The sequence below is a fragment of the Neomonachus schauinslandi genome, chromosome 1 (genome assembly GCF_002201575.2).
Source record: "Neomonachus schauinslandi chromosome 1, ASM220157v2, whole genome shotgun sequence".
NCBI lineage: Eukaryota > Metazoa > Chordata > Mammalia > Carnivora > Phocidae > Neomonachus > Neomonachus schauinslandi.
In genome coordinates this window covers 8633302-8705390 of record NC_058403.1, presented here as the reverse complement: position 1 = coordinate 8705390, position 72089 = coordinate 8633302, and the positions used below count along the sequence as shown (strand labels likewise).

Sequence of the window (72089 nt, the reverse complement as noted above, 5' to 3'; positions counted from 1 at the left end):
ATTAGACTAGATGGACATAACAGATACATACAGAACATTCCATCCAAAAACCAAAGGACTACACATTCTTTTCACGTGCATATGGAACATTCTCCAGACTAGATTGTATATTAGGACATAAAACAAGCCTCAATAAATTTAAGAAGATTGAAATCAGGGGCACCACAAAATCAGTTGGTTAAGCGTCTGCTTTCAGCTCAGGTCATAATCCCAGGGTCTTGGGATTGAGCCCCACATTAGGCTCTCTGCTCAGTGGGGAGCCTGCTTCTCCCTCTCCCTCTGCCTGCCACTCTGCCTACTTGTGCTCTGTGTCCAATAAATAAAATCTTAAAACAAAAGAAGACTGAAATCATACCATGCATCTTTTCTGATCACAACAGTATGAAACTACAAATAAGTCACAGGAAAGAAACTGGAGAAAACACAAACCCACAGAGACTAAATAATATGATACTCAACAACCAAAGGGTGAATGAAGCAATCAAAGAAGAAAGGAAAAAATTCATGGAGAAAATTGAAAATGAAAACACAACAGTCCATAATCTTTGGGATACAGTAAAGGCAGTTCAAAGAGGGAAGTATAAAGCAATACAGTCCTACCTCAAGGAACAAGAAAAAGCTCAAATAAACAATCTAACTTTACACCTAAAGGAACTAGAAAAAGAAGAACAAAGCCAAGGTTCGTAGAAGAAAGGAAACAATAAAGATCAGAGCAGAAATAAATTACAGAGACTAAAAAAACAATAGAGAAAATCAATGAAACCAAGAGCTGGTTCTTTGAAAAGATAAACAAAATTGACAAACCTGTAGCCATAGTCATTAAAAGAGAGAGAGAGAAGCCAAATAAAGAAAATCAGAAATGAGTGAACTGACACAACAGAAATACAAAGGATTAGAAGAAAATACCAGGACAAATTATATGCCAACAAACTGGACAACCTAGAAGAAATGGATAAATTCCTAGAAACATACAATCTTCCAAAACTGAACCAGGAAAGAATAGAAAATCTGAACAGACTGATTACAAGTAACAAAATTCAATCAGCAATCAAAAAACTGCCAAAAAAAAAAAAAAAGTCCAGGACCACATGGATTCACAGGGGCAGTCTACCAGGTGCTTAAAGAAGAGTTAATATCTATTCTTAAATCATTCCAAAATATGGAAGAGGAAGGAAAGCTTCCAAATACATTCTATGAGGCCAGCATTACCCTGATACCAAAACCAGACAAAGACACCAAAGAAAAAGAGAACTACAGACCAATATCCCTGATGAATATAGAGGCAAAAATCCTCAATAAAATATTAGCAAACTTCATACAATACATTAAAAAGATCATTCATCACAATCAAGTGGGATTTATTCCCAGCATGGAAGGATGGTTCAATATTCACCAATCAATGTCATATACCACATCAACAAAACGAAGAATAAAAATCTCATGGCCATCTCAATAAATGCAGAAAAAGCATTTGACAAGATTCAATATCTATTCATGATAAAAACTCTCAATGAAGTGGGTTTAGAGTGAACATACCTCAACATAATGAAGGCCATATATGAAAAGTCCACAGGTAACATTATACTCAATGGTGAAAAACTGAGGACTTTCCATCTAAGGTCAGGAACAAGACAAGGAAGTCCACAGTTACCACTTTTATTCAACATAGCACTGGAGTTCCTAACCACAGCAATCAGACAAGAAAAAGAAATAAGACATATCCATATTGGTAAAGAAATTAAACTGTCACTATTTGCAGATGACATGAAACTATTCATAGACAATCCAAAGAACTGCACCAAAAATAATTTAATTGGGCAATTCAGTGGCATTAATTAGATTTGTTGTATTGTACAATCATCACCACCATCCATTTCCAGACTTTTAACACCCCAGACAGAAACTCCGTACCCATTAAGCATTAAGTTCGTATTTCCCCTCCCTTTGTTCCTGGTGGCTTCTGTTCTCTGTTGCTCTGAATTTGTCTATCCCAGATATTTCATATAACTGGAATCATACAATATCTGCCCTTTTGTGGCTGGCTTATTTCACTGAGCATAATGGTTTTGAAGTTCTTCCACATCACAGTGTGTATTAGCGCTCCATTCCAATAATAGCCCATGTTTGGACACACCACATTTTGTTTATCCATTCATTTATTGATAACATTTGGGTTGTTTCCATTTTTTGCACATTGTGACTAATGCTACTATGAACCTTGGTGTACAGCATGTGTTTGAGTCCTTGTTTTCAATTCTTTAAGGGTATATCCCTGGAAGTGCAACTGCTGGGTCTTATGATAGAATGGGTTGAATTGTATCCCCTGGAAAAGATAATGTTCAAATCTTAACCCCCAGTATCTCAAAATGGAATTTTACTTGGAAATAAGGTTTTTTTCACAGATATAGTGAAAATGAGGTCATTAGGATGGGTCATAATCTAACATGACTATGTCCTTATTAAAAAACAAGGGGGGTGGTAATTTGGTCATGGTGACATACATTCACAGAAGGAAGACTATGTGAGGACACAGGGACAATGCCATCCATAAGCCAAGGAATGTCCGAGGTCTCCAGAAGTCGGGAGAAGGCATGGAACGGATTCTTCCTCACAGCTCTCAGGAGGGACCAACCCTGCCAATACATTGATCTTGGACTTTTGGCTTCCAGAACCATGAGACAATAAGTGTCTATTGTCTAAGCCCTCCAGTCTGTGGTACTGTTATGGCAGCCCTAAGATATGAATACATATAGTGATTCTGTGTTTAACTCTTGAGAAACTACCAAGCTGTTTTTCCTCAGAGCCTGTACAATCTTATATTCTCACCAGCAACATATGAGGGTTCTAATTTCTCCATATTTTCACCAACACGTTTTCCTTTTTAAAAAAATGTGAGTCGGGCGCCTGGGTGGCTCAGTTGGTTAAGCGACTGCCTTCGGCTCAGGTCATGATCCTGGAGTCCCTGGATCGAGTCCCGCATCGGGCTCCCTGCTCGGCAGGGAGTCTGCTTCTCCCTCTGACCCTCCTCCCTCTCATGCTCTCTGTATCTCATTCTCTCTGTCTCAAATAAATAAATAAAATCTTTAAAAAAATAAAAAAATAAAAAAAAATAAAAAAATGTTAGTCATACCTAGTAGGTATGAAGTGGTATAGCACTGTGGTCTTGATTTTCATTTCCCTAATGACTAATGGTGGCATCTTTTCACGTGCTTATTTGCCATCTGTATTTTTCATTTTTAAATCCCCTGACTGGCTCTTTGCTGGCCTTCAGGTTGTAGCTTCAATCTCTACTCCTCAGGTGGTCTCTGCAGACCTCTCTTGCTAGCAGGGACCTTCCTGTCCTTCTCCCTCACTACTCCATGCTCATTTTCTTCATAGCATTGGTCAGTTTATGATTATAAATTCATTTGCTTGTATGCTTTTGTCTGCTTTCCCTAGCCTGTAAGCATTTCCCTTTTATTTAGGAAAAAAAACCAGAACTGACATGTTGCATGGTGCGTGACAAAAGCTGGCTACCAAACATCGCTGTTGAATGAGTGAATTATCCATTAAAGTAGGACAGGCGCCATTGTGTGACTGTACAAATGGCAGCTGGGAAAGGGTGAAACTTGGCTGAAGACCCACATTCTGTGAAGAGTGAGCTCCACAAGCTGGAAAACATCAAACCCGCGAGGAACATGCCTCTCACACTGCTCTAGAGCCAGAGAGTTCATTGGAGTCATTGCAAATCATTGTTAAGCATTAGTCATTTCTCTCTAAAAGCAATTATAAAAATGGCTTCTTTATAGTAGCCTCTCACTCACCACCAACCACCCTTCACCCACCATGCACCCCTCCATCCTACTTATGCATCCATCCCTGCTGCTTGGGCACGGTCTTACAGCCCCTATTACCCTGTCCAGTTTGCCCAGCACAGTTTGCAGGAGAAGCCAAATAAAGAAAATCAGAAATGAGTGATTCCCACTATCACCTGTCCAGTTTGCCCAGCACAGTTCCCATTTGAGGCATCCTAAGGGAAGGTTACATGCATCCCAAACAGTGAGGTTTCTGAGGCTTCCTTCTAGACCTCACTGATTTGGGGATGCAGGAAGACCTAGGCCCAGCTGAAGGTTTGGTTTTTCCAAAGATCAGCCTGTGGATCGGGCTGGACCCAGTGATTCTGTGCTTGCGAATCTTTCACCCATGGAGAGAGATGTAGGGTGTCTTAAAGGGCCCCTGGGGTTCCTTGTACTGCATCCTCTTCTGTTTTTTTCTCCTTGCCCCCCAGGGATGGAATGTGGACTTCAGAGCTGCTGTTGGAACCTCATGTACAGAGGAAACTGAAGCCCTAGCATCTTAATGTTCATCTGAGCCAGGGGCTACTGTTCCCAGCATCCAGCCCGAGACTCGGAACGCTGCCAAGCAGACAGGACATAACTCTGCTGCCTGTGGGCTTTCTGCTGTCCTTCCACCACACTCAAACTAGAGGAGTACCATGCATACATGCCCTGCGGTTGGGAGCAAACAGGGCTATTGTCTTTGTGTCTTCAACACAAGGATGGCAACATCTGTTGAACAAATCACATTGATGCCATCTGTGGTTTCAACTTGTGCTGGCTTATGGTGTCCCTGGGTAGCCCCTTTTGGAAGTGTCCACATCAAATGGGAGCCAAAGCCCTTGTTCAGGAGAGAGCGATTTCCAAGAATTAGCCAGGTGGTTTAAGGGCCTGACAAGTCCCAGTAATAGAGAGTGAAATATAACCGTGGGCTCTCCCCATCTATAGCTCTCAGCGTATCACTAACACCTTCTAGGCTGTCCTGCTGAGACCGTGTCTGCATCAAAGCATGCTGCAAAAGGTTATTCCTCTTGCCAGACAAACTTGAGCTGTTTCCCAAACTCAAAATCACACCTCAGAAGAGATTGCTTTATCAATTCCCTGGCAAGTACATTTCCCACTCTGCTGCCAACATGTCCCCTATATTATGCTATGGATTTGGCCTTTTGCAGATTTATTTCATCCATTTAGGAAAAAAAAATGCACCTTGGAGATAATAAGTAGGTTAAAGAGAGGAAATGACCGTGGAAATGCAAAAAACCAAAAGGCAGCGATCGGCATGTTAAAAGTCAATAAAATGCCATTTGAAAGGTTCTTTCTCATAGTCCCTTGTAACAAGTCCAAGGGATTAACAGAGACCCCCCATCTCCCCCCGGCAATGCTAATGCTCAGTGGAAAGAGTGTTTTTGCAAGTGGGCTCCATTTGCAATGACATTCTGAAACATGAAACATTGCAGCTGATTTCACCGGTCACCTGGACGTGCATATTTATGAGCTTCAGAACCAGGTTTCTCCTGCATATGTCTGTTATTGGCTCCCCATCTTTCAGCCTGAGGATCAGAGGTGGTGTCAACTGTTGGACAGTTGGGACAGCTCTTAGATTTATGAATTTTCTTTTTTCCTTTTAAAAATCACTCTGCAGCAGACCAGCATTCAGGAAGATGAAGGAAACAGGAGAGGATCCCATGGTTTGCTGAGCTTTGGGGACATCTATAAGTCTGTTTGCAGCTAATTTACAATTTAGGAGGAGCCAGAAGCCAGACCTGGAATGCAATAATACGATGACAGCTAATATTGGTCTTCTGGACAAATGACAACTGATCAAGTGAACTTTTCAAAATGTGGGTTTAAAAAGGCACCTCACTATATATATCAAAGTGAATAGCAGATAGTTGGAAGGAAGATTTAAACATAAAAATCAGCCACTTTATGTATGCTGTCTCATGGTGACAAGGTGGCTGCACACCTTCAGCAACACATCTGTGTTTGAGGCATTGATAAAAGGCTGCTAAAATGACTTCCGGGAAGCCTTAGAAACTTCAACATATATTTAAAGATTTTATTTATTTATTTGACAGAGAGACACACAGCAAGAGAGGGAACACAAGCAGGGGGAGAGGGAGAAGCAGGCTTCCCACGGAGCAGGGAGCCTGATGTGGGGCTCGATCCCAGGACCCTGGGATCATGACCTGAGCTGAAGGCAGAAGCTTAACAACTGAGCCACCCAGGAGCCCCTCCACTTATATTTGATTGGTCCAAATCTAGATGTGAGGGATGCTAGGAAATAGAAATATCTTTATCTGGGTACATTGCTACTCCCAAACAAAACTGGAGTTCTCTATTAGAAAGAACAAATAGAAAGGATAACAGGTCCACAACTAGTAACACCTTCCCAGGGTCTTACTAATTGTTTAAGAAGATGGAAACAAGAATGACACTTAGGTTCTAGGACTGTGGGACTGAGAGGCTGAGGACATGATTTATGGGGAAGAGGGAAACATGGGGTTGGGAGAAATCAACACTTTTCTTTTCACCATGTTGTTTGAGACACATAGGAGACTTCTGAGTAGAGAAATTGAGGAGGCAGTCGAATGTCATACCTGGAGCTCCATGGAGTTACAGATTTAAGAGAGAGCAGCATATGAATGAAATTTTCAAATCATGGATGAAATCACATGGCAAGGAAGAGAAGAAAGTCAAGGAAAGATCTGGGTCTGGGAGGGAAGAAGAGCAGAGAGACTCCACTAGAGCAAGCAGTGAGTGGGAGGGGACAAGGTGACCTAGTGTCTGCAGGCCCAAGAAAAAGGGCTCTGGGAGGAGTGATCCAGCATGGGACACAGCTGCTGAGACAGTAAGAGGAAGATAGAAAACTGACCAACGGTTTTGGCAAAGTAGAAGCCACGTGGGACCCTAAGGAAAAAAAATTTTTTTTTTAAGATTTTATTTATTTGACAGAGAGAGAGACAGCGAGAGAGGGAACACAAGCAGGAGGAGTGAGAGAGGGAGAAGCAGGCTTCCCACTGAGCAGGGAGCCCGATGTGGCGCTCAATCCCAGGACCCTGGGATCATGACCTGATCCGAAGGCAGATGCCCAACGACTGAGCCACCCAGGCGCGCCAAGAAAAACTTTTAATAGCTGCCTGGTAGATTTCGCATGCTTTACTCAACCATTCCACTAAACATGCACACTTGAGTCATTCTTTTTTTCCTTTTCTGTTTTGCTAATGAAAACAATGCTACAGTGAATATCTTATGCTATGTTCTTACTCACATGTGACAGTATTTCTTTTGGATAAGGCCTAGAAACTATCGAGCCAAAAGGCATGCATATGTTAAATCAGTCCATATTGTCTAATGTCTGCTAAATGGTCATACCGAGTTAAACTCCCACCAATCGTGTATGTGCCAGTTTAACACAAAGTTAAATCTTTGGTAAGCTGGTAGTTGAAAAATACCTTGTTTTCATTTGAATTTCGTTAATTTCTTTTTTATTAGTCATTTGTATTCATATCTTTCCCACTTTTCACTTCTTTCTTGTTGATTTATCAGAGCTCCTTTACATATGTAATTTTTTTCTAGTTTGTGGTTTTCCTGGATTTTTTAAGTGTTTTTTTTCTTAACTATATAATAAATGTAGAATTCAAAGTTGGCTAAGTTTTTTTCCCCCTTTCTGCTTAGAAAGGCCTTTGTCACCCCAAGATTATAAAAAGATTCACTCCTTTCCCTCTAGGTTTTATCGTTTTTTTTTTTTAAGAGTGCAACTTTGATCTATGAGATTTATTTTGGTATCAGAAGTGAGGGTGAAAGCCCTGCTTTATTTTCCAAATGGTTGCCCAGCTGCTTCAGTATCATTGCTTAAGTAATTTGTCTTTCCGCAATTAATGTGAAATCACTTTTATTACTTAATACATTTCCATATATTGATCGGTTTTCTCTTGCCTCATGAACCCATCTGTGAATCTGTCTACTGCTGGGCTAGTACCATACTGTTTTAATTGCTGGAGCATTATATATTAGGATGTGTTTCTGTTGCCAGTGATGGATTTTCCATCTTAAACTGGTTTACATGACAGAGAAATATGTTGATTCAAGTAACTGAAAAAGACAAGGAAGTGTTAAAGTTTCCAAGATGCTTTCTTTTTCCATCACTGGACTTTGTTCTCAGTCTGGCCAGTGACGCCAGGCTCATGACTTCTCAGGTTCAAGTCCACCATGCTCCTCTCTGGCTGCAGGGTATGCCATGTTGCCCCCTGTTGGCATTGCGGGGTCATGTTCCTATCCCTGGGAAGGTAGGAGTCCATGCAGGCATGGAATCAATTTCACTCAAAGGACTAAGGGGGAACGTGGTTGCATAAAGGTAAAGTGGGCAGTGTTAACAGAAGAGAAGGATAAAAGTGAGTGGATGTTGGGTGGCAAGAGGTGTCTCCTGTATGTTAAGATACTTCTAATACCTTGTATGCCATGAACCCCCTTGTTTCTCTTTAGAAATTCCCTGACTATTCTCACATGTTAATTCTTACAGGTGAATTAAAAAACACGTTTTTTTCAAATTCAAAAAAAATATAGACCTTTTATTAGATTGAATTTATAGATGATCTCAGGAAAAAGGACATCCTTGTCATATTGAGTCATCCCACCCCCCAAAATATGAGGTAATTCTGTTTACTCAATTTTTCATTAATTTCTCTCAGGAGAGCTAAAAAATTTTCATATGGGTCCTGTATATTTCTCAAGTTTACTCCTTGAGATTTTAATAGTCTATTTTTCCCAGAAATTTTAGGTTAACAGAAAAATTGTGCAGAAAATAGAGTTCTGGTATACCCCCCCTCAGCCCTTCCCCTCTGCCCAGTGCCTAGATCTCCCTATCATCAACATCTTGCATTAGTGAGGTACATTTGTTACAACTGATGAACAATATTGATACATTATTATTAACTAAAGTCTATAGTTTACATTAGGTTTCACTCTCTGTGGTACATTCTTTGTATCATACACAGTGGTTTCACTTCCCTAAAAGTCCCCTGTACTCCATCAATTCATCCCTCCTCCCCTCGGCACTAGCCCCTGGCAACCACTGATGGTTTTCCTGTTTCTTTGGTTTTGCCTTTTCCAGAATGTCATATACTTGTAATTATATAGTATATAGAGTTTGCAGACTGGCTTCTTTGACTTAGCAATATGCATTTAAGATTTCTCCATGTCTTTTTGTGGATTGATAGCTCATTTCTTTTTATCATTGATAATAGTCCATTGTATGCTCATATGACAGTTTATCCATTCCTTGGGATTTTTAAATATTTTGATGATGGTATTAGAAATGAAAATTTTCAATAATGACTTCTAAGTTTTTGTGCCAGTTATTTACAATTGTCTCTTAACTCCAGAGCTTTGTGGTGATGGGGCTGGGACTCCGGAAACTCTTTTTTGGATATATTTATATATTATTATAGGATTGCCATTGTAGTGATAATTAGCACCTCTGTCACATTACATAAATATTCTTTCTTTTTAGTAAGTAGAATAATTAAGTTCTAGTCCCTTAGCAACTTAGATGCTTATACAATATTGTTGTCTACATTTACCATGCTGTGCATTATATCTCTAAGGCTTATTTACTTCTTGTAACTTTGTATTTTTTTAAAAAAAATTTTATTTATTTTTGTGAGGGACAGAGAGAGAGAGAGAACACTTGAGCAGAGGGGAGGGGCAGAGTGAGAAGCAGACTCCCCACTGAGCAGGGAGCCCGATGTGGGACTTGATCCCAAGACTCTGCGATCATGATCTGAGCTGAAGGCAGACGCTTAACCAACTGAGCCACCCAGGTGCCCTGTAACTTTGTACCTTTAAACAATATCTGTCCTGTCCCCTCCCTACTCCCACCCTGGTAACCACCATTTTATTGTGTTTTTATAAGTGTGGTTTTTAGAAATTCCACATATAAGTGATACCACACAGTACTTATCTTTTTTCTGTCTGGCTTAGCTCACTTAGCATAATGTGTTCAAGATCCATCCATATTGCTGCAAATGGTAGGATGTCCTTTCTCATGGCTGAATAATATTCCATTGTATATATGTACCACATTTTAAAAATCCATTCATCCATTGATAAACACTTAGAATGTTTCTGTATCTTAGCTATTGTAAATAATGCTACAATGAACATGCTGGTGCATAGGTCTTTGAGTTAGTGTTTTCATTTTCTTTGAATACCCAGAAGTAGAACTGCTAGATCATATGATAGTTCTATTTTTAATTTTTTGAGGAATTTCCATACTGTTTTCCACAGTGGTTGCACCAATTTACATTTCTACCAACAGAGCACAAGTGTTCTCTTTTCTGCACATCCTTACCTGCACTTGTTATTTCTTGTCTTTTTGATGGGAGGTAATATCTCACTGTGGTTTTGATTTGCATTTCCTTGATTAATGATGCAGAGCATCTTTCCATGTACCTTTTGGCCATTTGGGTGTCTTTTTGGAAAAAATGTCTATTTCGTTCTTTTGCCCATTTTTAAAGTGAATTGTTATTGAGTTGTAGGAGTTCTTCATAGATTTTGGATATCAATCCCTTATTTAATATATGGTTTGTAAAAATTCTCCCATTCTGTAGGTTGTCTTTTCATTTTGTTTTTTTTGCTGTGCAGAAGTTTTTAAGTTTGATGTATGCCATTTGTTGATTTTTATTTGTTTGTTCAGTTCCAAAAAAATCATTGCCAAGACCAATGCCAAGGAACTCCTTCCCTTCATTTTCATTTAGGAGTTTTATAATATCAGATCCTATGTTTCAGTCTTTGATCCCTTTCAATTTAATTGTTGTGAGTGGTGTAAGATATGGGTTCAATTTTATTGCTCTGCATGTGTTCATCCAGTTTTCCCAACACCATTTGTTGAAGAGACTATCCTCTCCCTATTGGGTGCTCTTGGCTCCTTTGTCAAATATTAATGGACTAGGTAAGTAGGGGTTTAATGGGCTCTCTGGGCTCCATTCTGTTCTATTGGTCTATGTGTCTGTTTTTTTGCCAGTACCACACTTTCTTCACTGTAGCTTTGTAGTATAGTTTGAAATCAGGAAGTGTGAAACCTCTGGCCTTGTTCTTTCTCCTGAAGATGGATTTGGCCATTCGGGGTGTTTTGTGGTTCCATACAAATTTAGGATTGTTTTTCCTATTTGTGAAGATTGCCATTGGTATTTTGATGGGGATTGCATTGACAGGGCTTTGGGTAATATGGACATTTTAACAATATTAACTCTTCTGATCCATGATGAGAGGTCCTTCCATTTGTTTGTGTTTATTTTGGCAAAGTCTTGTAGTTTTTGTAATATAGATTTTTCACTTCCTTGTTTAAATTTATTATTTTGGGGGCACCTGGGTGGCTCAGTCGTTAAGCGTCTGCCTTCGGCTCAGGTCATGATCCCAGGATCCTGGGATCGAGCCCCGCATTGGGCTCCCTGCTCAGCGGGAAGCCTGCTTCTCTCTCTCCCACTTCCCCTGCTTGTGTTCCCTCTCTCGCTGTGTCTCTCTCTGTCAAATAAATAAAATCTTTTGAAAAATTTATTATTTTGTTTCTGATGCTATTGTGATTTGGATAGTTTCTATTTCTTTTTCAGATTATTCACCCTAAGTGTATAGAAATGTTACTGATTTCTGTATGTTGATTTTGTATCCTGCAACTTTACTGAAATCATAGATCAGTTCCAACATTTTTTTTGTTGAGTCTTTGAGATTTTATATATACAGAACCATATAACCTGCAAATATAGTGAGTTTTACTTCTTCCTTCTTGATTTGGATGCCTTTAATTTCTTTGCCTTGCCAAATCATTCTAGCTAGGACTTCTAGTGCTATATTGAATAGCAGTGGTAAGAGACCCATAGTGAGCAAAGAGATTGATTCAGTAATCAAAACCCTCGCAACACAGAAAACCCCAGGAACCCCAGGACTAGATGGCTTCACTAGCTAATTCTACTAAACATCCAAAGAAGAATTAGTGTCAATCCTTCTCAAACTCTTCCAAAAAATTAAAGAGGAAATACTTCCAAACTCGTTCTATGAGGCCAGAATTATCAAAGCCAGATAAGGACACCACAAGAAAACTCTAGACCAATATTCCTGATGAATATAGGTGTAAAAATGCTCAACAAAACATTAGCAAACTGAATTCAAGAACACATAAAAGGATTATACACCATTGGCCAATAGGCCATAAGGATGTTTCAACAGATACAAATCAATAAATGTAATACATCACATTAATAAAATGCAAGATAAAAATCACATGGTCATCTGAATAGATTCAGGAAAAGTGTTTGACAAAATACAACATCTTTTCATTATAAAAACCCTCAGCAGATTGGATAAAGAAAGAGCATAACTTAACATAATATAGACCATATATGACAAAACGACAACTAATATACCCAATGGAGAAAGATGGAAAGCTTTTCCTCAAGATCAGGAACAAGACAAGGATGCTCACTCTTACATCTCTGCTTTGAAAGCTGTGTATTAGTTTCTGCTAGCAGTGGCACAGAGGGAGACTGAGCCTGGAGGAGGGCAGACTTGTACCTTCCTTGGCTTGCTCTCCTGGTGGCTTGCCTTGCAGGGCCCTCACGCTTGCAGAGTGCTTGGTGCCAGGCTGCACTGCCTGAACCAGCCTCCACAGGCCCCTTGGAGGGGCTAGAATACTGGCTCCAGCCCCAGGGGTCTGAGCCCAGCTCTGCAGACCTGTCCTCTGAGCTTCCAGACCTACAGGGGACAGTAGCTTCCTGCAATTACTTTCTCTGTGTTAACCCAGTGTCCCCCTATTGATTTCCTGCAGCTGCTGTAACAAATCAGCACAAACATAATGGCTTAAAAAACACAAAGACATTATCTTACAGTTCTGGAGGTTAGAAGTTCAGTACTGGTCTCCCTGGGCTAAAATCAAGGTGTTGGTAGAGTGGGTTCCTTCTGGAGACTCTGGGGAGAATCCATCTCCTTGCCTTTTCCAGCTTCAAGGGCCACCGGCGTTCTTGAGCTCATAGTCCCTTGTTCCTCTTCAAAGCAGCAGTAACACTGGACCAAGTCCTTCTCATGCTGCTGTCTGGCTGGTTCTCCCCTCCTGGCCCCCTCCCCCACTTATAAAGACGCTTGTGATTACATTGGGCCCACCTGGGTACTCCAAGCTACTCTCCCTAACTTACCCCATTCCCCCTTGCCAGGGAACCCGACATGTGTACAAGTTCTGGGGAACAGGGGGTGGACATCGTGGGGGATTTCCTTTTCCTACCACAGTTTCCTGTTGTCCAATGCCCGTTTAGCCAATTCCTTATATTAACTACTCTCTCCTATAATAATGGTGCAGTTTCTGTGTTCCTAACTGGATCCTGCCTGATCTTTTTTTTTTTAAGTTTTTATTTATTTGACAGAGAGAGACACAGCGACAGAGGGAACACAAGCAGGGGGAGCGGGAGAGGGAGAAGCAGGCTTCCCGCCAAGCAGGGAGCCCGATGCGAGGCTCGATCCCAGGACCCTGGGATCATGACCTGAGCCAAAAGCAGACGCTTAATGACTGAGCCACCCAGGTGCCCTGGATCCTGCCTGATCTTAATACTTAATGGTTATTGCTTGTTACATAAAAGCTTTTTATCTATCTATCCATCTGTTTATCATCTACCTATCCTCTCTCTACCTACATAGCTATCATCTATCTATTCTTTAAACAGCCGTCTTTTAAAAAAAAGATTTTATTTATTTATTTGAGAGAGGCAGAGAGAATGAGAAAGCACTAGCCAGGGGAGGGGCAAGGGGGAGAGGGAGAAGCAGACTTCCCTTGAGCAGAGAGCCTGATGCAGGGTTCGATCCCAGGACCCTGGGATTATGACCTGAGCTGAAGGCAGACTCTTAACGACTGAGCCACCCAGGTATCCCAGCCATTTTTTTTTAATTGAAGTAGAGTTGACACCCAATATTACATTAGTTTCAGGTGTATACCATGGTGATTCAACACTACTTCGCTGTGCTCACCACAAGTGTAACACACATTATTACAACACCATTGGCCATATTCCCTATGCTGTGCCTTTTATCTCCATGACGAATTCATTCCACAACTGGAAGCCTGTATCTCCTGCCCCCCTTCACCCATTTTGCCCATCCCCCACACCGCTTGCCTCTGGCAACCCCCAGTTTATTTCTGTATTTGTGGGTCTTTTTCTGCTTTTTTTCTAACAAGCCATCTTATTGAACTATATTTTCCAGGCATTCAACCATATTATTAGAAATAAATGTAACTTTCTCTCCATTTTTTCTTATGGATTATCTTGCTCAATAATGTTCAATAACAGAGGTGGGTGCCCTTGTTTTATATCTAAAATGTGTGTACCTGCTCACACATGTACATAAATTATCATTTTAAAGAAATATTGCCTTTTCCAGCTTCACGGGGTCACCTGCATTCTTCAGCTCATGGCTCCTTGTTGCTCTTCAAAGCAGCAGCAATAAAAAAAAGTGTTTTATTTTTTTAATACTTTCAAGTTGTTTTTTTTTTTAAGATTTTATTTATTTATTTGACAGAGAGAGCACAAGCAGGGTGAGTGGCAGGCAGAGGCAGAAGCAGGCTCCCCGCAGAGCAGGGGGAGCCCGATGCGGGACTCGATCCCAGGATCCTGGGATCATGACCTGAGCTGAAGGCAGTCGCTTAACCAACTGAGCCACCCAGGCACCCAATACTTCCAAGTTTTTAAAACATCTTACAAACACTTAAAACATTTAAAAATACATTAAAATACTATTTTTCAGATTTTTAGAACTTTTAAAAAATATTATTTTTCGAATTTTAAAAACATTTTTATTTTTTAACCTTAAATTTATTAGGTTTTGACTAATCCATTCCCACTGCTCAAAATTCAAAGGACACAAAAGCTATAGTAAGAAGGTATAACAAACCATCTTCCCACCCTTGTCTCTTTCCACAGAAGCAACTGAAGTTATCAATTTCTTGTGTGTCTTTCCAAAGATATTTCATGTAAATATAAACAAAGGAACTTTTTTCTGACTCTGTTTCCTTCCGCTTCCAATTGGAAAAGGCAGTGGAAGCTTATCAAATGTTAAGGGCTCTTTTTGTGATGGTCATATTTTTTTCCTTCCTTGACCTACTGAGACCTCTGAGATCTATTCTGAATGAACTCAATGTATTTTTTTCATTTTTGATCTATTTTGAATGAACTGATCTAATTCATGGTGTATATTTATGTGATCGGTTTGCTAGTATTTTTTTAAATTTTGTTTTTTAAGATTTTATGTATTTGACAGAGACAGCACGAGCAGGTGGAGTGGCAAGCAGAGGGAGAGGGAGAGGAAGATGCAGGCGTCCCGCTGAGCAGGGAGCCCGATGCGGGGCTCGATCCCAAGACCCTGGAATCATGACCTGAGCCGAAGGCAGACGCTTAACGACTGAGCCACCCAGGCGTCCCATGTTTGCTAGTATTTTATTATGCATTTATATCAATATTTATAACTGAGATATTGAGATAGATCTACTGTTTGGTGTGTGTATGTGATATTTTTAACTGGCTTTGTTATCAGTGTTTCTGTTAGTTAGGGTCCAGCCAGCAAAACAGAAGCCACGCTAGGTTGTCAGAGGGATTCAGTGCAGGGCACGACTTGGTTGCCCCTGGCCCCACTGAAGAGGTGCAGTGAGCTTACGACAGGTGTGCCAAGAGAACCCGGATGTCAGAACCAGCTGCGCCTACTGAGGCTCGTCTGCCCCAGGACCTCCGGTGGGAATCTGAATGGCCAAGGGGTCCTAGTCCTCGTATCCGGAGGATCACGGAGGGTAGTTTAGACCAGAGACTATGTAGGTAATAACGAGCACCTGAAAGAATCAGGAGGCTTTCCTTGTTTCTTGAATAGTTTCAATAGCCTTGAAAGCATGTATTCTTTCAAAGTTTGAAAAAAATTGCCATCCTTTCTGAGTATGAGCCTTTTGTGGGGGGATGCTTTTGTGACAGCTTTTTACAATTTTTACCCAAATTACTGAGGTAGCTTTTCCATCTTTTCCTCAGTCCAGTATTATTGAGATATATCTCCCCGGAAGATAATTAACTGGCATAGAGTTACCTAAAATATTGTTTCCAATTACTTCCCTACTTAATCTTGATTTTATGTATTTGTGCTCTCCCATTCCTGCCTTTTTTAAAAAAAGTAATCAAGTTACTTTGTGGTCTTTCTACTTTGTTTTTCAAAAAAAGCCCCTAAATCTTGAATTTATGATCAGTTCTTTTGGCTTTTTTCCACTTACGTTTTCTTTTTGTATTAATTTTTCTAGTTTTTTTTCTCCCAGAATGCTTGATTAATTTGTGTGTGACGTGTTTAAGGATATGATTATTAGTTTGCCTTCAGTTTTGACCTTTTCCTATGGGGTTTGATATATAATATCCTCATTATTGTAATTTCCTAGATATGCTGCAGTTCTAGTTTGATTTCCTCTTTAAAACAAGGAAAAACAGACTTAAAAAAACATTTCTGATAGCCTGGGTATTAATATTTTTTATTCAACTTTATTATTTTTGGTTTTATTGGCTTGAGAATGGGGTTTCTGTTTCACTTCTTGGAATTTGTTGAGGTTTCTTTGTAATCTAATATATTGTAAAATTGTGTAAGTCTTCTGTTGTTTTTTTTAAAGGTTTTATTTATTTATTTGAGAGAGAGACTCTGCACTGAGTGTGGAGCCGGACACAGGGCTTGACTCACGACCCTGAGATCATGACCTGAGCAGAAATCAAGAGTTAGACACTCAACCAGCTGAGCCACCCAGGAGCCCCTGTCTTCTGTTTTTTTTTTTTTTTTTTTTTTTTGAAAAGACAGTATACTGTATTTTCTCTTTCTTTTCAGGACACAGAGTAGATATGTATGTACAAGATCAACCTGGTTCATCTTATTACCAGGGCCATCTGTAGCTGTTTGTTTGTTTTACTTGATAGGGACTGAAGGAAGTGAATTAAAATATCTTAATATTTATGTGTTTCTGCCATTTTTTGCCAGTTCATGAGAGATATCTTTTCATTGTGGATTATAAAATCCATCATGATGAAGTGACCTCTATGGGTCACTTAATGAGTTTTCCTTGAATTCAAATTTCTCTGATATTAATATTATACACCTTCCCCTGCTTCTTTTTAATTTTAATTTTTAAAAGATTTTATTTTTATTTATTTGACAGAGAGAAAGAGCGAGAGCAGGAACACAAGCAGGGGGAGTGGGAGAGGGAGAAGCAGGCTTCCTGCAGAGCAAGGAGCCCGATGCGGGGCTCGATCCCAGGACCCCGGGATCATGACCTGAGCCGAAGGCAGACGCTTAACGACTGAGCCACCCAGGCGCTCCCCCCACTCCCCGCTTCCTTTTATTTGCCATCATTTTACCCATTATTTATTCATCAGTTTCCCTATCCTTTTTCTTGTAATTTACTTGCAGCTTTTCTGAGTCACTTTGTTTTACTATATTAGCATATAGTTAGATTTTATTTTTTTAATCCAGTATGAGATTTTTTACCCTTTATTAAGTCCACCTGATTATATTATAATTGATTACATTTATCTGAAAGCATTTTTTTTTTTTGAGAGAGAGAGAGAGAGAGATTGTGTGGGTGGAGAAGGGTGCACATGGGTGGGGATGGGGCAGAGGGAGAGGGAGAGAAAGAATCTTAAGCAGGCTCCCCGCCCAGTGTGGAACCCAGTGTGGGGCTCGATAACATTATTGAAAGATAAGATTGAAAGGAATATGGCAAAAATAAAGTTGTCTGCTAAAGAAAGATTAGTCTAACTTCAGAGTTCTCTTTATAAATGAAAGGATAAAATGGAACAATGTCCATTGAAGGTTTGTTTGAAGGACTGTTTGACCCAATTTTCCATACCCAGCCAAGTTATCATTCATCTGACAAAGCAACAGAAAAATGTTATCAAATGTTCACGAATTCATGAACTATATCGTTCACATAGACTTCTCTGAAATATACTTGGCTAAAGCTAACAACAGACCAAATGGTGAAAGACTGAGTTGTTTTCCCCAAGATAGGGAATAAGGCAAGGATATGCATTTTGAACACTTCTATTCAATATTGTTTTGAAGTTTACAGACATTGCGATAAGGCAAGATAAAGAAATAAAAGGCATGAAGATAAGAAGTGACACAGTATAATTATCCCTGTTTGAATTTTCTAGAGTTTTATATAAATGGAACCACACAGTAGTTACCTGGATATGGGGATGCAGATGGGGATGCTAAGGGGCATGGCTAAACTTTTGGAGATGATGGAAATGTTTGTTGTCTTGACTGCTCAAAAATAATGGGGGTGGGATTTTCCTTTCCTGTGTTTCTGAGCACTATTTCAATCCTCTTAGCATTTATTCTGAAAGGTGGGAGGTTAATAATTTATGTTCTCTGTTTAGATCTTCATTTGCTTGAGAGTTTAGAAGGAGGACTAAGGTTGTGAGCAGATGCCTTCTGGAAGCTCTTACCCTGAATTTGTTGAATCCATGGGAAACTGGGTTGATGTCTTATCTTGTTCTGTGCATGTGGGGTTACCCTTAGATTTCGGTATGTTCCTCTGCACTGGTGTGAGAAGTTGAGTAGGAGGGATGCCTGGCAGCCTGGCTTGTAAGAATTTTGTTCTGTGTACTGTAGTAGCACTTATTTTTAATCTAACAGTGCAGCTTGTCTGCAGCTTCCAGATCTTCCCATTAGGAAAGGAAGACCTTCCTGAGGAGTTGACATTTGAACAGAAGCACAAATGAAGGGAAGGAATAAGCCATTTGAAGATTTCAGAGGAGAGCATTCTAGGTTAAAGGAATAGCACATAAAGCTCAGAGCTGGGATAAAACGTGATGCTCCCTAGTTGAGAGACATTTCTTTAAGTCTTATGTGCCTGCTGATCTGCAGTGGGAGCTGTTCTAAGTAAGGGCTTTTCTGTCCTTCCCCAGCCCACACATGCTTTCAGCTCTTTCATGCCGGGGGATGTTTTGGGGAGGGGGAGATTCTTTCAGAATTGCCTTCTTTTCCTCTGAAAGCACTCATTGTGCTTACAAGCTGGGTGTTCCTGTGTATGCTCTTGGGATGTTGTGTCTCATGCACATCTGGCCAATGGTCTTTGAAGTTGAGAAGTGTTTGGGGCCCTTCGTAATTTCAGCCTTAATAGAGTTTTCTTTCTCATGGACCCCAGATATCAATTGTCCTGTGTCCTTTTGCTCCTGAATCCACATGTACCATGTGTGTTCCCTGCTGTGCCAGCCCAGGCAAGGAACTTCTTCAGTTTCCCTCCAAACATTCCCAGTTGCCCCAAAGCATTCCTGATTTTGCAGATTTTACTGAAGGTTTACTAGGGGAGACAGAGGAGGGAGTTATATCTTGTATTTCATTGCAAACACTGAGAAATCATTGCTAGATGTTTTGTTCTTTAGGTCTCTCTTGAGTGAGTGCCAGCACGTGGAGGTCTCTGTCTGTGGGTGGTCAGAGCAGAGTAGCAGGGCTGCTGCTATCCCTTCCACCTTGCTGGGCTGCAGCCTCAGCCTGTGAGCTCCCCCTTTCCTTCCTGGTAACAGCCATGGAGAGCCATCTACTATAACATTTCTTTTAAAACTGAGGTGAAATTTACATAACATGAAGTTAGCCATTTAAAAATCACAGTAAAATAAAATTAACCATTTAAAAATGTACAATTCAGTGTCATTTAATACATTTACAGTGTTTTGCAACTACTGCCTCTATGTCGTCCCCAAACATTTTAATCACCCCCACAGAAAACCTCATGCTCATTTAGCAATCACTGCCTGTTATCCCTCACACTAATCCCTGGGAACCAGCAGTCTGACTGGGCTGGTCCAGCAGGGAACACACAGCACTTGTAGTCTATCCATATGAGGGAATATTGTTCAGCCATAAAGGGGAATGAACTTCTGATACATGCCACAACATGGATAGATCCTGAAGATCTTATATAATTTCATATAAATGCAGTCCTACAATATAACCTTTTGTGTCTGTTTTCTTCACTTAACATGCTTTCTTTGATGTTCATCCACCTTAAAGCATGTATTCAGTACCTTATTCCTCTTTATGGCTGAGTAATAGTCCATTGTATGGATAGACCACATTTTGCTTATCCATTCATCCGTTGATGGACATTTGGATTGTTTTCACCTTTTGTCTATTGTGAATATGCTGCTATAAACATTCAGGTACAAGCATTTGTTTGAATATCTGTTTTCAATCATTCTGGGTATATACTTAGAAGTGGAGTTTCTGGGCCACCATTACATTTTAATTAGGATCCTCTACGCTTCTACAATGAATCATGGAGCACTACATCAAAAACTAATGATATGTAATGATATGTAATGTATGGTGGTTAACATAACAATAAAAAATTAAAAAAAAAAAAGGATTCTCTACGCTTCAAGATGTGCTGGTGAAGTCATTTCCTGGGACTTTCTCTAGGACCCCCATCCATCCTTCCACACTCTCTCAATTCTTCAGTCTCACCTACTGGAAATGCTCCCACATCTGGACTCCGAGCTGCATGTTGTTAGAGTTTCTTAATCCTGTAAGACCTGGGGCCTTACACACTGCTCTGGATTTGCAGTTTGGTATTTCAGGAGTGGAAAAAGGAGGTGCCAAGTGGAATAAGTGCATAATCAAGGAGGGTTGCTCTGCCAGTGTGGCCTGGCCAACGTGGAAGGACAAGAACAACCGAAGGAAGCTGTATTCTCTGGCTCCCACTGGAGCCTCAGCTGCCACAGAGTGTGAGTTACTTCTGGGAGACCAGTGACCAAGAACAGCACCACAAGGAAGGGAGGATCAGTGGTAACACCTATGGTTCTGGGGCTTGAGCAGAGGGGTCTACCAGAGTGTCCACTCCTCACAGTGCATCACCCTGCCTGAGCAGCAGGATGGAGTCTAGATGCACGGGACAGGCTGAGGACCCAACTGCTGCTCCCGGGGCTCCCAGATTTTCCTCCCCATGCTGCTGCCCTCACCCCTGTGCTCCAACCTCCCCTACTCCAGACTTTATGCTCCAGTAAACCAGGCTAACTTTGGAGTGAATTTAACCCAAACTCCAAAGACACCTTCTGGGCTGAGGCCACTGCAAAGAATGTTCTTTAGTTGTGTAGGCTGCCAGGTGGTGCAGGACCCAAGTCAATCTTGGTCTTCCAGTTTTCCCTTTTTGTGCCCTTTGCCCTCCATCATCAGGCTCTTGGACTTGCTGAGATAGCAGTCACACTGTTGTGAGAATCAAAGCTGCTTCGCTAGCATTCCAAGGAGGAACTCATGCTTCTTGACTTCTCTGCTTCAAAGAGAACTCCAATTAAATCACAGACCTATTTTTAACCCAGGGCTATGCCAAGTTTTTCACATACAACAGTTATTGACATGGACAAAATCTCTTCCCCTCTCTGGAAGTTTTTTAAACATCTTTTTTTTTTTTTTGATCTGAAATTTCATGAGGCTTTATCTTATTTGTTTGTGTAAATCTCTATTCATTCTACTTAATACTTGTTAAGCCCCTTCAATTTGGAAATTCATGTCTTCCTTCAGTTCTGGGAAATTTTTCTTTTTCAGTTTTTAAGATAATTTCTACTCGTCCATCTCTTTTATATTTTTTAGGAACTCCTATTTGGCAGTGTTTGACCTCCTACAGGGATGCTCTATGTCTTTCATCTTCTGGTCTGTGGTTCCCTATTATTTGTATTTTGTTTTTAAAGTAATCTCTATACCCAACGTGGGGCTCTGTACCTCAACCCCGAGATCAAGAGTCACACGCTCCACCAAGTGAGCCAGGCAGGCACCCTTATTTTTTGTATTTTAATTTTTGTTATGCTCTGGAATATTTTCTCTATGTTTCAATTCATCTATTTAATTTTTTTAATGTGCTTATTTTATATAAAACTTTTAAATATTCTATTAAAAATTTCAACTTAAGAGCCTTTTCCATTTTCTGATTTTTTTTCATAGTATTCTCTTCTTATGGATGAAATAAGACCTTGAATTTCTGTAAGAGTACAGAATAGAGATTTTATTTACTTATTTTTAATTTAATTTTATTATGTTATGTTAATCACCACACAATACATCATTAGTTTTTGATGTAGTGATCCACGATTCATTGTTTTCGTATAACACCCAGTGGTCCATGCAGTACATGCTCTCCTTAATACCCATCACCGGGCTAACCCATCCCCGCACCCCCCTCCCCTCTAAAACCTTCAGTTTGTTTCTCAGAGTCCATAGTCTCTCACGGTTCATCTCTCCCTCTGATTTCCCTTCCTTCATTTTTCCCTTCCTTCTCCTAATGTCCTCCATGCTATGCTACTCCTTATGTTCCACAAATAAGTGAAACCATATGATAATTGACTTTCTCTGCTTGACTTATTTCACTTAGCATAATCTCCTCCAGTCCCATCCTTGTTGATGCAAAAGTTGGATATTCATCCTTTCTGATGGCTGAGTAATATTCCATTGTATATATGGACCACATCTTCTTTATCCATTCATCTGTTGAAGGGCATCTCAGCTCTTTCCACAGTTTGGCTATTTCGGACACTGCTGCTATGAACATTGGGGTGCATATGGCCCTTCTTTTCACTACATCTGTGTCTTTGGGGCAAATACTCAGGAGTGCAATTGCTGGGTCACAGGGTAGCTCTATTTTTAATTTTTTGAGGCACCTCCACACTGTTTCCCAAAGTGGCTGTACCAACTTGTATTCCCACCAACAGTGTAAGAGGGTTCCCCTTTTTCCACAACCTCTCCAACATTTGTTGTTTCTTGCCCTGTCAATTTTTGCCATTCTAACCAGTGTAAGGTGGTATCTCAATGTGGTTTTAATTTGAATTGTTGAAAAAGAAAAACAAAGCTGGGGCATCACGTTGCCCGATTTCAAGCTATATTACAAAGCAGTGATCACCAACACAGCACAGTACTGTCATAAAAACAGACATATAGACCAATGGAACAGAATAGAGAGCCCAGATATGGACCCTCAACTCTATGGTCAAATAATCTTTGACAAAGCATGAAAAAATATGCAATGGAAAAAAGACAGTCCCTTCAATAAATGGTGCTGGGAAAATTGGACAGCCACATGCAGAAGAATGAAACTCGACCATTCTCTAACACCCACACAAAGATAAACTCAAAATGGATGAGAGACCTCAATGTGAGACAGGAATCCATCAAAATCCTAGAGGAGAACATAGGCAGTAACCTCTTTGACATCGGCCACATTAACTTCTTTCAAGATACATCTTCAAAAGCTAGTGAAACAAAAGCAAAAAGAACTTTTGGGACTTCATCAAGATAAAAAGCTTCTGCACAGCAAAGGAAACAGTTAACAAAACAAAGAGGCAACCCACAGATTGGGAGAAGATATTTGCAAATGACACTACAGATAAAGGGCTGGTATCCACGATCTATAAAGAATTTCTCAAACTCAACACCCAAAAACCAAATAATCAAGTAAAAAAATGGGCAAAAGACATGAACAGACACTTCTCTGAAGAAGACATACAAATGGCTAACAGACACATGAAAAAAATGTTCATCATCATTAGCCATCAGGGAAATTCAAATTAAAACGAGAATAGAGATTTTAAAATATTCTCTTCTCTTCCCTGAACTACGGGTTTCCTCTGGTGTCAGTCTTTCTCTTTCATGCCGCAGGCTTTCCTCAAATGTTTGATGCTTCTTGGAAGCGTGAGGCAAAGCAGAAGCGGCAGGGAGCATGGTTTATGCAAGCAGGACTTGTCAAAATGATGGCTTCCCTTGCGCCAGAGGGAGCAGGAAGCTGGACTGCTGGAGGACTTCCAAAATGCTGGAAGTAGGGGGCTTCATGGTGACATGCAGACCCCTGCGCCACTTGCCCCATGACTCTGTCCCCAGAACATTTGTTCCATTGCGTTAGCACGTTAGCCAGATCCTCTGTGTGTGTGGTGGGAGTGGTGAGAAGCAGCAAATGGAGTAACCTCTTGGCATTTGCATTTTCAATCTTCTCCCACTCAGCTCCGTGTCAGCTTTCTTGTTGGATTCCCCCAGGGGCTCCCCTAGCTCAGCTCTGTTGCCCCAGTTGCAGACCCTCCACATGCCCTCCTTGTTGTGCCTCCCACCACTCTGGTTTGAAAATTATATTTTCACATCAGCTTTTTGTTTTCAAGAGTTAAAAAACAAAAACAAAAACCCAACCCTAATGGTCCTTCTTCCATTCTCTTTGTTGTACATTCATTCTTTTATTATTTACTATTACTTTAATGGGATCCAAGGACGGATAGGCATTTTTTTTTCAAGATTTTCTTTTTTTATTTGAGAGAGAAAGAATGAGACAGAGAGCATGAGAGGGGGGACGGTCAGAGGGAGAAGCAGACTCCCCGCCGAGCGGGGAGTCCAATGAGGGACTCGATCCCAGGACTCCAGGATCATGACCTGAGCTGAAGGCAGTTGCTTAACCAACTGAGCCACCCAGGCACCTGGGATAGGCATTTAAACCCATAAATTTAGTCAGCTGTCTTGAATTGGAAGTGTCCAATTTAAAAGGATGACTGACTATGCTGTGAGAAAGAAGCATAAGAATGAATAGGATTCCAGAATCGTCCAGAATTGTTATGACCCCTTCATCATTACAAAATGAACTTCTATGTCCCTCTTAATATTCTTTGCTCTGGAATCTACTTTGTCTGTTAATAGTATACCCACTCCATCTTTTTTCTTTAAATTAGCATTAAACATTGTAAATTTTTCCATCCTTTTACTTTTAGCTTATTTTGTCCTTATTTTTTTTAAGGTTTTTTTTTGTTTTGTTTTAATTTGTGAGAGTGTGGGAGAGAGGCAGACAGAGGGAGAAGCAGGTGAGCAAGGAGACCGACATGGGACTCGATCCCAGGACCTCGGGGTCATGACCTGGGCTGAAGGCAGACGCTTAACCAACCGAGCCACCCAGGCATCCCTTTTTTTTTTTTTTAAGATTTATTATTATTATTATTTATTTGTGTGTGTGAGAGAGAACACAATCAGGGAGAATGGCAGGCAGAGGGAGAAGCAGCTTCCCTGCTGTATTTTGTCCTTATTTTTATTAAATAAATAAATAAATAAATATTTATTTTGATGTAGTGTTCCATGATTCATTGTTTGCGTATAACACCCAGTGCTCCATTCAGTACGTGCCCTCTTTAATACCCATCCAGGCTAACCCGTACCCCCATGCCCCCTCTGTTCTAGAACCCTCAGTTTGTTTCTCAGAGTCCATAGTCTCTCATGGTCCGTCTCCCCCTCCGATTTCCCCCCCTTCATTTTTCCCTTCCTACTATCTTCTTCTTTTTTTTTTTTAAACATATAATGTATTATTTGTTTCAGAGGTACAGGTCTGTGATTCATCAGTCTTACACAATTCCTTATTTTTAAAGTGGATTTCTATGCAGGCATCATAGAGTTGGGTCTTGCTTTTTTACCCAGTTTGACAGTCTCTGTTTTTGAAATTGAGGCAGTTAGTCCATGTACATTTAATGTGATTACTGATATGCTTAGGTTTATATCAAAAGGACATAATTCTAATTTATGTACCCGATAACAGAGCTTCAAAGTACATGAAGTAAAAACAAATAGAACTGCAAGGAGAAATGGGCAGACCTCAATTTATAATCAGAGATTGCAACACTCCTCTCTCAATAATTGGTAGACCAAACAGAAAAATCAGGGAAGATACCAAAGAATTGAACAACAACAGGACAGAGAGATATAGTCAAGGAGGGAGTCTTTCAAAGTCTGAAGGGGGTGGGACCCCAATTTGTGTGAAGAAGGCTCTTGAGAGGGAGAGGGGCAGAGAGGAAGCAGAACAGGGGAATAGACAAGTAAGTTGGAGGATTTGGATATAAGATGGGGGAAGCTTAAAGCTTTATCTTTAACTATGAATGGAAAGACTTTGCTTTTGTTAAAAGAATTCCATGCACCGAAGACAAGATGTTTTAGAACACCAGACTGGCACTTCTGAGCTGCTCCCCAAAGTCCCTGATTTAACCATGACTCTGACCACATTTGGGCCCAGTAGGGGATAGCCTCTCTCTGCTGTGTATTATTGATTCTCTTGGTAAAACGGGGTTCAACCTCCACTTGGAAAAAGGGCTGGGCTCTGGGGCACTGTACAAAATACATCCCTACCTTTTCTCCTCCTTTTCAGCTTTGGGCAAGTGGAGTTTCCAACAACAGAGTGGCCCATGATGCTAGGAGGCCGTTTTCCACACAATGTGGTCCTGGGAAGTTCTGTGCGAAGAGATTTTTTTTTTTTTTTAAGATTTTATTTATTTATTTGACAGGGAGAGAGACAGCTAGAGAGGGAACACAAGCAGGGGGAGCGGGAGAGGGAGAAGCAGGCTCCCGGCTGAGCAGGGAGCCAGATGCAGAACTGGATCCCAGGACCCTGGGATCACGACCCGAGCGGAAGGCAGACGCTTAACGACTGAGCCACCCAGGTGCCCCTGTGCGAAGAGGTTTTTAAAATAAACTAAGTCACATGTAAAATATGTAAGAAGAGCGGCATATCTAAAGGGATTCAGTAGCTTTTTGGGAAGCACAAAGCCATGCATTCAACTGCAGGTCACTTGTTGAAGAGCTACCACGCAGACCATGGGAATAAAACTCCCTAGATCGGGGAGGCTCACAGTCTCATGGGAGAAGGAGGCAAACACAGGGTGAGTTGTAAAGAAAACAAAACAAAATAAACGTATCCCAGTTATGAGTGTCCACCTAGATAAATGATCACAGAGTGAATATAACTGTATAACTACCACCCAGATCTAGAGAGGGAACATTACCAGCACCCAGAAGCCCCCAAGTACCCTATGCCCATGACCAAAGTAATGGTACTGATTTGCCCGCTCCCTCCTGGAAACAGAAGTTACCATTGCCTCTCCTCCTTGTCCACACTTGATATGGTCAATCTTTGACATTTTAGCCATTCTAGTGTGCGTGTAGTGGTATCTCATTGTGGTTTTAATCAGAACCAGATTTGATTTCAGAGAATCAAAGTCATGTGATATTCTGATGTCTGGGCATCACCAACCAACTCATAGTCATTATAAAGGGGGGTGGTCAGTTTCATAACAGAAGTATCCATGGAGCTGTGAATGGAAACACAGGCTGCCTCTCCGGCCGAGAGCGTTGTCTGGGCAGAGGCTGGGGATCGGGTTTGGTCTAGGCTCAAGGACTCCTGAGTGTAGCACTGGGAGCACTCCTTATTCACACCAGCTCTTCACTGTCCTGGACCCCCATTGCCTCCAGCTAGTGTTGAGCAAGGTCATGGTGAGCTGCTACCCAAGGCAGGCACCAGCTTCCCCAGACACCTGTTGAAGCCACTAGACCAAAACTCCTGTGTTTTCCTGGCTGTTAAATCCTGCCTTCTTGCTATTTATTACGCTGGATGGGAGATCTATGCAAATGCTTTATTTTGGAAAAATGCCTGGGATGACTGAAAAAAAACTCCAGACCTCCCCAGAGCTGGAGGTGGCTGATGCTCCCGGCAGGAGCTGGGAGGTTGCCCTGGTGGGATGGAAAGCTTGGGCCAGTCAATCATTTACCCAGCAGGGATGGCAGGGTGGCGAGCTTTTACACAGAGAGCCCCTCAGGAGAAAGGAATTGAGCACTGCGCTGAGCTTTTCTGAGGTGAAGCTCTCAGAGCAGGAGGTGTGAGGAGGATGCATGTGAATCCCCCCCCAGGGGCTGGGCCCTCCCAGATTTATGGAGTGACCTCCGCTGGCCTTTCCCAGGCAGGAAATGGGCTGTTGGCTGATGCCTTTCCCCTGCCACACACACCTGCAAAAGCCAGTTGGTAGTATTTTAAAATAATTTACCAGAATGAAATTTCTGTGTTTTCATTTGGATAGTTGCCCAGTAATTGGCTTTGTGCTTTTTGATTCAAGAAATGGCTTCAAATATCCAGGACCTCAGATTTCAATCTCTCCTCCTCTCTCTGTCTCTGTCTCTGTCTCATACACACACACCCGTGGCTCGTCCTGGGTGAGAAAGGTGTGAGGATTCTACAGGAGATGAGAGAAGGCTTTACTCCTCCAAGACTTAGTTACACTTGGTTTACTCACCTGTCATTCCCCTGCGTCTTCTGCTTCCTCCTCCCTCTCTGGTGCTCGGTGACTGTTAAGCAACTGAGCATCCTTAATTCTAATTTCATTTGTCTACAACTGACATTTCTGGCAGAAGAAATGGGCGCTGGGTTTGCCTTTGCTCTTGGCCTGACTTGGTTTAGCAAGGCCGTTCCTGGGGACTCGTCTCCTCTCTCTCTCTCCTCCTGTCTGTGCACCTTGCAAATAGCAGCCAGTGGTTTGGCCAGGAACCCCGTGCCTGGGTGCTTATGCCTGGTGCTTCTCTGGCCACCGTGAGGAGCTCCTGCTCTGTCTACAACATGGGAATACTGCCTGTGGGTCATTGTGATTCATTCCCCTCGGAGCATTGAGACGGCTCAGCTCCTACTGAGCAGTTCAAAGTGGAGCCTGGTTTCTGCTCCCTTCAGGAATGGTGCTCAGGTCTAGGCTGCTGTTCCAGTGTCCCCCCGCCCCCCGCTCCCCCCCCCGCCAGACACATACATAAGGCCTCTGGGGCCCCCAGGGAGCTCCTAGGGTTTATTTCATTTTAATTTTTAAAAATTTTTCTAAAACTTACTATTTTTTCGTAATCTCCACACCCAGTGTGGGGCTCGAACTCACAACCTAGAGATGAAGTGTGGTATTCTATTCCGATTGAGCCACCAGGCACCCCTCTTAGGGTTTATTTTAGTTAACTCTTACTTATGTGCGGAAGGAAATTTGAATTTCTGGTTGCACGAACTGTTCTCATGTGAAGGGGCTTTAAGTGTATCTTTAAGTCCTCTGAGCAATTTGCTTTACTTTTTTTTGTTTTATATTTTATATTTTCGTCCTTGGGACTTATCACTACTGGAAATCACAAGTATTTTCATACCAAATGACAGTTGTTGCAAATTTCTTAAAATACTGTTTATGCTCATTATTGCCTTGGCCTTGCAATATTCATTGCTGGGTATTGTCATTTAGTGCATTCATGAAGGAGCATAAATGTTGCTAGTAACGTCATACTTTGTAAATATTTTGACAACACACTTCAAATTCATTGGTTTCCTTTTCAAATCTTACGTAGCTACCTTTCTTCTTTCTATGCAGAAGTATTAATGTGGCGTTGAGTCCGCGGGAACCTAGGACAGAACCTGGTGAGAAGGCTCCTGATGTATTATCTCGGGAGGATTCCATGGTAGGTCCGCCTTATAGCTTATGCGGGAGCTGCGGATTTTCCTTGAGGGCTATTGCAAACTTACGAACTGGCAACAAGAGTGTTCTAACCTCAGTGTGTCTGCTCTCCACTGGGGTAACTTGCTGCCTCCGCCTGGCAGCCCTCAGCTTTCCCTTTACTTTTCTAAGTCCAGTGCCTCCCCTACAAATGAAGCCCATCATAGCGCCTCCAGGCCACCTGACCGTGAAAATCAAGGAGTTCATTTAACGCTGCTGATCACTCCCTTCTCCTTGGCTTCGAGAACATCCTCTTCTTAGTCCTCCTTGCTCGCTGGGCATTCCCCCTCTGGCTGCTGGCTAGATCCATCTGCCTCATCCTCCCAGCCTCCAAATGTGAATGTCTTTGGCCTCTTTGATTCCTCATCTGGGTTCGCTTCCAACGTGATCCTTTCTAGATGCCGGCTTACGTGGCGTTCCTGGGCTGATGGCTCCCAAAGTGACCTCTCCCTGAACTCCAGCTTCGTCTATCCAAGGACCCACTCCACATCTCCACTGGAGGCAGCTCAGACCAAACCCCTGGAAAATGGATTTAATCTACCTTAGCAGACCAGAACCTCTTTCCAGAATCGTCTTCATTTCAGAAAATTGTAACCCCATTCTTCCAGCTGATCCAACCCCAAATCTTGGTACCATCCTTTAAGCCTTTTTTTTTTTTTCACACCCAGAACCAAGCCCTCAGTAAAACCTACTGGCTCTGCCTTCAGTCACATCCTCGTCTCTTCTTCCTTTTCCATCCTGCCACCTGGTCCACACCCACATCACCTGACCAGATTGTTGCCATTCATGCCATTCCCTCTGCCTGGCAGGGAGAAAGCAAGGAGGGACCAAGGCAGGGAGAAGCAGGGTGGCATTGTGGCCAAGCATGGGACTGTGGGGCCAGGCACCAAGGGCGAAAATCCTGGCCCTGTCTTCATTTTATCGCTACAATGTAATAGATGGTTGTTAAGCGACTGTGAGTCAGAGTTCTCAGATGGTTTCCAGCTAGGGTGACCGTGGCTGACACGAAAGCAGGGTTCTCTAGGGGAAGTCAGAGGCCTTTGATTTCAGGAGGTGAAACCCATGAAAGCAATCCGAGTGTGTGAGGGGCGTGGCTCCGTTTCAGGAAGTGGCTTCCCAGAGACTGGGCTGGGGACAAAAGGTTCACAGGGTGGAGGTTTCCAGTGTCTGTTCCCACAGGGCCGGGGAGGGCCGGGGACATGACGTGCAAGACTGTGGTGATGAACGGGCGGTGGCCTGGAAGGAGCGTCAGGAGGCTCTGGGCTGTGAAGACATCGGCGCCGGTGGTCAGTGGGTAACATGCCATCCCTAAGGACTAAAGACCGGCCTTCACGCCTACAAATCCAGGGCCTCCCTTAGCGCTGGGGCCCCGAGACATCCTAAATGCAGGGGAGGGAACCAGAAAACATGGCTGGCTTTAGGCCTTTCTGGATCAGAGCCAAACTTGGTTTGATTTGGAGAAGCAAAGAAATGTAGCATTTCTTATCCCGTGAGAGTCATGTTGTAATTTAAATCCACAACAACGGTAACTCATGTTTCCTTTTTGTTCTGAAATTTGGGGTTGTGTGTTGTACCTCCAAAAGGAGACCATGCTGTCGTCAAAGCAGCTTTGGTTAAGATTGCGCAGTCCTGAAGATTTGGGCAAGAACAGAAACAGGCAACATCTATTTGTTGGCCCTGGTGGTAATGTGGCAAAAAGGGCGCTTGTGTGGCCTGAGGTACTTGTCCTGGGAGTGAAGGAGGAAACTGGGAACTGTATTCTTACACCCTGTTACTCGAGGGAGGGAATCAAGGTCCTGTTCAGACCTACTTCCTGTTTAGGCTGGCCAGCCATAGGACGGAGCCCTCCATGTGTCCCTTCTTGTGTGTTGCTTCCTGCTTTCTATGGGGATCCAAATTTGGACCTCTGGGTCTGACATCATGTTTCATCAGTCCAGCCAGAGCCCAGCCAACAGAAGCTCTACAGAGTGATGATTGTGGAAAAAATCATATATGCATGGAATAATCTCTTAATTATTTGGAAATAGTCTGGACACAAAAGTAATTAGACCGTGGGTCATGCCGCTATTTGAGTGAACATATTTGTCCCCTGCTTACCTGTCTGGCTTTGAATCCTGGGTCTTTTACTCACTGGCCCTGTGGCCCTGGGCAAGTAACTAATCTCTTTGTGCTTTAATTTCCTCCTTTGTAAAATGGGGTTAAGAATAGTGTTTATGTCATTGGGTTCTCATGGGTCTCATTGGACCAAATTAGTAAACAAAAACTATGCCTGGCACATAGTAAGTGCCCAGTAAACTGTAAGCACTATTATTATTGGTCTTTCCCCTGAGTAAGAGATAGGGACATTAACTATTTTAATAGTGACAGAATTCAAGAAAGAATTTGAAAAAAAGCGATTTTATTTTTTCTTTAATTTGTAATAGGTCTATTACCTAGAATAACTTCACCAGACACCTTCTAGACCATGACCATCAAGGCAGGACTGCCAGAATGTCATTCTGTTTTTAGAAGATTTTATTTCCCTTCTTTATTAGTTTAGATTGACTTATTTTTATAATTTAAAGAGTAGGTTAAAATCGCTTGTTTCATCCGACATGAATGATGACCTTTCTGGTCTAACTCCCTGGCCTGGATGGGATGGCAGATTCCAGCCCTCCTAGCTTTTCAGGCTAAAATGTATTGCACCCCCTCCTTCCAAACAGAGGTGGCACCTGTTACCTGGGGTCATAAGGCCAACAAAAAGTGGTGTAGAGCTGCTCTTTTAACCCCCACTTCTTCATGTCGGGAAGGTTTTCCTATTGCCAGAACTCAGCAACAGAGTAGTTTAGGAGCTGTGACTGGTAAGGCCTCAAGGAACCAGAGGGTCTCTCAGTGGAAACACATTACTGCTGAGAGCCTCTGCCTGCAGGAGAAGCCCATGGCGGCTGGGTTTCTCGTCACCATCTCAATGGCCTGGAGGACCCTGTCAGGAGGAAGCATGAAGTTAGTGGAGTACAAACCCACATCTGGCCTTGTTGCGTCCAGGGGCTCCAGGCTGCGGCCTGCCTGGCCCTTCGACCCTTGTCCAGGAGCCTCCCTGGGATTCCACCCCCCTGGTCCTGGTCGCCGCACCAGCGAGCCTGGCCAGCTGGCTCCATGTCTGTGCTGACCTGCTGTGGCTCTCCTCTCTGCAGGCAGTGGCTGCTGGAGCCCTGGTGGTCCTTCTCCAAGGCCCCTTGAGAATGGAGGGATCTGTGTAATTGCTGCCCTATGTCTAGGTCTCAGGCTCAGCCCTTCCACAGGACAGGGTATGTTCTTTACACGTTCAGAACTCGAGGTTCGGAACAGAGGCATAAGCAGAGCACCACAAGGCACGTGATGGGCAAGGCTGTGAAATGGACAGAGAAGAGGACCACGGTCCCCAGGCTAATGGGAGAGCAGTGTGTGTGTGTGTGTGTGTGTGTGTGTGTGACAGCTCTCTGACCATGTGGTTTAGATCACAACCAGAAAGCATCATCAATGTTCTTAGAGCAGTGAGAGCTCATCTGGTCCTCTCAGCAGTTCTTTCCAGCTAAAGGAGAAGTCAACACACTCTGTACCCGCCCTGATGGAAGCTGCCTTCCTGCTTCCGTCACCAGAAGAGAAGCCAGAGGTGTCCTGCGGGGCCCTCGGGCACAAGCAGTGCTCCTAACTGGGCTTCTTGCCAATGCCCAGAGAGCCAAGCAACCAGGCGCCTTTTGCTTTGTCTTTTGAATGCTGACTTGTGCTTCCTTACTAGTGGGAGCTACCAGTAGAAAACAACATCATCTTTACTATGGGGTTTACGGCAACCATCTTTCCCCCTAGGAAGGCCTGTACTTTCTGCCCTCCTCTGGGCTTAAGCTGGAGTGACTTTTTGGTTGTGTTGCTCAAGCAGCTTTTAGATGAATATCAGCCCGGCCCTCCTCTGATTTTCCCATCATGTGTGGGTTGGGGCTACTCCCGGGGTGTCCCCATTGCTTTGCAACGTGGGGCCCTGACAGCGTGCTGTGGTTCCGAGACCTCAGCCAACAGAATAGACTGGAAACGGCAACGGATACTGTCCATTTCATTAACAACCACATCCAAAAGGTTTATTCCTGTATTGCAAACAAACCCCACAGACCAAACTCCCAAGTTGCTTTTCATTCAGCTGTTATTAAATCACCCACATAAATACATATAATAAATAAAAAACCAGAAAGGATGAAGTCTTTGGTATATAGAGCTTTTCTCCCCTTCTCTTATTTCTCCCTCCTTCCCTGTGTTCTAAGCCCACTCCCTCGTGTTCATATTATTCCTCTGGACACAAATAAGTAGCCCAGGAGTCAACTTTGTGCCGAGAGCCGGCATCGGGGCGAGTCTGGGTCCTGCTGCGTCTGTGCGCTCGGGGGAGGGACAGGTCCTGGGCACTCACACATAGTCGTTCAGTCTGTACCCGCTGAGCGAGGCCGAGGTGGCCGAGGGGGCCCGGTTGTCCTTGAAGGCGGCGGGGGGCCGGTAGGCGGGTGCGGTGGTGGCCGTGGTGGCCCTGGGCTGGGCCTGGTAGGGCCTGGCGGGCCCCTCGTCCTGGCAGGAGAGGCAGAGCAGTGTGCCGCCGATGAGCGACAGGGACGAGGAGATGAAGCCGAGGTACAGGGCCTGCCCGATCTCGAACTTCATGCTGCTGGGCAGCAGCGGGTTGTAGAAGTTCTGCACCACGTCGTTGGTGGTCCAGGAGACGGCCACCATGCACAGCAGGCCGGCCAGGAGGAAGAGCGCGCCGCCCAGCACCGCGAACGTGGTCTTGGCGGGCGTGCCCTTGGCGCAGCGCGTGCACTTCATGCCCACCACGGCGCAGGCGCAGGCCACGCCCGACAGCAGGCACGAGATGACCATGAGCGCGCGGGCCGCCTGCAGGTCCCGGGGCAGCGCCAGCAGCGAGCGGTAGATCTGGCACTGGTAGATGCCCGTGCTGTGCCACACGCACTCCATCCACAGCCCCTTCAGGTAGGACACGGCCGTCAGGATGTTGGTGCCCACGTGCGCCGTGCGGCGCCAGTGCGGCAGGACGGTGGTGATCAGCGTGCCCACCAGGCCCAGGAAGCTGAGCAGGAAGCCCAGCAGCTGCACGGCCGTGCTGGCCATGGCCCCGGTGGCCGGCTGCCGGGCTCGCTCAGGCGCCCGCCGGAGTCCTAATGAAGCCGGGAGGCGGGGGGAGAGAGGGGAAATGGGTTAAAGATTATCTTGATGCATTTCTTTCTGCTGCCAAAACTGAGTTTTCCATAGGCAGTTGGTATGACAATTAGCATATTTTTTTTTTAAAGATTTATTTATTTGAGAGAGCGAGAATGAGAGAGAGAGAGAGAGAGTACATGACGGGGGGGAGGGTTAGAGGGAGAAGCAGGCTCCTTGCTGAGCAGGGAGCCCGATGCGGGACTCGATCCAGGGACTCCAGGATCATGACCTGAGCCGAAGGCAGTCGCTTAACCAACTGAGCCACCCAGGCGCCCCGACAATTAGCATATTTTTATAAATAGTTTCTGCCGCTTCATTGGGTGAGAGAGTAAGCTGCCTAAGTTTTCCCCGGAAAGCCAGAGGGGAAGGGATGACGGCAGAAATCTGGCTGGCCGGGGCTTCCCAAGGACCCCAGGGAAGGGCAGTCCACGGCCCCCACTTCTGATCTGTCAGCACTGAGCAAGCACGTGTGGGAAGTTCTACCTTATGCAACCCTGAAACACTTCTGCTGCATTTGAATCTCATTGCGTACCGTTTGGTCAGTAATCACTTCAGTTGTTAAACCAACCCGCGGACTGACAAGAGTTAAGGTGTGTGCTACCCCTGACTTAGAAATTAGCCTCGGATTGCCCGTCAGGATGAAATGACTTCGGAAAGTGGGAGACTTCCCTGTGCTCTCAGGATGGGAGAGATTTAGCAGCCACAAGCAGGTCTCATGCTTTCTTCCAGAGTCCTGGAGCTGGATGTGAACTTAGAGATTGCCCACGGATGCCAGGGGCCAGGAACGGCCAAGGTCACCAGCGCCTGAGGTGCTGGGGCTCAGACCACAAATCAGCGACCACCCCCTCCGGGCAGGCTACCTCCCCTCACACTTCTCTGCAGAGGGGTGGGCTTGTTGTGAACCAGGTACTGCTACCTGCCTTCCTGAGAGACAGGAATGTGGAGCCATTTCAGAGGTTTAAAAAATTCTAACCATGGCAAAATCCAGCACACTTCTGGGGGGCAAGGACCCAGCACGTCTGTAGTGACAGACAAATAGGGGACACTCAGGAAATATTAGAAGGGAGGAAGGAGAGAAGCAAGGAAAAGGATGCAAGGAAAGAGTAAGGGAGGAAGGAAGGTGGGCAGGTGAGCAGAAATACCCCAGTGAGCCCCACAGGCTCCTCTTTCTTGCCTGGGGCAGGGTACCAATCCATGTTGCCACCCCCACCGGCTGGGTGACTCTCGGGGTGTCTCTCTGGGCTCAGCTTCCTTCTCTAACACGAGGGAGCTAGACTCCATGGCCCCAAAGCGTCTCCTGGTCCTGAAGGGAGAAAAGGGACGCTTCTCCGCTGATGACAAGTCACTTCAGCATCCTGAACCAAGGAGGAACCCAGTAGGCAAAACCCACCCCTTCCTTCATCTCAGTTAAGCATGGGAAGGCTGCAGGGAGCAAACTGTGGGCTGGCAGGGCCTCTCCCACCCAGGCCATGCAGACGCTCACTGCGACGGTCTTGAACCCTGGGTCCCTGGTGGAGAAATCCCCTACTCAATTACAGTACAGGATTTGGTTAGTAACAAACACGTGACGTTTCCACTGCGGGCCTGTACCGTCATCTTGCTGGATTTAAAACTACGTACTGGGCTGAGATGTCTTAGCCTTGTAGCTAATTCCTAGCTCTGTGCTGGTTAACGATTCCTAGCTCTGTGTGGGTTAACAAGCAAAACTAGGGGACAGCAAAACACTGTGGTGCCAAACAGGACATGCAGTCCTTTGGCAGTGGGGACAATATTAGGGTTTGCACAGGCGTTTTAAAGGATGATTTGTTCAGGACACAGTGTTTTTCACACACACCTCACACTGACTGGTCACCTGCACCTTGTCTCCCCACGAAGGATTTTTCCCTCCACTCAGCAAGTGCGCACTCTATGCAGGTGCTGGGCTCAGGGTGGGGAGACCCTGGCAGTCCCTGTTGCCCAGAGCAGGGCCGGCTGTCCTGCAGTCACTGCCGGGGAAGAGATGGGGCCCACCCAGGGGTCGCTTTGATGTGTGGGCCAGGGCTGCTTCAGCGACCCTCCGATGCGCTGAGCGCCCTGGCAGAGCTGACACCCAAAGCACCAATTTCTAGGCATAAGCCGTGCTGGGCGCTTCTCGGACATAACGCGGCCCAGTTTATTCCCCCTAGTAACCCAGGGATGCGGCAACTGTTCATCCTGTTTTACACACGGGGAAACTGGGTGCAGGGGATGAAGTTCCATGCCTGGCCGGGCTGGTCTTTTCTGTGGTTTAATTCCTCCTTCAACCACTACCCTTCTCAAGTAAATAGGAGTGACACTGGTGTGAAGACCGCAGGGGGTGGGGGGAGGGTATCATCAGTGCCTTCTGGAGAGTTGACTCTTCTCCCCAAAGACGTCCCAGAACATTGGTCTCAGTCCTTTGGCAGTGGGCCAGGTGGCCAAGGTGACCAACCGTTCCGGTTTGCTGGAGACTGGGAGGCTTTCAGTGTGAAATCGGGATAGTCCCAGGCCAACCTGGACAGTTGGTTCCTCTAGGTAGCCGAGAGGCTGCAGACTTTTCCAGATGACCTTTGGGATGCTTCCAGTCCTGCCTCGACGCTGTCCCCAGGCTGATGGCCACGCAGGCTGTCCCTGGTCCAGGGCATTCTGAGGCTTCTCAAAGCTTTTGTTTGTCAAGGTCAGTCATTAAGTGCACTGATCCTCAAGAATGTGGCATAAAAGCTAAGCCTCCTTGACCCCATTAGTCTAGGGAAGTGGACCAGAAGTTTATTGGAGGTCTAAATATTTATGGAGAGCCATGACTGCTAATTTTAGAAACCATTAGGTTCCTATTTTTAAACTTGTACTAGAAGGATTTGCTAATTTAAGAAGTGGGTGTTAATGAGCCCCCAACTCCCAGCCATCAGCTCTCCCACCCCTTCCCTGTAGTTACCGGCAGCTGCTACTGGCATTAGTGTCATAATTCAGCTTCCCCGCAACCACTTTTCACTTTGGGGCTGTTTGGTGGAAAAACAGCTTCAGATGAATGCATCTCCTTGGAAACCGCATAAAATTCATCCCTGATACTCCGGAAGGATCTTGCCCAAGCATGCCTCCCAAGAGGGGCAGTGCATGCAGGACTCAACTAGCCAGCAGGTTGAAGAGCTGCAACTGCTTCACCTGTGGGCTGCTCTTTTCCTGCAGACGTGTGTGTGCTTGTGGAAACATTAGCTAGGGAGACATGAGTCCAAGACAAATATGGTTCTAAGAATCAAGTTCCAAAAAGACCTTGACAGGCTGGGTGGGTGGGGCTGAGCGTAACAAGATAACGCATTCCAGGAATAAATGCTGGGTCTTGCACTGGGGTTCACAAAGCCCCCAAAGCACACCCCTGGGTGGGCAATACGTGGCTTAGTTGTGTGAGCGAGCAGGATTTAGGATGGTGTTTCTCAAGGAATGTTTCTGCAACGCTGTGTTTGCAGGATGTCTTGTGTGAGGAGTGTAGATGTCAGGTGGGTTTGAGAAGAGCTGGTAACTGCAGGCCTTCTCGCTGCTGGTAATACGCAGGTGTGCATTGTGAACCTCCCAGAAAAGTCTGTGTAGCATTTCCTAAACTTACTTACTCGTCTAGAGACATGGTCTCTTGACTTTTCCAGGGAACAACTTGAAGCCAAATCACTTTGGAAGCAAACTGAGAGGTTATAATTCCCTTAAAAGTTTAATGGTGCAGTGATGAGCTAGAGTTGCTACAAAAAGCAAAACCAAACAATTTGATTTTCGGGAGGCTGAATGAGCACAGATAGGAAGGCCTGCAGGATGTAGGGTTTGCCCCCAGCAGAGTCTCAGAAAGCCCCAGGGCTATAAAGTATCATAAAAATCCATGAAGGGCAGCTGTGAAAAACACCAGGGCACTGTCAGCCCCTCAAACTGGATCTGGTTTTATGAGCATGAGATCTGAAAGGTGAGGGGTTTTTTCCATATAAACTTTTATGTTACTCCTTCCTCTGTTGTCTGTGAGCTACTTTTTTTTTCTTTTTTAAGGAAAGAAAGAATTTAAAACAAAAAAAAAAGAGCAGAAACCCTTAACACACGGTGGAGTCTCTCCATTGTGTTCAACCTCCCAGTCTACCTGGACTCCAGCTGTCTCCAGTTAAGTGTCATTTCAACAGCAGTGGCTAGTGGGGATAGCCTGGTAGGGGCAAGGGACTGAGGCATTGTTCACCCAGCCCCCTGCTCCTGCTTTTTTACTGTCCAATAAAAGATGTCCTGGGCGCATCCAGTTCATTCTTCATTTGGTGGAGTGTGAGCTCAGGTCTCCCCCGCCATCCAGACTGCCTGGAGGCATGCGGGTGTGAGGCCAGTAGGACGTTTGAGTCACACGATGTCCCCGTCCCTCAGAAGTCTCACCTTTGGCTACCTGTAGCTGTCACCTACCTCACCCCTCGAAAACTCAATCCCATTACAAGTAGCTCACCTCTGGGCACACATGGCTGGCTGGCCCTTCCCCACGCACACTGCTGAAGGGCATGTCAGACCTGTCCTGGGGGCTGTGGGGAAGGAGGGCACAAGCCAGGCGTGTGGGAATTTCTTTACCCTGAATCCCCTGGACACTCCTGTCTGAGGGAAGAGTTGGAAGGTTCAACCATTCAACCAATTTTCAGTGGGAGCAGATTTAGAGCCGTCTGGGAATGAGCCATCACACACACATCTGCCCTAAGGGCTCCTGACGTGGTGTTAGATCCACAGTGGAGACAGCATACAACCTGGTTTCCTAGAGCTTATCAAGGAAAAGGAAGGGCTGCCTTTAAAGGAAAATGGTCCTTGGACCTTGTAAGAATGCAGAGTTGTCTCAACTTTGATGTTCAGCAATTCAAGAAAACGTCTGGTTCAAAAAACCTGTTTGTTCTTCTTGTCGCTCCAACCGGACTGGCTCTTCATTGTTGCTTAGATATTTCCCAAATGTCACACCTTGGGAACTAAGAATAAAACTCAAGGGAGATTTGGATTCACCTTAGTGAGATAAACTAGCAAAACTAACATGAGAGAAGAAATGACTTTTATGCTATGTCCGAATGAAGTAACTCCAACTAGTATTTCCAAAGTACATGTTGGACACTGTTTCTTATTAATGTACAGAGCAAATGGATCTCTTTCCTAGACGCTTAGGTATACTCTGGAGGTATGATTATAGTACATCTTCTTACACAAATATATAAGAATCATGAGAAAGTGATCAAGTAATATTTTGGAAAAACCATTTCATATTCATTCAGGATGGGCCATACCGTGGGGTTTTTGGCTCTAAGAATGAAGTTTCCTTCATTACCATTCCAAACGTTCTGTAACTTTCCTTGGGTTATTTTGCAGACTGGCAGGCATCTGTATTTTAAATTTATGAGGACTTCTCTGCCATCTACACATGTTGCAGAAGAACTGCAGTCTTTCTGTGACAGCCAGAGACAAAAATTGTATGACTAACATATTACTATCATGGTGGTTAGAGCTTGCCCATGTTATTCAGGGATATCAATGTGAAATATCTTGCCCACGTCATATAGACATGACAATTTATAGATTAAAAATTTCCCCTCTCTTTTGGATGACTAAAGAAAAATCTATCTTTCACAACAAGGACTGGTTTGGGGAGAAACCTGGGTTAATACAAATGAAAACCATAGCTATGTGGTTAGATGCTTGCAGAGACCATTTTCAACTCAGCGAGATTGAACAATCTATTGATTTAGTGAAAACTTCAAGTTTAAGTAACCACAGCCATAAAAATTCCAAACCATTTCTCAGGAGGCATTATCTCTCTAATTTCAACTCACCAGACTTCATTAGAATCCATTACAAATACGGCAGATAAATATTTCTAAATGAAATTATTGAATTTCATTTAGTAAAATAACACTGCTGCCTTTGCATAGCTGTTTTTCCTGACAAGATAGTTGTCTAGATTTGCTATGTTGTTGTTTTTCATTTTTCAAGGTATAGGTGAATAAAAACCTGTTACACAAGAAAAATATTAAAAAGTATGGGGCGCCTGGGTGGCTCAGTCGGTTAAGTGTCCAACTCTTGGTTTTGGCTCAGGTCATGATCTCAGGGTGGCTGAGATTGAGCCCCGGGTTGGGCTCCATGCCCAGTGGGGAGTCTGCTTGAGATTCCCTCCCTCATCCCTCCCCCAACTTGTGTGCCTGCGTACTCTCTCTCTCTCTCAAACAAATAAATAAATCTTAAAAAAAAAAAAAAGTAAAAAGACATGGGTATTGTCTAAAGTGTTAAATGATGATTAGATGATTCATAGTTAAAATATTCCAAGGGAAAGTTTTATATAAGGGATGTTATGGGCTGAATTATGCCCCCCGCCCAAGAAGATAATGTTGAAGTCCTAATATCTAGTGCCTCAGAATGTGACTTTATTTGGAAATAAGGTCGTTGCAGACATAATTAGTTAAGATGAGGTCATACTGGAGTAGGGTAGGCCCCTAAACCAATAAGACTGGTGTTCTTATAACAAGATGGCCTTGTGAAGACACGGAGAAATAGGGAGGACACCATGTGACAGAGGACACAGATAGTGCAATGATGTATCTTCAAGCCAAGAAACGCTAAGATTTGCCAGCAACTCTCAGCAGCTGGGAGAGAGGCATGGAACAGTTTTCCTCACAGTCTTCAGAAAGAACCAGCCCTGGTGACTCCTTGATTTTAGACTCCTGTCTCCAGAATTGTAAGAGAATAAGTTCCTGTTTTTTTAAGCCACCCAGGACTTTGTTACAGCAGCCCTAGGAAATCAATACAGGGGACTAGCTGAATGGCAGCACGGGAAGTTGTAGAAAAAAAGCACTCATGTCTGAATATGAGATCCTTCCCAGAACAGGCATTGAGCACAGTCTGATGACTTCACATTTGTCATGGAAAACAACAAGGCAGTAGTTAACTTTATGTCCCAAAGTATAGAGAGGACAGAATCTAAGGAGAGGTTAGAGAACATGGAGAAGGAAGAATTTGGAAGACTGTAGTTGTGGAAATTCAAGAGCAAGTGCCAACTACAGTAAGTAACCCATACAGCAATCAAATAACTCAACCTCTCCAGACTGGAAAAGTGTATAAATCCACTGATCCCATGCTGCCAGGCTTTCCTGTGGAAATCCAGTAAGGCTCAGTGGGACCTCCTTTTGGGACTTAATGTCAAAACAGAAATGAAAACAAGGAACAGGACATTGTCCTAGCTGGGCCGGAAACCTCCATGAATAAGGTAACTCTTCTATGAATTTTGTAAGCCTGTGAAACTGAACTGGGAATATATTGCAGTGATTAAAAATGTGGTGTCAAATGCAAACATATGACTGAGATTTATTAATGCTAAATAAAATACAGTTAAAATTATGTTTAATGTTCATTCTCTGTAAATTTAGCTTTTTGAGCCCAGGTGCACAGAAGCTGTTAGTTATTAATGATAAGAGTAAAAGCAATCACAGCTAAATGTACTGAGTGTTTGCAATATGCCAAACATTGCTAAGTGTGTCTGTTGGCATTAGCTTATTTAATCCTTTAAGAAATCTATGATGAGCATGTTGTTGTCCTCATTTACAGATAGGGAAACTGAGGCTTAGAGAGTTTAAGTAACTTGTCCAGGGTCACACTTGGGCTGAATCAGGGAGACCAGTGGAGACTCCTGTGATCATCCAGGTAGGCGATGCTAGCAGGGACAAAGGTGGGTGCTGAAAAGAGGTGAGGCTGACAAGGTTCACTGACAGGTTAGCTGTGGGGTGTGGGAGACAGGTGTCAAACACAGCCCCAGGGATTCTGCTTGGGCAGCTCGAAGAATGCAGTTGCCATTTATTGAGAAGGTAAAGACAGTAGGAGGTGGGTAGGTTTAGAGGGTGAAGGGCAGAAAGAGTTTTGTTTTGAACATGTTGAGTTTGAGATGGCTATCACTGCCCAGGTGGGGACGCTTATGGTTAGATGTAGATGTGGGGAGTTCAGGAGGAGAGTGGACTGGAGAAGGCCATTTGAGACACAACAGCATAGATGTGGGATTAAGAGCCATGAGACTGGATGCGAGCCACAGAGCCTGCCCAGTGGCTCCAGGAGCCCTCCAACATCGGAGATTGGGTGATGAGGAGGAGACAGTAGCTTGGGACGCAGGGGTGGCCACGAGGGAGGAGGCAACCCCGAGTAGTGAGTGAGGACAGAGATCCACATTGGAGAGAGTGATGCACATGTCAAGTCATCAGGCAAATCAAGTAATCTGAGTACTGAGAAATGATTGTTGGATTTAGCAACACGAAGGGAACGTCAGACCCTCGTAAGCACAGTTTTGATGAAATGATTGTAATGGGTTCAAGAGAAGACCAGGATAGGGCACATGAGCCCAGAACATTCTTTTGAGAACTTAGACAATCAAGTGCCCTCCCAGCACCCCCCAGAATTTGTTCTTACTACCCCAGTCCTCTTTCTGGGACCCCAGCCCCTCCTGGGCATTCAACCCACCTCATGTATTAATCTTGGCCAAGAAGTTACCCCATAGGGCCTTTATATTTTCCTGGATGGCCCCTGAAAACAAATCTCCTCCTGTCCCTGGCCCCAAAGAATAATACTCACATTGGTAAGGATATGACTGGCTCAGCCCTCGGAGGGAGACCAGCGATACTTCCAGGTATGTGCTTTTAAAACATTTAAGAAGTTTAGAATTAATTGGGTCAGGTGTGAAATTTCAGATTACAGAAGTCTTCATAAAGGCAAAAGCCTCGCAGATGAAATAGTGCACGGCGTTTCTAGCTTAGTCTTCAGACATATACAAAGGGCCATGTTGTGCATTTTCTCTGAAGAGTATGGGCTGCCCTAGTTTACCTTTGCCCGTTCTCAGGATGGGCTACATCATTTGCAGAAGCCAGTGCAAAATGAAAATGTGGGGCCCCTTGTTCAAAAATCATTAAGAATTTCAAGATGAACGAAATAATAAGCTAATGCGGTGCATCAAACAAGCATGGGGCTCTTCTGAGGGTGGGGTCCTGTGGGAACTGGCAGTTGCAGGCCCTTGCAGCCTGTCCTACTGGTTATGGATGGAGCCAGGAACTGGACGTTGGGATTTTTCCTCCCTTAAACCCCTGAGTACATCTCGTTGAGATGTTGAAAGGAACAGGAGACACTTCTGCAGTGTTCTGCAGAATAAAAAAATACGGTTGCAAGTGTTTATTTTTTCCTCATTTAAGTGTAGCCCAGATGCCTCTGTAAACACCTGCCAAGGAGGAGCCTTTGGAAAACAAAGCTATTGCTGATCTCCTGTGCCCAAGAGTGGCCTCCAATGGAAACAGACCTGTCGTTCTAAATCTGTTTTCACTTTCCTCTTGTTCCAGGGGGGCTGTAGGTGTGCGCGGCATTGGGTGTGCACGTCCAAGTCTAGGAGGGAACAGCTAGCTACCCCTGGGTGGCTTGCTTCTTCTTGGAGACTCTGCTCCAAGCCCCCACGCTCTGGCAGGGCCCCCAGCCCCTAGCGAGAAGTGGTGAGGCACCAGAGTCCCAGCTACTCCTTGTTCCTTCCAGAGTCCCCCCCACGGGAGCCCTCCGAGAGCAAGCCCCGGGCACCCTCCCAGCACACGGCCCCCAGTGGAAAAATCCTGGTGTGTTATTGCGGTTGGCAGCCCCGGGAAAAGCCTGTGGCCCTGGCGGCCATTCGTCCCGCAAACAGTGTGAGGCATATGAAGATCAGCTGGAGGGAGGAATGTTTGAGTTTAAAAGCGCCAAGAATCACTCCTGAACTGGCAAGATGGACGGTCTGCGTTTTAAAAAAAGACATCGGAAGAAGCCTTGAAAACAGGCTCTTAGACTTCTTGTTCTGTGTAATGGAAGATATTCCCTGATGGAAGTGAGGGAATGATTTTTTTAAAGACAAGAATTGACAATTGTATTGATTTTTATCTAAAAAAATTACTGGAAAACAAATATTTATAGTAACATTTTCACAGTACCAAAGGAAGAATCTGTGTTTCTTCCCTATTTGTTTTTTTTATACAGGTTGAAAAGCATTGGTCCCATTAGAGATGTAGGCAAGTAAAACACAGTAACCGTAAGAGATTTTTGCCGAACAGATGGTGCCAGATAAGAGTGGAGGCCGACTTCAAGGCTCGCTAATTTGGGCAAACAGCTCAGCCTTACATGACTCACCTGGCTATCTACATCATAACAGCTGCTTCCCAGAACTGTCTAGAAGATGCTGAGATAATATATGTAAAAACTTGTAAGTGCAGTAAGGACACTCAACGAAGACAAGGCCTGTGCGCTGAAGATGTATCATCATTACGGATAAATCCATTCCTGACTCCATCCAAGCCAGCCTGGACAGCCGGGCTGAGCCCAGACCTGGTGCTGAGTCGCTGGAGAACGCAGCAATGGGGCTCTTCTCTGGTTTCCCAAGACTTCAAAACAAAACTGAGCGATTAAAAGATTTTGGGCCTTGAAAACTGCAGGAATTAAATCTCTCGGTGGGAATGTGCAGCCAAAAGCCAGTGTCCTGATTGACTCCACGTTTGGGGACCCTGTCAGGGCGCTAATCCCAGATCCCTTTCTACTTTGCCTGTGGCCCTCCCAGCAGGCCTCAGGAAGACCGCCCACCCTGGGAAGACCATGGCAGCTGTTGGCAATGTGGGGTTCAAGGTAGCTGAAGGATTAACTCATGGATCAGATTGCATGGAATTTCCCCCGTTTTACCCTTATTAAGAGAGATCTGTAACTTTCCTGCCCCTTCTCCCATGCGTGCATGTGTGCTTGTGTGTGTGTGTTGGCGGGGAGGGGTGTGGGTTGTGGGGAGGATAAGGCTCCCACGTCTGGAAACTCTGGACGCTCCACCTGGCCCTCTTTGCAGGAGAAACAAGCCAGTCACAGTGCAGAGGGTCAGTGACCGTGAGCTCAAGCTGACGCCGCCTTGGAACACTCAACGGACTTAGTCCTTGCCCCCAGACCGGGGCCAGCCAGTGATGAAAGAGTTCTGCCCAAACACTCAGGAATGGGGTCTTGACCTTCCTGGGCTCATTAGGAACCCAGCTGCCCTCACACCCGGCTGCTGGGGTCCCCCCAGGGGCCGCCAGGCCCCCTGCAGCTGTCTTTCTACAGGGGGATATTGCCCGTCACCAAGAGAACCAAGATATTGCCCGTGCCTGCCCACGGCTCTGGTCGGCGGGGCCTCACAGCCCCCAGACAAATGACTGTCCACCCCAAACCCTCCCAACTCATAGCCTCACCCCAAACTCACATGCAGAGGCCCTGAGTCCCGTCCGCTTCATCAGGTCCCTCGTCGGTGGGGCTGTTCCAGAGCCTGGCTGGGGGCCAGCCCATGTGAAACAAGGATTCCTCGGGGACGCTGCCGCCCTCCTGTCTTCCCTCTTCCACCAACTGGAAGCTTCAAGGCCAGAGTATCTGAGAGAAAAGTATTACCTTGCCGTTTGAGAAGGGCCTGCGTGGGAACATGTGCTATGGGTTGAATGGTTAACTGCCCTGTGCGCGGTGGGAGGCAGCCGGGCCAAGGCAGACATTCAGGACCAACCAGAAATGTCATTTCTGCACTTTGGAAAAGTGCCTGATACATCTGAACATAGTCATCTCCTCCCTCAAACACCCTCCGGTGACTCTCCAGGGCTGCCAGGATAAAGCCTTGACTGCCCAGCCCAGTGCCGAAGGCCGTCCGCTGTCAGCCCAGCCCACCTGCCCACGCTCCCTGCACCGGGCCTGTTGGCTATGCACGCGTCCTCTTCGTCCTTACGCGTGGCTCCCCTGCAAAGAGCCTGATGCCTGCCCATGATCCATCCCCTCCTGTGGCCCTGACCTCCCACCCTCCCCTGAGCTGCTCACCTGGCAGTCATCCCCACACTGCTTGGGACTTTTATCAAATTGAGCAACTCAAGAGTTTCTCAACTTGCAGGCTATGCTCTGGACACAAGCCATTGAATTTTGACCAACATGCAACTGTGTTCTATTTTTTGGCTACAGTTGCAGATGCGGGCATTTAGGGGATGTCTGTTGGTAGAGTGTGGAACTGGGTGGGTCGAAGGGCGCTGTGTGGAAGGAGGGACAGTTTGCTATGAGTCATAGATAAGGGACAAGGTGAAATGTGAAGCCAGTGCCAAAAGAAGAAGGTGGCTTTCTTGGGATGCACGAGAAGTTTGTTGGAGAACCTGATAGGACTGGGCATAGTTCTGAAAGGTAGGATAGCACCCGAGGGTGGCTGAGGGAACGGGGCTGTGCTGGGAACGCCTCCAGCACATTCTGGGCATTCTGGGATACAGAATTGCTGAGAGTCACAATTTAACTTGACTCATGTGTCTGTCCCTTTCTCATTGATTCCATCACGATGCTCCACGTGCGGGGACTTAGGCTTCTGTGTCCTCTTCACTGCAGTCCTTGATCTGCGTGGCTTTGGTTGGTGCTTAATGACAATGAAGGAGCTCAGTGGTGGGCAAAGGGCTCTGAGCATGGACCAGAATTTGTCCTCTGTGTCACTGGCAATAGGAAGGTGATGGCAGAGGGGGCGTCTCGTGGAAGTGCCGGGAGCTTGGAACAGTTCAGAAGTATCTGTTAGAGCTTACTGACTGAGGATTGACCCACAACCAAATCCACACAGCTTCTTTTTTAAATCTCTTCTCTAGAAGTAACTGTTGTAAACAAAATCATCTTTACTTCAGAGCCATCATAGGTCCAGAGCCTCTTCTATTCAGTAAATATCATCTATAGTGAAATGCACCTGCACGATCTGTAATTTTATGCTGGGAATTTGGGAGGATGGTTTTTATCCTTTTGTCTTTGGGGGTGATTTGGCTACAAGTAATCACATTTAATTTACAACTGCCTTTGATTTCTTGGCACTGATTGTGTCTTTTTGGGAAATCCTGCAGAGACAGACAAAATGTGAACTCCAAATAGTTTGAAAAGATTATGATATTTTTATAAATACTACATTTAACCATGAACAAAGTGGACATCATGTTATGTTTTGTAGACTTTCATTAAACCTTTATTAATCTTGATTTTCTCTGGAACAATTCATTCCTGTTCTGGGCTGAAGTATGAAAGCTCCCAGGCCCATGGCCCTGGCCCTGGCTCCTGACGGACAAATGAGCCTCTCCTGGGCCAGAGGGCAAAGACACAGGTTCATCAATTATTGATTGATTGATTGATTTATAGAACTCCAGCATGTGTGAGCAACAGGGTGCTTGGTGAGCAAGACAGACACTGCTCCTGCCCCCTCGGAGTGTGGGGGTTACACGCACACAGAGCCAGCTGCATGAAGGACCATTGGCAGACAGGGAGGTTAGGCTTGGGGGCTCCAGCCCTCCTTTCCCACCCAGGACCCTCATCCTCGTTTCTCCTACCTGCCATCAAAGTCCACCTTTAGGTCCTTTTTTAAGCTCTCAGGTGCAAATGACTCGTAATAGCTTAACATTTTATCCCACCCAGGAGGTATTTTTAAGTCTAAAGGATAAAGATTTAATAGTGAAATTTCAAACACCAATCAGGGTACAAAGGAGGATTGAGGAGAAGAAGGTCTTGAGCATTTTTTAATACCCCTAAAGTCGTTTCACTGAATTATGATGACTTCTGTCCTTGTGGATATGATAGAAGCCAGTAGATACTTCAGATTAGATGGATGGACAGATGCATGGATGGATGGATGGACGGACAGACGAACAGATGGATGGATGAATATTTAACCTTTAGTCTCTCAACTGATGTTTGAAGCTTGATTCATTTTCTGATTTCTCATAGAGCTAGGCTAGGGTCTGACACACGTTAAGAAGTTGGTAAAAAGTTTGTTGAACGAACAATATAATGAAAGGGAGGTTATATATGCAGTGGGCCTGTGGTTTGGGGTTTCTGTTTTGGGTTCCTTTTGATTTGAGTAACACACAAGCACGCAACTTGAGTGCAGTTGGCAGACTCTTAGCTCTCTTCTTGGGGTAAAGGCCATTGCGAGCTTGACCTTGCTCAGTTTATTGACAGCATATCCAGTCGAAGCCACTAGACTCCCATGGAAACCCTTTTTCCAGATTTCATTTTAACTTGGCAGAGGTCTGACCTTGGTGGATTCCTTGTATTAGTATTAACTAATAAAATGATACTGAACACTAACATAGCACTCATTGTGTGCTTGTTGTGGTTTTAAGCACATTACATATATTTACTAACTTAACCCTTACAATCGCCCTTTGCTTTAGGCACTATTATTAACACCATTTTATGGATGGGGAAATGGAAGCTCCAAGAAGATAAATGACCTGCCTGCGGTCATCCAGCTCTAAGTGGCAGAGGCAGGACTCGAACCCAGGCAGATTGGCCTCAGTGCCGGGGCTCGTATATAAATCACATCCCCGAAATCAGCTGGCAGCTGCCACGGTCCTGTCGCCAAAGGAGAGTGTTTGCTGGCCTTCACAGAGAGGGCTCTTGTGGGCACCATGTTGGTAAGGAGCTGGTTTGGGGTCCTGGCACGGACGATGGTGTAACCTGTGGAGGGACCGGCATGGTGGAGGAGGCTCCTTCCCTGCCTGCTCTTGACTCAGTCATGAAGAGAAGCTCAACTGCAACAATGAAGCAAACAGGCTCACAGCCATCAGCACCCCACAGTGGGCTGAGGGGGCAGGGACAGGTGTCATTCTGTGTATCCATCAGAGGACTGAGCATCTGGTCTCCTTACTGAGGATGACTAGGGACTTGCTGGCCCTTCCCAGGGAGAAGGGTGGGGCACGCCAGACCATCCATGCTCAGCCACAGTCTACATTTAGAATTGGGGGCCCTGGTGCCCTTTGGAAGAAAAGATAATTTCTTTAGGGAAATACCCTAGAACTGCCCCAAGACAAGTGAGACAGGAGGAGGGTGAGAACTGATCATTTAAGTGTAAATGTCTGTTCAGGTCTGGATCTGAAAACCCCGTATTTTTGGGTTTAAGATCGTACTTTTCGGACATGAAGAGTGAATTGCAAAATCAGACTGGAGGTTTATTATTTTTTCGCCAAGTAAGTAGCCTGAACACTTGGCCAGTGTATTCATTTCTTGGCGCTGCTGTAACAATGTACCACAAACTGGGTGGCTTAAGACAATAGGAATGTATTCTCTCAGTTCTGGAGGAGTCCAAGATCAAGATGGCAGCAGGGCCATGCTCCCTGGGAGTGTCTAGGGAGGACCCCTCCTTGCCTCTTGCAGCTTCCCCTGGTGGCTCCCCATCCTCAGCCCTCCTCTGCTTGCAGCTTCTATTACTCCAATCTCTGCTTCTGTCTTTACATGGCTTCTTCCCTCTGTGTCCCTCTCTTCACATGGCATTTTCCTCTTATGAGGACACCAGACATATTGAATGAGGGCCCAATGACCTCATCTTAACCTGATTGTATCTGCAAAGACCCTATTTCCAAATAAGGTCACCTTCACAGGTACCAGAATTAGGACTTGAATCTATCTGGGGGACCGAATTAAACCCATCGCAGCTGGTGATATCTGTGGCTCACCAGTTACTTAGTACTATTCTACGATGTGCAGTGAGACTGTGATTTCCGTCAGGACCAGGAAATCTCAGCTGGTAGCACTGATGTTTGAATGCAGGTTAAATAGATAGAGCAGAAGATGCCGTATCAGTCAAGTTCATTTCCAAATACAGAGCAAAAGCAAGATGCCTTCCTAATCTTACATGTTGCTTTGTTTTCTGAAGCTTCCCCCTTGGCTGCCTCAGGACACCCTCTCATCCTGAGTTAAGTGACAATGAAGGCAAACTGAGTAATTATCGGGAGAACCCTTCATTTTCCATCAACTGTGAATCACAATATTTGCCTTTTTCTTGAAAGAATCCTTCAGAAATAGCTAGGGTTAACAGTGCTTTGTAGTCTACCTAGAAAGAGCATCAGAAAGAATTTTGCTTAGTGGGGACATTTCCAAGTAGAGGATAGACAAGTGAACTGATGGCAAATGTATTTAACAGGGAAGACCCTGGGGAAATGAATTAAATAGGATCCTGTTTATGCTTTTATCCTGGAAGACGAGGTAGATTTTAGTTCAAGCAGGGCTTCTTTGGTGCTGTCTGAACATAAATATGTTGGCTAATGCTGGTCACTTGGTATGAAATGGGAAATTTCTGAAATTTAAACAACACATTTGTGAGACATGACCTCACGTTTATTTATCTGGTGCCCATAATGTAGCTGACCATGACCTCAGCAACACACATTTCAACATGATCCTGTATTTGCTAATGGCTCTTTTGTACTCTGGACACAGGAAGATTTAACCTGTTGGATGAGATAGATACCAGGAACTTCACAGCCAAAGTGCCCAGAGATCATCTGATATGTAGTGACCACCAAAGAAATTATTGTCTTGAAAGGAAAAAATTGTGACACACACTACATACAACATGAGTGAACCTTGAAGACATTGTGCTCAGTGAGATAAGCCAGTCACAGGAGTCAAATATTACATGATTCTACTTATATAAGGTCCCTAAAGGAGTCTGATTCATAGAGACAGAAAGCAGAATGGTGGTTACTGGGGGCTGGGGAGGGGCAATGGGGAGTTAGTATTTAATGGGGACAAAGTTTGTGTTTGGGATGCTGAACACGTTCTGGAGACGGTTGGTGGTGATTGTGGCATAATAATGTGAATGTACTTAATGCCACTGAACTGTCCACTTAAAAATGATTAAAATGGTAAGTTTGATGTTATGTGTATTTTACCACAATAAAAGACGTGCTTACCCATACACGTAAGATGTGTGTCTTATCTTAGCCATTCTGAGTGGGGCCACCCCACCCAGTGAGGTCTTGCGGTAGTTCATTAGTTTATGTGAAAGGGGTTTCATTGGAATAAATGTTCTCAAATAGTAACCAAGACAACACTGTCCTCTTATCTCTATTCTAGATAATTCTGAGAGCCAAATGGCAAATCTAGACCCTGGCCCACATGGGAGGACGGAAGACTATCTCAGAGGATTTAAGGCCGGCAGTGGCCTTCCTGCAGTGAGCCCTCCTTTCCTCGAGGGGGCACTGTGGGAAGGCCTAAGCCTGGTGCAGGTGGGCTGCTGCCATGGGAAGAGGCGGCCATGCCCCCCATTTCAGGACCTGGTGGGCAGCATAGCGCCAGGTGGGATCAGTGAAGACTGCTGGGTCATCCACCCGCCGTTCCGAACAAAGACCTCGCCTGTGCTGGACTCCTCCTAGTTGCTACCCGCTCCACGCACAGTCTGCTGATGCTGGGTGCCACACCTCTGGGTTTCCTATGCCTTCTAATTTACTGAGTGCTTGCATGCAGACGATTATCTAACCCTACAGACGACTCTGTGAGGCATCTGTTACCAAGTTTAGGCGTCTCATCCAGTCCTCACAGCTGGTTATAGAAAAATCGGGGCCTCCAACCCAAGCTTAAGTTCCTTCCTCCGCAGGCTGCCAGCCCGGAGTCACCAGCACCCCCTCAAGCCACTGGAAAAGGCAGTGGTGATGAGCAAAGTGGGTTCAGGTGGAGCTCTGCAGGTGGGCACTGAACACTCCATCAAGATTTTTTGAGTGAACAAGAATGGGTCTCAAGCATGATTTTCAGAAAGGCCTTGCTCTCCATTCCAATCCTGGCTAATGTTCATGGCAGCTTTGCTGGGTCCCAGCTTGAAACCATTTCAAAATATCTCAGTTGCCACAGGCAGCATGTGGATGAGAAAGTCAGGCTCTCAAGACACACTCAGACACCATCAGGCCCTTTTCCAAAGGGACAGGAATATTCTCAGTATTCAATTTGATAAGCACAGAGTGACGTTTGTTTGTGCCCTGATGGATTTCATTCATTCTCCTTTCTAAAGTTTGTGCCCTAAAATGAGGCACTTGAATCTCTACCTGCAGCTCTTAATAACCCAGAATCTCCCTTCCTGACCAGAGGCCTCTTCCATAAAGAGGTTAAGCAGAAAACAAGAAAGAACACACAAAGCTTGCAAAAGCAGAGCAGTGAGGAATGTAATATGTTTCAGAGAGTCAACGAAAATAAGAAAGGAGCCCGATGTCAAACTTAACACCATCATTTTAATTTCCAAGTGCTTTTGGGTTTTTTCATGTTGGTTTCATGGAAATTTATGTTTGCGGAGAATACTGTATTCACTACAGGATCTTGCTGTGTTCATTCAGCCTGGTAATAAAAACCATCTGCCTGAAATCCTTTTTGGAACAAGAAAGGGTATAAACAGGCAAATGGGCACAAATGACCATGGGAAGGGGGGGCTGTTTCAGAAAGGGGGAGCGTGGGGGAGCCTGGAGCAAACACTTCAGGCCAATATTTGCAGGAACTGCCCCCTTTGGAAGGCATGTGTGAGGCTATTACGAAAACCTGTATAGCTTTCAGTTAAGTATGGTACATTTTGGGAGAACGGATAAGCACCTTTCTTTTCCTGAACACCCACTCTGTGCGTGGGGCTTCACCACCAGAGTGAGAACAATATTAGGAAGCATTGACGCATGTGTCCCTGTAGTGGGTTGAATAGTGTCCCCCCACCCCAAAAGTCATGTCCACCTGGAACCTTATTTGCGATCTTATTTGGAAGCAAGGTCTTTGTAGATATAATTAAGATGAGGTCATACTAGGTTAGGGTGGGCCCTATTCTAATGGCTTCTCCCTAAAAGAGGAGAAGAGAAACACAGGGGAGAAGAATGTCATGTAAAGACAAGGCAGAGATTAGGGTGATTCAGCCACAAACCAAGGAATGCCAAGGGGTGCCAAGAGCCTCCAGAGACTGGAAGAGCTAAAAAAGGACCCTCCCCTACACCCTTTGGAGCATTCAGGGAACATGGCCCTGATGACATCTTGATTTCACTTTTCTGGCCTCCAGAACTATTAGAGAATCAAGTTCTGTTGTTTTGGGGCCTCCTGGTTTGTGGTGATTTATTGTGGCAGTTACAGAAAATGCATACAGCCCCCTTTTCTGCTGGGAGCTGTTTAGGCTGGGAGAGATGGGGCATATTAGAACCAGGAAGAACTTGTCAAATTCTTGGCCCTTAACTTAGGAGCTGAGGTCCAAGAGTAAGAAGAACTGATCTTGAAAGAATCCATGTTGAGCCAGTTTTTTGGTTAGCTGGTTTTTCCCTTGCTACCCGAGAGGAGCTCACTGGATGGCAGCTAGAAGCTCCTGGGCCCCAAGGAGGAAAGAAGGCAGCTCTCGAGCAAGCAGGGGGTGAGAGGCTCTGTCCTGTCCTCCTGGTCTCGGGGCCAGCTCCACAGAGTGGTGGGGCACCCTAGGAGCCCTGGCTGAGTTGGAGGGTCTGCAGGTAGAGAGGGCTGCTCTTCCGGCTGGCCTGGAAGGCAGGGCATGGAGAAGAACTAGCAAGAGACTAGGTTTTCTGCATACAAGTTTCTGCCCCGAGGAACAGGGGAAGCTCAGTTCTTTCCGGCTCTGGTGGACAAGGAGGAGAAGGGAGACCAAGGAATGGGACGCTGGTGGTCACATGTTTGCGCCAATCTCCCCCAAGTTGATGTTCTGGGGGGAGCCCAAAGAAAATGGGCTTTTCTTCTGCTCCCTGTTTGGATCCTTGGAGGAGATAGCCCCATCCCAACATGGGGATGTGTGGGTGTCAGGGAGTGAAACATGGTCACAGGAAGGTGGGGTGAGTGAGCTCAATTCAGGATTCCTGGCTCCCTTCATCTCCTGAGGCCTGCAGGTGACCTGCGGATCCCCACATGTCCCCAAAGCAGGTAGAGCATGTAGCCAAAAGCCTGGCTGGGAGCCAATGGCTATAAGGAGCCCACCTTGGCCAGGAATGGAGTGGGCATCCCACCACACATTGGGGGATCTCCAAAGTGGCTTGGTCACACGTGACAGCCCCTAAGCCTGGTCCCTCAGTCTTGTCTTCAGCAAGGACATCAGCTGGATGCCCAGAAGGCAGACCCAGCCCATGCTTCCCTGAGTGGGTACCTATCAGCACCAGGACCAGCATAGCTTCCTGGTAGAAGAGGCCAGTGCAGGACTGGATGGGATTTATGTCACCTCCGCGTGGGGACTGTGAGCTTCCTTGGGCACTGGCTGCCAAATTCCTCTGTTGAAGTCCTAGCCACCAGGACCGCAGAATGTGACTATGTAATCGGAGACAGCACCTTTAAAGAGGTAAATAAGGCAAAATGAAGTCATATGGGTGGGCTCTGATCCAATCTGGCTGGTGTCCTTCCCCAAAAAGGAGACACAGAGGGAAGACCACGTGAAGCCAGGGGCAGAGCCCGGGGTGGTGCAGCCACACGCCAAGGGATGCCAGGTCTGCTGCAATGGCTAGGAGCTGGAAGAGGCAGGGAAGGATCCTCCCCTAGAGCCTTCAGAGAGCACACAGCCCTGCTGACAACTTAATTTTGGACTTTTAGCCTCCAGAACTGTGAGAGAATAAATTTCAGTTGTTTTAAATCACTCAATCTGTGGCACTTGGTTCTGGCAGTCTGGAAGCTAAAAAAAAAAAAAAAGAAAAGAAAAACTCATGTCATCAAAATTGAGGTTTCTGAAGGACTGTGTTCAATCTAAGTGGATTTAAAAGCCTTTCTACTGAGGACAGATTCCTCCAGATTTAGCACCAGGCGGGGAATTCAGGGCACAGGAGGTGGCAGGGCAGCTCGGAAGCATCCTTGCTCCCCCTTCCTGCTGTAAGTCACCTGGTCTGGAGCCTAGGAGCAAATGCTCCCCACTCCTGCAGGACTCCCTCCCACGGCTGGAGGGGCAGGCCAGGTGGAGGAAGGAAAGAGATGCAGGGCACACCGGCTTTCTTTGCTTCCCCAAAGGAAGCAGCTCCGAGTCTGTTTTCTTTTCTCTTCTGTCAGATTGATCTTTCATATCTCCAATAACTCCTATCTTTCAGCAAACTCAAGCAGGCCCTGGCGAGAGCTGTGAAAGTACCTAACTTCAAAGCCTTCACATAAATCATCTTAAAGGCCTGCCCTGAGCCCCGGGAAGCCGGAACGAGGCCGAGAAATCACTGCTTATTTCATCATCGTGTAACCGAGACTTAGTGCAGGTCACATCTGTCACCTTCACTGCCGCCACCAGGGTCCCCACCACCTCCGGACACCTGCATTAGCCACCCTGCAAGGGCTGAGTTACGAGCCGCGCCCCAGATCTGCGGCCAGCGACTTCCATGTGATTCCAGGGGCGCGAGCGCCGGGGCGGCCTCGAGAGGCTTGTGGTTTCATTTCCTTTGCCGCTTTCAGGGTAGCACGGAAGCAAAGAGAGGGACGCAGTGGTGCTCCACGGCGGTCGGTCTTTGGTCTCAACCCCTGGCGGTGACATCGGTGACAAGGAGGGGATGGCTTTGTGCACCGGGACAAGGATGAGGGGAGCGCGAAGGAAAAAAGGGACATGACAGTAATCATGCCTTTTCTCTGGTCCCTGAGGATGAAATGCGGGCTTTGCCTTCTACCCAGAATTTTGTCTTACATCTCCTGTCTGGATTTAGTTGTCAAAGACCAGGAGGACAGCGGGTGGGAGAAGCTGCTGGGATGGCGGCGGGTTGGTGGAATAGAATAAGGTTTCCAGTCTCCGATGAGATACGTGCATTTAAGTTCAACAACTGTGTTATGAGGATGGGCCGCGACTGGAAAAGACTGACAGCGGCAGGCAAGACATGCACGTAGGCAGCCCCCAGTAAGGTAGGAGTGCGTTTAGCAGAGTCCTTGAGCTCCAAGGAAGAGATGGCCAAAGGATCCCTGGTTCTGGAGTGAGACCGGGCTTGCTGTGCCCACTGGTGCCGCGTTGGCTCTGTGCCAATGGGGGCCTCGTGGGAGCTGAAACCCAACCAGGGCTCGGCCGGCCCAGCCTCATTCCCTGCCTCGGGGTCACGTCCTTCTCTCCTAAGTGGCTCACAAAGCATTGAAATTTTTTTTTTTTTTTTTAACTCAGCCACCCAGACAGGGGTGTCCTTCTGCAATCCAGCTGTCTGGGTAAGGCAGCTTTTTTTTTTTTTTTTTTTTTTTTAACCAATTTGCAGTTTCCGCCCGTGTGCATGAGCCATCCTGATATGACAGAAGAGCAACCTTTGTGTGGTTGCTTTTAGGAAATTTCACAGAGGGCAGGGCACAGAGAGACAAGATAGCAATGATGGCAAGCCGTAAGTGACTTCACACACGGGCTGGGGTAGGTGGAGCCCTGACGCCCGCGACTCACGGGAAACTAGCCTTTGGAGTTTTTGTGTGAATGGGGCCATTCTGCCCTCAGCCTTCTCCAATTTTGAATTTATAGGGGGGAAGTCCAGGGCCATAATTTAGTGAGGAAAATGGGGGCATTGTGTTTTCTCTTTGAAACGACCCAATACTTAAATGGAAAAACAAGACCTGCTCTTAACAATCATTTGGTACACATTCAATAACCGGAGAAATCCTTTAATTTCCGGAGGAGGCTCAGAAACCTTTACTAAGCATGTGGCTACTGTGATATCTGTTTAGGAAATATGTGGAACAGGAAATAGGAAGATGTGCAGGGGTGCCGGTGGCGGGGGGTGGGGAGCCGCCCTATCTGCAGGCTTCCTCGGAGGAGGACTTTGCCCCCTGTCTTCTGTGGACAGGGCTGGAGGGAGGCAAGGGTGCCTGCCGGGTTCCTTGAGGTGAAAGCCCCTCCTCAGCAGACTCTGCCACTGCCCAGCCGTCCTTCACTCCCGAGGGATGTGTCCTCCCCTTTTCTTCCTCAAGCCCCCTCCCCTACCCCCCCTTCCTGGCTTTCTGGGGCTGCCAGAACAAATACCCACAATCTGCGTGGCTTCAAACAACAGAAACTTATTCTCTCACACTTCAGGAGGCTTACAAGTCCAAAATCAAGGTGTCAGCAGTTTGATTCTTCATGGGGGCTTGGAGGCAGAGTCCGTTCGGGCCCTTCTTCTAGATTCTGGTGGTTGCCCTCAATCACTGACCCTCCTTGGGTTGCAGACGCATCACCCCAGTCTCTGCTTCTCTCATAATCCCTCTGTGTCTCTGTCTTTTCTCCTGTTCTTAGAAGGACACCAGTCATACTGGATTAAGAAGCCACCTTCCTCGGGTGTGATCTTGTCTTAACTCTACTAATTACATCTGCAATGGCCCTATTTCCAAATAAGGTCACATTCTGAGGACCTAGGAAGGACATGAATTTGGGGAGGGGGACACTGTTCAAGCCAGTGTACCCTCATTCTCCAGACACTGAAGTCCCCGGGACTCCATGGAGGCCATCGAGTTCATCCGTGGAGTCCCAGGGAATTCATCTGTGGAAGCTCCCAGCCTTGTAGCCCTTCTCTGAACATTATGCCCCAACTAAGAAATCCATTCCCCCTCTAGCTCTTCATTAGGACCAAACTCCTCCACCTGCATTTTCAACATCCCTCCCTGCCCCATAAGGTGCCTCACCCTACTGTCTATGTGTTCCCGCTCACCTGAGCATCTCTACCCTGCCCTCCTCTGCCCTCCTCTGCCCAGACCTGGTCTGATGGCTCTTCTCCTCCCTCCTTCAAGCTGTTCCTCCCCACTCTCACGGTGAGCTTCTGTCTGCCTGTTGCTGGCACACAGTAGGTCTCACTTCATGCTTGGTGCAGTGAGTGGGATCCCCTGACGTCTCTCCCAAGCACATTAGGGCTGCACTCACAGAGCCTCTGTTTCCAGAACCCAGGAGCAATGATATGGTGGAGGTCCCTCCATTCCTGAATCACTCACTGACTCTCCAGTTCGCTGGTGTTCCACTCAAAAGCCATCGCCCCAGCTAGATTTTAGGCTTTTTGAAGGCTGAGACTGCGATATAACTGTTTCTGCCCTCACAGCACAATCCAGGCACTGAGAACACTCAATAAGTTTTCCCCTTCAAACGTGTGAGACTGCAGCCATTTTACTTTATGGGCCTAGGTTCCTAGAAAGAATTACTCATTAGGGATTGAGTCAGTTTAGGATGTTAACACAGCACGATTGGGGATAAATTCAAGCTGTTTTATAGGTGTTTTGAGTTTCTAAAGGTGGACCCGAGGTCTGCCTGTGTTAGCATCTGCAGGGCTGTTTGTTAAAAGGTAGGTTCCAGAGCCCTGATCCAGACCTACTGAATCAGGATTTCAGGAGGTGGGTCTGGGAATTGATGTTTTTACGTCAGCCCCAGCCCAATCCAGGTGATTCTTATGCATGGTAAAGTTGAGGATCACGGATCTAGACACATAGACAACAAATACTGATTTTAGATACACTAGCAGATTCAAGGACAAACTAGTGACTTATTAGAGCTCAGCTAGGGCAAAGCCAAAAACGATTTATTGCTTCCTAGGTGACCAGTCACTTCAAGGGCTGCCATAGTCTTCTGGAGCAGAGCGACAGTCTCACAAAATTAGGTGGCCGGTGGAGAAAATCTAGGGGGTCTCTGGACTGACCCCATGGGTGGGGCTGAGCCTATAGCCTGCCCCAGCTGCAAACAGAGTCTACCTGTCTTCCTATGCTGGTTTCCCCCGAGGCAGAGAATTAGAGCATGCTGTTCATTTATAATGTTTGCTTTGCTTTTGGAAACACCTCAGGGCAACTCAGGATAGGTTTTCACAGTGGTGTTTGACTTGGCTTAGTTGCAAAGTTCCCCCCTTTTAGTCTATTTACTGCAAGTTAGCACACGGCCCCATATCCAGGAGTCCCAACACCAGGTCTGACAGAAGTCGAGGGCAGGCAAATGAAAGGAAATGGTGGGAGGGCTGAATCCTGCGTCCCCACACCTACCTTCCTGGCTTAGAGCTAAGCTGAGGTCCGACCTGTTACTGCAGCCCAGTACTGCCTCAGGATGGAGTGATACCTCCAGCTACTGCCTGCCCTACAACAGGGTCCGAAGCCTTATTTTCGAAGAAGGAGATCTATTCCATTTTTTTAGCTTCCGTTTTGCTAACATATTTTCTTTTCTTTTTAAAAATTCAACCAGCTTTCAATAGTAAATTGCTGGCCCTCCTGATGTTTACTTTCAAGTTTCAAACAGATGCCATGTTACATTTTAATAATAACCTAATCTCCACCATTGTGGGAGCGGTTTCATTTACATTGTTTCATTTAACCCACACAAAACTCTATATGATGGGTATTATTAGATCCCATTTAATAATGAGAAAACAAATTCAGAGAAGTTAAGTGAGTGGCCCAAGGTGACCCAGCTCATAAATGGAGACCAGGGCTTGCAACTCAGTGCCATGTTTTCTCAGTGACGGGAGCACTCTCTGCTTGGTGATGATCTACCCCGGCCTGAACCTTGTTTCTTTGCCTTGAAGAAGAGGAAAACAAGTTTGGCCGAGAGCTGAAAGATTTCACCTAAGGCTAGCCCCTATTTGCATTATCTGTCCAGTTTATATTAGCAAAATGAAAAGTGAGGAAATTTACTGGTTTACACTGACATGTCTGCAGGGAGTTTCTGTCCATATAATTCTTTTCGTAAACCTGAAAAGCTTGATTGAAATTCACTAATGTGGGACGCCTGGGTGGCTCAGTCGGTTAAGCATCTGCCTTTGGCTCAGGTCATGATCCCAGGGTCCTGGGATGGAGTCCCACTTCGGGCTCCCTGCTCAGCGAGGAGCCTGCTTCTCCCTCTGCCTGCCACTCCCCCTACTTGTGCTCTCTCTCTCCCTAATAAAAAAAGAAAGAAAGAAAGAAAGAAATTCACAAATGTGAGTGTCAGGAACAGTTTAAGATCCAATTAGAACATAATCGGGACCTTTGGGTTATGGCCACCGTCATCAGACCCAGAGAGGACTGTGCTCAAAGGTGTGGGTGTTGGGTGGAATCTGGTACATTTGGGGCTGAGCCTAGCGAACTGAACTGGAACCTATGGACTTTAGTGCCCCACATTTCCCACTTGAAAATCGCCTTCATATTGCTTCCCTTCCCTATTTCCTGCAGTGTTGGCATGGGCGAGGCCTCCTGCCCCATAGCCAAGCGTGGCCGTTGCAATCCATGGTGATTTCTAGCTCTATGAATCTCTCTTATCAGCAGCCTGGGCCTGAATTAGAGGACCCATGGTTCTCTCTACTTCAAAGGACACACAGCAGACTCCTAGCCAGCTCCTGATCCTGGGTAAGGGTTGTTCTTCATGGAACAGGAAGATTGAAATGAGAATAATTTAGGACTTTTTATTATGTTATGTTAATCACCATACATTACATCATTAGTTTTTGATGTAGTGTTCCATGATTCATTATTTGCGTATAACACCCAGTGCTCCATGCAGAACGTGCCCTCTTCAATACCCATCACCAGACTAACCCATTCTCCCACCCCCCCTCCCCTGTAGAACCCTCAGTTTGTTTTTCAGAATTAATTTAGGACTTTGTTACTCAGCCATGAAAGAATACTGGATAGAAAAAAGAGTTCTATGACTTTAAAAAGCCCAGTGATTGATGAAATCCAAGGACCCCAAAAGGGGCTCAGCTATTGTTTAAACATGAATCCCATGTCTGGACCTTGTATACCTCAGTTGATAGAGGCTGGACCAGGCAGGCTGGAAGGGGTTAATGGTCCTATTTTGCCTTGACTATGCCAGTAAACACCATGTTTTGACTTTCTGTAATGAGCTAAAAGCAGTAAGAATAAACCACCATGAGTAACAGTAAGCACTTACTACCATAACAACTGCCCATTATGTGTTCCAGTTTACAGATGTGAATTCACATCTGTCACAGAAACTGAAGTTGGTGCTGTTATCCCAAGTTCGCATAGCGGGCAAGCAACAGATTTGACGAGTTCAGTAACTCGCACAAGATTACAAAGTTAGCAAGTGGTAGGGCCCAGAAATGAATGGGGTCCTTTCTTCTCCACACTGTCTCCCATGAAATACTATTCTTCTCCCTGCTGTGGTCTGATGCGGTATCCCATTCTACCACTGCTCTAGCCAGGGCAAGAGCCATTATGCCATCCTGGTAGTATGCTGAGGGGTCAGTCCCGTAATTAGCAGGGTTCACTCTCAGCCAAGAAAAGGATATTCTGAGGAAATGATATCTTAGATTTTTTTTCCCCCCTTAGTGGATAGACATTACTTGAGAGGGTTATGGAATGTTACAGATATATTACTGTGACATCTTGTAAAATTGTAACCACTGTTTCACACTCCATCAGCATTCCTGATCTTATTGTGGTGTTCACTTCAGGTAATATTGTGTGGATGAATGTGTAGGACTCAAATGCAAGTTGTAACATTATTTGATGATACACTAAATGATGATGTCTTGAGGAATGGATTTTTTTCTTGAATATCATGGCTTTAAAGTTATCCATGATTCTTTTAATAAGTAGAGTTTCTTTGTACTCATAATTATAATAGTTATAAGAAATAAGAGTTGTTTACTCTTCGTTTATAAAACAAAACACTGAATATTTCTCAATTATTAAAAAAATCTATATAATCTGGAAAACATCTGACTTGAATGAAGGAAAAAGTTCTCAGCCGACACGTTAGAACTTAAAAGTTTGGAAGCTTTCAAAAATTCTTAATGTGTGGGCTGGCCCCACCCCTAGGCCAATTAGGTCAGATCTCTGAGAAGTGTGGTCTGGCTAGTTGTAATTTAGAAAATTCTGCAGGTGATTCTAACATGTAGCCAGTGTTGAGAACTACTGGGTCTAGGCAATAATGGATTTTTAAATTTAGGGAGTTGGATCTGATTAGTATCAATGCATTAATGTATCATAAAGGAGAAAGACCTACATTACACATCACAATGAAGAGTTTTGAATATAATGTAATTAAAATATATGCAATGAATGTAACGCATACAATAAGTCAATAAGTTACAGATATAATTCACTATTCAATAAATATTACTGAAAGAATGAAGGAATGAACGAACATCTTACAAAGTTTCATATGGAAATCATATTTTGATGAAACTAAGAAAATTGTAAGAAGTCTCAGTGAGAAAGAAAAACTTTTTTTTTTAAAGATTTTATTTATTTATTTGAGACAGAGAGAATGAGATACAGAGAGCATGAGAGGGAGGAGGGTCAGAGGGAGAAGCAGACTCCCTGCCGAGCAGGGAGCCCGATGCGGGACTCGATCCCGGGACTCCAGGATCATGACCTGAGCCGAAAGCAGTCGCTTAACCAACTGAGCCACCCAGGCGCCCGAAAGAAAAACTTTTAATTAAACTATAATATGCCATATATTATGAGCTACACTCCAATTTCAAAAATGTTCAAACCAGGGAGAAATCGGTTTTATAATTGATGAACTACAGTACGTATTAGTAATGTCCACTAGATGTCGCTCTAATCTGCTGCTTCAGGTTTCCTTTGAAACCTGAAAACCAATTTTCTCCAAGTACTTAAAATTGTAATAGTCCGACTCTTTCAAAGACAAAAGACTTAAAAAGCTCATATTTTGAGGAGTTGCTGCTCGTTTTTTCCTTTGTATTAAGACCTATCCGAAGTATCTCACAAAGTGTAAAATTATTTAAAATGTGAATTGAAAAGTTTGAATGGCTTGACAGAAAAAGTGCAATTGCTTCCCTTTTATCCACAGCCCTAGATTTCATATTTCTCTTGTTTGTAGTGGGTTGTAGAGAAGAGATGATAACGGCAAGGCTGATGTTCGACTTAAATCAAGTAAAAAGTAAAATCTGAAGGAAAGAAAACGATGTCTTCTACTTTGAAGTCAGCAGATCATGGCACCCTGAACGCATGGTTATTGCTTGCCATGACGAGAAAGGCCAGGTGAGAAGGGGGAAACGGGGTCAACGGGACTGGGCCCGGAGCTTACACCCACGCCTGGTGTTAACCCTGGGAATTGACCCAAGGCCTCTGTGGCTGAAAACCTGGATGACTTCCCCTATCGGGTGAGAATCACTCTCCCAGTAAAAAAGTAAATGTTTTGGGTCAAAAGGAAGTTCGCAGAAGCTTCTGGAGAAGTGTATAGAGCAGTACCCAAACTGTTCCAGATCTCCAATGAGATGAGAACAGAAATTGAGATTATACATTTCAAAATAGTTTCGTAGCAAAATAACAGTCATTTTATGTCTGTGAAATGTAATAAGAAGAAATTGAACTTGTATTTTGTATGTATTTTTTTATTTCATTTTCCTAGTAATTCAGTATTTCTAGTCTTTTACAAAAGTACCAGTTCATAACAAATTGGGAATTTTTTAAAAAGTAGTCTTTCACCCCAAATAGCTTGGGAAGTATGCAGAAAGCCCACCCTCAGCTGCAGAGGAGGGAACCCCAGGGTGATGACCCTCTTAAACCCCTTAATAATTTTCTAGTGGACAACATAGGTCAAAAAGGACTGAAGAACAGGGGCACTTTGATTATGAAGCACAAGATGACAGGAAAGGGAAAAGGAAATCCTAAGAACAGCACACCCCAGGGAGCCCCAGCCTCTGAGCCCACAGTCAGCAGCTCACTCCAGAACCCTACCAGCTCTGCAAGGCTCAGAGACCCCTCACCATTACCTCTAAGCTGCTCCCCTTCCCCAATGCACACACACAACAAATCGGCCTTGGGATAAGAGGAACTCAGGTGGCCACAGTGAGAAGAAAATGCAAAACCACTCAGAATTGCTCAAATCTTATATACTCAGTTTCATAAGAGAAATACAGAGAAGTGCATAGACTCCTTCCCGGCCTGACCCAACCTAAATCAGCTGGCTTTGATAGAAATAAGGCTTAAAGTACTGTGGTCTTCCATGTATGGATAACTGAGTTAGCAATTTTGCTTCTCTAAAAAAATGCCCTGTTGCACTATTGTACTGTTGGTGTCTTTTTTTTTTTTGGAAAGCAAATTGGGAATAACTATAAAAATGTCAATTGTGAATACTCTTTAACCCAGCAGTTTGCCTGCTAGAAATTCATACTACAGGTATCCTCTTACAGGAAGCAAAGGCAAACAAATACAATATCCAACACTCATTGGCTCTTTTTGTGAGGGATAAAACTAGATAAAACCAAAATGGCCTTCAATGAGACTAGTTAGCCGATGGCACCCCACAGAGTAGGAGAAAACGCACCATTAAAAGGTTCAGTGCTCCTATAGGTAGTCATGTGGAAAGAGCTCCAAGACACAATTTTAAATGAAGAAGTCAGTTCAGTACGATGGGTACATGTGATCATATTTGTGTAAAACAAGAAGCATATGCATTTTGATCATGCAGAGAGCCCCTCTGGAATCGGTTCACAGCGGTTATTACCTCTGGGAAGTGAAGCTAAGGGTTAAGATGAAGGACAAGGACACTTGTATCTGACATCACACACTTCTGTTTTCTTTTTTAAGTAAAAAGATGTATTAATGTAACACGGAACAAGGTTCCTATTGCAGAGAATAGAATCAAGAGCTACAAGAAATGGCAGCAAGTGTCAGTCAGCCAAAGTTACAACATGAAACAAGAGGATGCATAAAAAGTCAGTCACGCTGTAAAGGTCAATTTAAAATTGACAAAGGGAAAAGCACAACTCCTAGATGGCCATCACCCGTGGCTGGCGAATATTTTTAGTAACAGGCAATGATCAGCCTCGGGGGACCCCATAAACCCCAGGGTCACGGCCATCACCAGGTAAAAGAGTCCAGAGACAACTGCTTCGGGATTTTATTACTCTGTGGACACAGAATGAGCAGAAAGGAGATTGGGGTTGGTTAGTTAAATAAGAAAGGGTTGCCTGGCCCTGCTTCACAAATAGAGGGAGTGTCTTGGCTACCAGAAGCGCAGTTAACTTCTACAAATGAGGCCTACACATTTCCTGTTTAATCCTATCCTGCACAGTGCCAATTCACTGTGATACCATTGGTCTCAGAAATTATTTTCTTAAAAGTTGTATGTAAATTCAGTATTATATATGTATATAATCTCAACCAATGAGAGCTGGGGAGGGAGGCTCCCTGCCTACTTGGGGCCTTCAGCACAACACGCTCTCTTGGCTAAAGAGTCTTTTCAGGGCTATCCGAAGCTGAGTGTGTTCTGCAAAACACACTGCTTGCTCTGCTTTGGATTTTCTTGCTGCCATTTATCTAATATTCTGGGGAACAGTTTGACTCGTTGTTGCAGGTCAAATGTGTTTAAGTGATCATTCTGGACTTGCCTCAGAGAGACAAAGGAAGAATATTATGCTGGATGTCAAAATGCCAGTTTCCAGGCAGCAAGGGTCACCTTCATGGAAATGGTACAGGACGCTGGGGGTGAAGTTTAGTGAGCCACAGGGGATGGATGGAAGCCCTCTGCAATTGTAAGGAGCATCATAAAGGGCACTGCATACCTGGGAGACAGGACTGAGAGCCCGTGAAGGAGGGTCAAGCTAGAAGCCAGAATCAAGCTTAGGAAGCCCGGAAGAGCAAGGCGTACCAACTTCTACACACCTTCTGTGTCATGCCTATCTGACACTATGTTGGGGGCCCTGGCTGAGTCAGGAGTGGCGGGCAGGGGCGGGCGGGCACGAGGCCACCCCCCTCCCAGGAACACCAGAGCGTGCTCAGCCTCCCCCTGCACCTGGAATGAGGCTACGAGTCCTGTTAGCCAGGACGGGCCAGCTGAATGTCTGCCCCAGCCCCCAAAACACCAGCAAGACAGAGAGACAATAGTCTTTTGCAGAATTGCCCTGGGGGTGGGGGTGGGGCAGCTGGGGACAGGGAGGGATACTTGAATAGGGCCCGGAGGGAGGGGTTCCCAGGGCCTGAGCTAGGCCAGCGCCTTCTGACACAGGCCAGGTGCCCTTAATTGCCGGGCTTTGTTTTGCTGAGAGTGGGCTGCAGATTGGAGGCCAGAAATGAAGTCTCTGAGCGGAGGGGAGAGGCTGAAGCTGCCCCCAAGGGCCCTTCTTCCTGCTGGGCCCTTCCTTTATTTATTCAGAACACTCAGCCTTTCCTCTGAGTAAATACTGAACAAATATTTTAAAAACCACCGTTTACACAGTGTGGAGTTATTAGCCTGTCTCCACCCAGCCTGGCACTGCTGCTGCGCTCACCGCAGTGCACAAGGCCTGCGGGTAGGGACTGAGGAGCCGACACGGAGCACTTCCAACGCCGCCATCTTGCGAGGAGGCCGCGCTCGGACCGGAAGCCGCCTGGACCGGAAGCCGCCTGGACCGGAAGCCGCCTGGACCGGAACCCGCGTTCTAACCGAAGCCACATGCCCAGCGCCCCTGGCCTCGCTTTGGGCTAAGTTAGGAGAAGGGTAGATGTTTGGGCGTGGAGCTTTCCGTGGGGAAGTAGGAGTCCGGATGAGATGGAACTTTTTAGACCCAGAGAAGGGGGGAGCTGTGGTGTGTTGGCTGTGGTATTGTCTGAGGGTCTCCCGGGAAGACGAGAACTATGCGGAGAGGCAGAGGCAGTGCCCGGAGGGAGGGCTGCCCCTACCACGCGGGAATTTTCTCTAACAGCCTCAGGGGTCCAGAGGTTGTTCTCTTGAGGAAAGCAGTAGTCGCCCCTTAGAGGCATTGGTTTTAGAGTGACACCCTAGAAACCGAGTCTGTTTACCAGCGTCCTGCTCAAGCTGCCAGGGGGAGAGATTCAGGGCCCTGCCTGAGACGCGCTTCCTCCCTGGGGGCTCCGCGGAGACGTCCAGCCTTGGCTAGAGCTGATGGTATGAACACCCAGAACCCTGTTAAATCCGGGGCTCAGTCGTGTTGTTGGCCTCCAGACCCTCAAATGCAGTGGGCACAGCTCCCGCTCAGGTCTCTGAGCACTGAGCTTCTCGGGGACATTCTCCCACCAGCCGGACTGGAAAAACCGGAAAAGCAAAGGTAGCTGCCCTCAGAGGCGGCGTGGGTATTTTCTTTCCTTTTGGCCAGTTCAATTTTAACTAGAAACTGGAATAATAATTATAATGATACATGTTTACAGGTTTTAACTAATTGATCCCTTGGAGTCCTCTTCTGGGGGGAAAGCATTCTACCCACCTCATACATCAGGAAAACAAGAGGCCATATGGTTGCACTGGGCTGGGTGGTCGCTGGTGTCAGTAGGAGAGCGGAGACGTCGGTGTCAACAGTTCTTGGCTTCTTGGCCTATGTCCAGATTGCTGGGTCTTGCAGCCCCTAGGAAGGGTAACGCATGAGAAATTGACGTGGACCAGACCATAAACTACCAGGAGCAGTTGGCTCTAGTTAGGGCCCTGCCTGTGCCTGTTTCTCTTAGAAAGACAGGCTTGGAGAGGAGGAAATCCCATGTCTTCAGGAGTGTTTTGCCCATCTTTAATCACCAGTTAAAACAAAAACATTCTGCAGAGAAAACCCCACTTGAAAGAAAACTCCCGGTTGCTGTGAAGGTTTCATCTTTCCCTTTTAATTCCAAGGTCTGCAGCCATATAATCCAATATTGGCCTGAAAAAATATTTGTCTACAGAAACACCCACATGAGGTGTTGGGGACAGCAGTACCAGGGCATGGAGGTGGAGCCTGTATGGTAGCCCCCAGCCAAATCCCTTAAATCAGGCTCTGACCTACTTATTATGAACCCTCTTAACTCTTTGTAACAAATGGTATCTAGATTTTCTCCTGATTCTACCTTCTCCATTTGTCAGCAATAGTTTTCTCAACAAATTTGGGTGAGATGGTGGGTGTAAGTCAGGGGTGAAGGGCCATAAAGGTCTTCAATCATCATGACTATTTCAAGGTCGGGGAGGTGGTAGAGACACAGAGGGAGGCAGGCTGGGAATCCTCCAACCCCGACATATGAAGACACACACAGAGGCATGCAAGTCAGCAAAGAAATGGCTGGGTTCCCAGAGAGAGTTGCTTGGTTTTTTTTTATAAGTGAGCAGGAGGGTCAAGTACAATCCTTTCAGAGTGTAACGAGGCAGATTCCCAGCCCCGTTTGGAAGTATAGCCTTGCCATCTCAATAGATTCTGCTCTGAACCCATAATAGACATTTATTTAGTCTTGATCCCATATTACCTGGTGGTGGTGTTCAATATTTCATGTGTGGAGGCCTATTTCCCCAACCGCTTGTAGACTTTTGAGTATTAGGGGCCAGACTTTTCATAATCAGTACTAATTAAAATGATCGATCAGAAAGTTTCCCGTTGTGTGTCATCAGCTGAGGGACATAAACTAATTTCAGTTTCATTCCTATTGCATGATTTCCTTTCATCGTTCCAAGTTTCCTGTTAAGGCCCAAACTTTGAGAGTCTTCCCCAATGCAAAGAGCACATCTGGGAGACCTGTGTTTCATTTCTTTACTTTTTCACAATGGTAGTTTTTTCAGCTACTATAGGAAGCTCGTGGATTCAGAAGTACAATGAGCCCCACCTAGGCCTAAAATGATATCCATTGATGCTATCAGCAGGTCTGAATGCCAACATCTGCTTAAAGAGTGATTGCCCTGAGAGATTCATTTGTTTGGTCTGTTTGCAGGTGATAACCTCATATTGAAGTAATTTCTCCCCACTAAAGGGTCTTGAATAGGTTCAGTTGTAATCTATTTTATGTAGTTGTGACTGCCTTAAGAAACCTGGAAAGGGTTATTAAGAGTGTGTATCTAGGCAAATGGATAACTTTTCCAGTTTAACAGTCTGTGAACACCATTAGTAGCCCTTGAAATGGTTCTCCAGGAAGTGTGGGCTGTTAATAACTCTGCCCCGATGTTCCTATGTGAGCTGAACAATGAGATAATGTATAACTTTGCAAGTAGCCCAAGTGCTCTGAATTGACAACGTGCTCGAGAGAGACTGAGATGTTGTGCTATCCTGTACCCAGAAAATGCTGCCAAAGGAACAGTGGAAAATTATCAACTCTCCCTTGCTAATAAATTGATTGGTCACTCTTGTTGATAGGCAAAAGAATGACAAACTGATAAACTATGGTGCTGGGTACCTTTACCGGCTCAGAGAAGGGCTCCTTGTCAGGCCATCAGAAGTGCTAGGACAACTCTTACGTGGCAAGGGAGAGAGCGTCCTTTCATCAAGAGCTATTAATTGACTTTCACTTTGTAGGAAAATATTATATTAAGTGCTTGGATGTAGAAAGAAAAATATGCCCTCAGGATGTTCATGCTCCAGCTAGGGAGATAAGGCACAAGACTGAAAAGCTACTTAAAATACAAGGCAATGGAATACTTACCCTTTGGGATAATATTCAGTCATTACAGTGAATGAAGTGGATCTAGACGTACTGAGAGCTAAGTGAGAAAGGGCTAGAAGCAGAAGCAGAACAAGATAACATCTATGTAAAAATGAAAGGAAAGCACCTATGTGCGTATGAACATATGCTTATATGCAAATGCATAAAGGAGATAGGAAGAGGACACACCAAAATAGAGACAGAAGTTCTTTCTGGGGAGGGAAGTGAGACTGGGGGATGGCAGTGAAAGACATCTTTCATATTTCTACTCCACATACTTCTGTATTTAGTAAATTATTTAGAACAAGAAAATATTTATGTATTTGAACTGAAGATTCAAATACATTGAATTGAAAAATATAACAAAGCAAGTACATGATAAACACCAAGGGGTGACCCCAAAGGGTAGCGTGGTGGTCTCACAAACTCTGCAACTGCCCCCACCCATTCTCCTTGTCCTCAGAGCCCAGCTTTGCTCAGGAATGGGTGCATATATCTCCGGAGATACCAGAAAAAACACAAAACAATGGAGGTTCCATCCCTCTGCAGTGATTCCTTGAGCTTGATCGTATGATATAATCAGGGCCAGTGAGATTTAAAGGGATGCCCAGAGAGTTGCTGGTTAAGCTTCTCTGCTCTTGAAGAGAGGAGCAAAAAAAGATAAAGCACTTCTTCTTCCTTCTACTGGATATTGCAGTGTCTGGATGTGAGTATTGGCGGGTGGCAGCCACCTTGTTCCTTAGGGAGCTACCCCAGGGACCAAGCCAAACACTTAGGATGCTTGCAAAAAGATGGAGAAACCTGAGTCTCTGAAAAAATTATTGAGCCGCTAAATCAACTGACCCAGAGCTGCCCTGCCTCAGAACTTCTGCTCCAGTGAGAGAACACATTTTTCTTTTTCTTGAGGTGGGATTATCTGTTACTTGCAGCCCAATGCAGCCTGATGGACATATCAGTCAACAGGAGTCCTGTCTGTGGCCTCAAGCCCCTTGGGCACATCTGGAGGGACCTTTGGGTCCTCAGCACCATGCCTCCTGGGTACTAGGACATAATCCCAAATGGAGAAGGGGTCATGAACACTTTGGGTGGGAGGAGACTGAAAACTCATCAGGTGTCAGGAGGAGGAGACTGGAAACACATCCTGACATCCTGGCATGTCAGTGGGTGAGCAGGGCTGCAAGTGTGAGGTAGGGGGATATAAGACAAGTAGCTCCACAGTCGTGTTTGATACAAGTTCCTAACAGAGGCAGGAGCTGCACCTGGGAGGCCAAAAGAGCCATCCATCACACCAAAGGCTATTTGGAGGGGGTGTTTCCTTTTTCTTGGAGCAGAAAGCCACCCAGTGCTTCTGGGGGAGTGGGAAAGGAGGACATCAACAGATTCCCGGGAGTGGGAGTTAGTGTGGGGTTGGGGTGGTGGCTGCCCTTAGCAGGACTGCAGCCTTGCAGAGCGCAGGCCAGGCAGCGGTGGGGTCAAGCAGTCAGGAGGGGGCTCACAGCAGTGGACACTGGGGAAGATGTGGGAAAGGCTGGGAGTCTGCCCACTGCAGGTGTTCCCAGGATCCCCCACAAATTCCCTAGAAGTGCTAATGGTTTTGACTGGTTTGTAGAGGGGTCTACCTGAATTAAACTCCAGCCCCCAAACTACTATTGACTTAAAAGGTTTTAAACTGGGATAATTCCTTGCAATGTGTTGGAGGTAGGCCCCTGAAGGGAGGGCAGGGAAATGAAGTCTTACTTATTGTGGTTGCTTGAGAAAGAGACAGAGAGAGAGGAGGTGGGGAGAAACAACGAGAGAAAGAGAGGGATGATTTCTGGTCCTAAACCTGGTCTTAAACACTCACCAGGGGGGTGGCTGGTTTCGACTTGGGCTCTGAACACCAGACCTTGCATGGAGGTATCTGTTTCTTTTCCCAGTCTCACCTCCAGCTTGAAATCAATCACCCTGCTCACTTCTTGGAGTGAAGTCAAGGAAGGCTTACTGTTAAATCACAAACTCTGAGGTTGCGGGAGCGGTGGTAAAAAACCGAGCCCCCTGCTTTCAAACTGCTCTGTGGAACTCTAAAGTGATGTGACTGTGCCCCAGGGGCCCCAAATGCTCAACTCCAATCTCATTAAAACATTTTCCCACTCCCCACCCTGTAGGATGGCTATCATATATATAATTATATATATAATACATATAAAAGAAAAATAAAAAACAAGTGTTGGTGAGGATGTAGAGAAAGTGGAACACTTGGGCATTGCTGGGGGGAATGTAAAATAGTACAACCTCTTTGAAAAATGGTATGGAGAGTTCTCGAAAAAATTAAACATAGAATTACTATCATATAATCTAACAATTCCACTCCTAGATGTATATCCCCAAAACTGGAAGCAGGGATTCAGACAGGTATTCATATTTCCATGTTCACAGCAGCAGTATCTACAACAGCCAAAAGGGGAAACAACTCAAATATCCATTGATGAATGAACAGATAAACAAAATGTGGATACACATACAATAGAATATTATTCAGTCTTTAAAAGGAATGAAGTTCTGATACGTGCCACAACATGAAAGAACCTCAAAAACATTTTGTTACGTGAACTAAGCCAGGCACAAAAGGACAAACTGCTGGGCGCCTGGGTGGCTCAGTCGGTTAAGGGTCTGCCTTCGGCTCAGTTCATGATCCCAGGGTCCTGGGATCGAGTCCCATATCAGGCTCCCTGCTCGGCAGGGAGTCTGCTTCTCCCTATGACCCTCCCCCCTCATGCTCTCTCTCTCTCTGTAATAAATAAGTAAAATC

The 72089-nt window shown here is 45.2% G+C and overlaps 1 protein-coding gene and 1 long non-coding RNA gene across 2 annotated transcripts; one reads left to right on the top strand and one right to left on the bottom strand.

Moving 5' to 3' along the window:
• Positions 1–33464: 33464 nt before the first annotated feature.
• Positions 33465–34267, bottom strand: CLDN14 (claudin 14). The gene has a single exon (XM_021677967.1). It carries the CDS (start codon positions 34265–34267, stop codon positions 33554–33556), a length of 714 nt encoding a protein of 237 aa, XP_021533642.1. The 3' UTR covers positions 33465–33553.
• Positions 34268–46463: 12196 nt separating this feature from the next.
• Positions 46464–51307, top strand: LOC110569997. Its single transcript, XR_002479701.1, has 3 exons — positions 46464–46531; positions 48541–48779; positions 51224–51307. It is a non-coding gene; the product is annotated as an uncharacterized LOC110569997 (long non-coding RNA).
• The last annotated feature ends 20782 nt before the right edge of the window (positions 51308–72089 follow it).

Bases quoted from the DNA above. Each gene is read 5' to 3' on its own strand.
- CLDN14 (XM_021677967.1), bottom strand. From the start codon at position 34,267: ATGGCCAGCACGGCCGTGCAGCTGCTGGGCTTCCTGCTCAGCTTCCTG.